The sequence below is a fragment of the Equus quagga genome, chromosome 14 (assembly GCF_021613505.1).
Source record: "Equus quagga isolate Etosha38 chromosome 14, UCLA_HA_Equagga_1.0, whole genome shotgun sequence".
NCBI classification, from domain to species: Eukaryota; Metazoa; Chordata; class Mammalia; order Perissodactyla; family Equidae; genus Equus; species Equus quagga.
The window spans coordinates 24,999,757-25,071,845 of NC_060280.1; the positions used below are offsets into that span (position 1 = coordinate 24,999,757).

A 72,089-nucleotide genomic window follows, 5' to 3' on the forward strand; every position below is an offset into this window, starting at 1 on the left:
AAAATAAACTGAAAATGGGTAAAGTCTATGGTGTGTTAATCATATTTAAATAAATTTCATGAACAAAAAAACCACTTAATTCCATGATGTGCTGCTTTCCTATGTCTTAGGGCTTTGAAAATCTTAAAATGAAAAGTGAGACAAATTCGTGTAAGAGATTTGCCCTATGTTTATGAAGTGCTCTCCAAAATATTTATAGATAACGATTGTTATACTTCACAGGAAAAACCAATGAAAGGAGGCAGATATAAAACAAATGTTTAAGGAATCTAAGTGATGGGTATACAGAAATCCTTTTTTTAAATTTTTATACATTTTCTGAAAAGTAAGTCTGAAATTACTTTAAAATCAAAAAGTTTAAAATAGTCAGTAAAATAGAAAAAGATAAATTACATTGTAAATATAAGTGATCAGCAACCTCATGGTTATCATTTTTGGATCATGAATTTACTTTTCCACTGTCCCTCGTGGCAAGGAGAAAAGCCTTTACTTTCAGGAAGCAGGGAGATGCAAAAAGAATGAAACTCAAAGTCTATACACTTTCAAAACTAATTTAGTAATATTTCTCTTTGTGGCCCCATTAATGAGTTATTAATTGTTTCTGATGGCATCAAGGCAGAAGCTCATAGGTAGAAGATGGTAATTACCTACGCAAGGTATTTACTTTTTTGTCCTGTGACCATTAGGAAATGATCCTGAATGGTTAATTTCTCAGGAACATTTATCTTTGGGAGGCAGATATCTTAACACAACAATAACAAGAAAACAATGAAAGGAAATACAATTAAGGTTTAATCGTGTATCTGTTGTACAAATAAAAACAAAAAGAGAGAGGGAGAAGGAGAGAGGGACAGGGAAAGAGGACGGCGAAAGAGAGGGAAGGATAAAGGAAGGAAGAAAGGGAAGGTGGGAGGGAGGAATAGAAGGAGAGAAGGAAACAAAAAAGGAGGGAAAAAAGGAGGAAGGAAGGGAGGAAAAAAGGAAGGATGAAGGAAGGAAGGGAGGGCTCTTGATCACCCTCTGACTACTATACTTTTTATGTTCTACCCTCTATGGCCAAATTCTCCACACAAAATACATCCATTTTATTTTCACCTACCAATTCAACTTTCCTTCATGAACTTTTAAAATATTGATTCCAGTTCCACCATTTCACAAATACTGTTCATGATTTTTTTTTCTAAAATTAGTAGTATTTTGTATCCAATCTAAGTCATTCTCACATGATTTTGACATACTCATTCCCCTCTTTAAAACATCTTTTTGTTTGGAATCATTGACATTATGCTTCCCTCATATTTTCATTGCTTCCTTTTCAGACTGTTTTTGGCGATTCTATTGTACTTTATTTTATTTATTTATTTATTTATTTTTAGTGGGGAAGATTGGCCCTGAGCTAGCACCTGTTGCCAATCTTCTTTTTTTGCTCGAGTAAGACCAGCCCTGAGCAAACATCTGTGCCCATCTTCCTCTGTTTTGTATATGGGATGCTGCCACAGTATGGCTAGATGAGTAGTGTAGGTCTGTGCCCAGGATCTGAACCCATGAAACCCAGGCCACCAAAGTGGACCACACTGAACTTACCCATTGCACGACCAGCCTGGCCCCTACTATACCTTATTTTAATGTTCAAATTTTTTAATATACCCATATGATATCATTTACTTGATCAAGTCATCTAACCTTATGATCTCAAATACCGTGTTTATGACCATCACTTCCAAATTCATTATCCAAGTCCACTGTTCTCAACAGAGCCCTGATACATACATCAAACCCAAGGCTGAACTTCTCTTCTTAAATGTATCTTTGGAAGAACTAATAAATAAAAAAGAACATGTCTAAAACAAATCTTATTAATACCTTCCTTATCTCAGTACATTCTATATGATCTCTGTAGTTTCTCCTTCCAAAAATCTAAGCATAATTGGCACCTCCTTATTTTTACCCCTCGTAGCCAATAAATCACCAAATCTTTTGATCCCACCTATTAAATATATCTCATATGCATCCATTTCTTACAAATCACTGAGCTGACATCTGCTCAAATACTTCTGTATTCTTTTGTTAACACTCCTTTATCTAGTCTTCTGTTGCCAATGCTTGTCCTTTTTATTACTTCTGCAGCAAGACTGATGTTCTTAAATCATATGTTTGGTCTTTTCACCATTCTAATTGCAATTCATTAGGAGCTCCACATTGCCCTAAGAATGAAAACTACATTAAAATCTTATCTTATACAACCTTGTTCTTGTCTGCTTTGCAACTTTTCCACCTGGAGTTTCACTTATTCACCTATGCTTTATACAGTCCAATGTAGTCTCAACTTTTCTTTTTCGTCTTTTATTTTGCCAGAAAATTCCTCCTCTTTTATCTTCACCAGGTTATTTACCTTCAGTCTTTAAACCTCAACTACATATCACTTTCTCAGGGAAGTCATTACTCAATTCCTCTACTTGATTAGAGTATCTCTGTTTGGCTGTCAATGAACTTTTTTTTTTGTTGGAAGATTGGCCCTAAGCTAACATCTGTTGCCAATCTAACTCTTTTTTTTTTTCCTCCTCAAAGCCCCAGTACATTGTTGTATATCCTATTTGGAAATCATTCTAGTTCTTCTTTGTGGGATGCCACCACAGCATGACTTGATGAGCAGTATGCAGGTCCTCACCCAGGATCAGAACCAGGGCAACCTAGTCTGCTGAAGCAGAGTATGCGAACTTAACCACTCACCCGTGGGGCAGCCCCTGCACTCTTTATTTGTTAAAAGTGGCATTTGCCAAATTGTAAATGTAGATGTATACCTAGTAATGTTTGTCTGAATCACCTGGTATACTGCAGGCAAAGTCCTCTTTTGGCTCCCTGTTCTTTTCCTGTACTTCAGCAGTGTCCAGTACTGGGCCTGAAGCCCTGGGGGTACTTACTCAATATTTTCAGTGGATTTTTATAAATGTCCCACAGATACCTCAAACTCAATGTGTTTAAAGTAGGTTCTACTATCTTCTTGTGTAAACAAAACTCTTACTTTATCACTACCTCATTGAATGATATACAATCAATTCAATTTCACAAACCAGAAACCTGAGCATCAACTATGAAACCACTCTATTCACCAACCCACAATCAGTTATTATGGTGTGTTCGTATATTCTAAAAATTATTCAAATAACTTTATTTGAATCACTTATTTTTTTTAAAAAAAATATTCTCATTATATTTCCCTTCTCACAACCATTATCCTAAGAGATGCCACCATCACTTCTCAACTGTGCTTTTACAATTGTTTCTAATCTAAATTCTGTTCCTGTGGACTTTATGAAGAACTTGAAATGCTATAAAGAAATCCTAATGCTATAATATTCAGTGGAAAAGATGTAGAATGAAAAATTTATATGGCATAAGGTTACAACTTAATGGAAAGGAAAGAAATTAAGAAAAAAATCTTTGGATTAGAAGGATTATAAATCTAATTATCAAAAGTCCCTTTAATGGACCCCCATTAAAAAAGAATACAGTAGAGGGAGGCTCAGCATCATAGCTTCAGATGTTACTCACCTCACCTCTAGGGAGGAAAGTCTAATTTCACTGTATCATATATTTTGATTTAAGGGTTATAACTTGAACTATCTAAACAATAGATAAGTTTCAAAAATTTTAGGTAGAAGTGTGTCAAAATAGAATGATAATATTGATGATGAATTCAGGGTAACACAATTTTCATATGGCAACCATGCTGCAAGAATATGTCAATAATATGTAAAGACACTTATTGTCATGCTATAATTATCCTACAGCAAAGTTTCAGAAATCTTTTCTGGAATGTGTATTGGCAAATCTTAGTTCTATTATGTCTCTGGCATTTAGAAAGCCAATTAACTTTTTTGATATTCAAGTCTTCACAAAAGAATAAAAAATTATAGAAAGTATTATTCAAATCATATCTTGCTGCACACATGGGGACTAGCATTATTATTTTGACCTTAAAATAATCTTACTGATAAAACCTGAGGGTTTCACCCCATTTTCAGGGAAAACCACTTCTTCATCCTGCTTCGGATCTGCTGGGTCTTTACACTGTAGATGATCGGATTCATCAGGGGTAGAAAGAGAATATAGACATTGCCCATAAGGACATGAACCAAAGGTGAGAGATGCTTTCCAAAGCGGTGCACCATGGTGAGACCAATGATGGGAATATAAAAAATTAGGACAGCACAGATGTGGGAAACACAGGTCTGCAAGGACTTGAACCTCTCCTCCCGGGATGCAATTGCCAGCACCGTATATGCAAGATAAAAACATATGAGATGAGAATGAGGACGGCATCCAACAACACGGTACAAATCACCAGAGCCAGGGCATAGAAGCTGTTGAAGCGGATGTCAGAGCAGGCCAGCCGGAGTAGGTCATGGTGAAGGCAGAAAGAGTGAGAGAGGATGTGGGGATGGCAGTAAGGGAAGAATTTCAAACGAATAATGATAGGAAGCATGGACAAAGCACTTCTCATCAAAATGGTCACCATAAAATGAATGACTCTATTATTAGTCAGGATGGAAGTATATCTCAAAGGATTGCAAATTGCTATAAAGCGATCAAAAGCCATGGCAAGAAGGACTCCAGACTCTGTGCAGGAAAGTCCATGAATAAAATAAGTCTGTGAAATGCAAGTATCCAAACCAATCTCCCGGCTGAGCCCCCAGAGGATCCCCAGTACCGTGTGCACTGTGGACAGCCCCATGCACAGGTCGGTGAGGGCCAGCATGGCCAGAAAATAGAACATGGGCTGGTGAAGGCTTGACTCAGTCCGGATCACATGGAGCACCATGCAGTTTCCCAGGAAAACCATAGCATAGATGGAGGAGAAGGGTATTGAAAACCAGAGATAGTACTGGTCTAGGCCATGGAACACTGTGAGATAAATATCGAGGAGTTAATAACAGAAGAAGAATAAGTAGACATGAATATTTGAAGGTGATTTCCTAGATTAGATAAATATTAATCCACAGTCTTGTTTACACTGTCTGCTGTTTTTGAAGACAGTGAAATATTGCACATCCACTCAGAATATAGCACACGTAAAGTTAACTGTAGAATCCAAGGGAAGTAAGTGTGTAGGAGTAACTATAGCACAAAATGATTTCACAGGAAGTCTCCTTCATATCAGGTCTCAGAGGTTATAGAATCAAATCAACGTCCTGACCATTTCAGGCAAATTAGATCATTAACTTCCTTCCCTTTTAGTCTCTCCCAGCCACTTGCACCACACACACCAGGTGACAGTGACTAAAGTTATTGAGAGCATAAGGCTGCTCCTGCTCTGCTCCTGAGTAACCTCTGAACGCTCTCTCCTTCCCTAGTCCTTGTGTACAGGGCGTCAGAACGCTGAGAGTTATGAGGAAGGAATGAAGAGGATTGTGTGAGCTGGTGAACCCGGGCTCCAGGGAGAGCACTATTCTCTCTTGGAAGATGATGCAAGTGAAAGATTCTTCCTGGTTCTTCCAGACCAGCAGTTTCCTGGGATTGTGAGGAATGGATAAATGGCAGCATTTTCCCCAGAGTCCACAAATCTTTTCTAATCTTAGAGGGAGGGTGACTCATGGCATTGACTGAAAATTCAATACTTAATCAAAAGAGGAAGGTAAGAAGTAAACACCCAATGGGAAAAGGAAACACCAATGGGAAATCTGAACAATTTTTGTGTCCATTTCAGTCTGAAATCAACAGAAATGTTTAGATAAGATTTATTTATTGTTCTCCACTTAAGTAAACTTTTATTTTTCACTGAATTCCTCAAACTTTCTCCCTGTTCTGAACTCCAGAGAAATGTGTCTCCTTCATGACAGGTGTAATATAAGAGCAGTAAATAGAAAGGTTTCATAAAAATATTATAAAAATGACACATACGATATTGCTAAAACATTCACTTATGTGTTAGTTGTACATAGTTAATTATGTATTTATCTGTGAAATATTTAAAATATTTTCTCCTCTTCATACGTATAATTATAAAGTGCTATATATAAAATTATAGATAACTATTTTATTCAAATTTCATTTCTTTTTCCTTTGAAACATGTTCAACAAACTTTTTTTTATGGAACAGTTTCAAATATAGCATGAAGAATATTTTTCCTGAATCATTTGAGAATGTTTCCTACCTGATGCTCCATTACTCCCAAATCCTTTAGTGCGTGTTTTCTACAAAGATAGTCTCCTACATAACTATAATACAATCATCAAATCGTGAAGTTAATATTGACACATTACTACAATCAACTTTTTAGAACCCAGATAACTTTCTCCAGTTGTACCATTAACTTGATAGAAAAAAATATCTAATTCAGGATGATGTATACATTAGTAACCCTGTCTTTTTAATCTCTTTCCCTCTGCAAGTTCTGCAAACTTTCCTTGATTTGTACGATATTTAGAATTTTGAAAAATACAGACCAATATTTTATAGAATGCCCCTCATTTAGGTTTGTTTGATTCATCCTCATGGTTGGATTCAGATTATGCAGGAATGTCATGGAAGCAAGGCTTTGTTCTTAAATTTTGTGTCGTTTGAGTTTGTCCCATTACTGATGATGGTCACTGTGATTATTTATTAAGGTGGGGTATGTCAGGATTGGTCACTATAAAGTTATATATTTTTCTTTGGCATTTATTGTGTGTTTTGTGGGAGAGACTTTGGAACTATGGAAATATTATAATTGTCATTGTTTCATATTTTATTATGGTTATCAGTCGCTATCATTTTTTTTTTTTCTTTGAGGAAGATTAGCCCTGAGCTAACATCTTCTGCCAATCCTCCTCTTTTTGCTGAGGAAGACTGGCCCTGAGCTAACATCCGTGCCCATCTTCCTCTACTTTATATGTGGGATGCCTACCACAGCATGGCATGCCAAGTGGTGCCATGTCCGCATCCAGGATCCGAACCGGCGAACCCCAGGCCACTGAAGTGGAACATGTGAACTTAACCACTGTGCCACCAGGCCAGCCCCCTTACTATCACTTTTTTAATGTTCAATCTGCTCCAGATTTGGCCCATGAGAGCAACATAATTTGGCTTTTGCGTCTTTTTGATATGTACTATCATTCTTTTAGCACTTATTATCGTTCCTGTAGCATTTCATTCCTTTTTGGTGCAACAGTATGTTCAATGTACTTTCACCAGCCTGGCCATGTAATCATCCATTTTTCCAAGAAACTAAATCTCCTTTTCATACAGGTTACTACTGAGAGACTAAGATTTGCATTCTACATGGGTCATTTCTATTGGAGAATCAATGGTCCAGGCTCTCAGAGAACTGAGAACTGAGAACTGAGCTCGAGTCAGCTCAGTGGTCCCAGCCCAGACAACTGAGCTCGAGTATTACATCTGTAGTTATTTCTCTAACTATCTACGTATATCGGATACCTTAAGTACACACTTACACAGGTAATTCTCATTAATTCATGGTAGTTGTCTTCTGTAAAGTTGCCATAAATGCTGAATTAGAGAATACAGAACAACTACTGCTAGGGAAAATATAAGGTTAGGTTTCTGCAAGCCTGGGTCACACCATGTTTGCATTTAACAGCATTTTGCATTTAGTAGCATCTAATAGAAATGCTGTTGTAGTCTATAGTTCCACTTGCCAGTGTCCCCATAAAACAAGCCAGTCTCACCAGTGTTGAAAACCTGTACATGCACAAACTCTTTTTCTCTATAATATTTTGCAGCTATTTAAAAAAAATTTCTCCCCCAGCTCCCTGATCTTTAGAACCTGCCCTGCCTGAAGTTTAACATTTTCCCTGCCATGTCTTCCTTTGAAGCATGTGAGCTAGCCAGCACTACCTGAGAAGGATTAGCATGTTCTTAATGCTGGTCATTGTGATCATAAATTTCTTTGGCTTTCAGCCTCAGAACAGTGACATCCACTATGCAGTTTTTGTCTGAAGTCATCTCATAAATCTACAAATTCAGCTGCTTTTCCATCTTTTCCATAACTTCCTCACACACTACAGATGTTACTTTAGCGCTTCTCAGAGAGTCCTCAGATACATATCAGGAAATTGTCTCTTCCTTTCTCTGGATGTACTGTGTTGTTGATTCATAAACAACAATCTCATGTATAGCAGCACTATAAATCATGCCTGAAGGAAGCTAATCTAACACATGCATTTTCTCTGTAAGGTCCTTGATAGCCTTTTTGAGCTTAGGAACACAACACTTCAGTACTATGCCTGGGGGCCATTTCAAAAAGCACAACTACCACCAAACATACAAAAATGTTTAAAACATGGCACTAAATAGACCATGAGGACAATAGTTTAAGATATGAGACCTGAAACAAGAAAGAAGAGTACCACCTTTATTGACCTCAGTTGTGAACATGCATATCAGGAGAAATATTTTTTGCCATTCTGTGCATGTCCACAAATGGCCACAAAAGCTCTGAATATGAATTTTGAGATTACAAATAAATTTCAGTGAGTAGGTGAATTTGCAAATATAGAATCTGTGAATAATGTCAGGTACACAATACATTCAGAAGGTTTTTGGCAAAAGTTTAAAGACAACTGAATTGAAAACAAAGAGTCTTTTCAAAAAACGCTACCAGAAGACAAAAAATAATCTTGACACCTTATATAAAAAATAACACCAAATGAATCATAGACCTAAAAGTAAAATGTAAAACTTCTAGAAGAAAGCATATGAGAAAATCATGTGATCTTGGGTTTAACAATGAATTTATAGGTATAAAATAATAGCATAAATCCTAAAAGAAAAAAAGATAAATTGGATCTATAAAAATTAGAAAAAAAAAACAACTTTGCTTTGCAAAAGTCACTGTTAAGAGAAAGGAAGGACAATTTACAAACTGAAAATAACTATCTGCAAATCTCATATCTGCTAAGGGTTTTGTAATTAAAATATACAAAGAACTCTCCAAATTCAACAAGAAGAAAACAACCTTATCACAAAAGATAAATTTATCTGAATAGGCACTTTACCAAGAAGATGAATATATGACAAATAAGCATATAGAAAGATGGGAAAACAGTATTTTTCATATGGGAAGTACAAATGAAAACCACAATGATACATCACTACACACCTATTAATATAACAAAACAAAAGAAAACACAGAAATAAGAAATCTGGCTATATCAAGAATTGGTCAGGTTGTGGAAGACTTATAATTCTCATACACTGCTGGTCAGAATGTCAAATGGTAGAGTTGATTTGGAGACACTTTGATAGTATTTTCGAAAGTTGGATAAATATCTACAACCAATATATCCATTCTATTCCTGGCTGTTATCCTACATCAAATATTGGATTAGCACTTTCCAGTTTAAAATGCATGCTATTTATTTTATATAGAAAGATGGAAGAGGTTAAATATTTTGAGAGTCAGAAAAGGTAGAAATAGGGTACAGTATAGAGATGTACGAAAATAGAGAAGAAAAATATAGACTATAGAGAAAAAGTAAAACTGAAATAATTAAATAATTGTACAAAGGTAAATAATTGAGAGGGATGCCAAACAATGTGGGATGTGCAAAAAAGTTCTGATTCCATTTAGTTCGTTTGGTGTCTGTTAGGTAACTTTAATGTTCAACAAAGTTTAAAGATTACCTTAACCAGTTCATTTCCTTTGAGATCTTATGATCCTTTGCAATTAGTGAAACGAACAGCTGTGGTACCCAAGAGAAAAATTACCCATGCATTTCACATTTTCCTGAGGATGCTGCCAGCCATGGAAGCAGTACACACCTGTGATCATACATTATCTTCCTTTAGAGATAAACAGAGATTCTCAGAAGTCCAGCCCCAAATTCAAGTCCCCTGTGCCCATTAACATTACTGTTTCCGCATAAAACTCCCTAGTTTTCTGGCATCCCTAGCAGCTAGTACTGAAAAATCTATTTCTAGATGATGTTTTTTGCCCTAAAATATGAAGAATCAGGTCTCTATTTGGTTAAGTTTATAATACTAAAGGAAATTGTATTATATTATATTTTCTTCTCAAAAGCAGACAAACAGCTCTAGAAATGAAGGGATCATAAACTGATCTAATTTGCAACATCTCTCTAGAAATATTTTTAATCCTGTATTAATGTCTGCTATCTCTACCTTAAATTTCAATAGTTCCAGATTTATTCTCACTGGTTTTCCTGGCTTAGAAGTTGACTACTTCTGGCTCTCCATCCCTTTCTCCTCCATCTATGCTATGATTTTCCTGGGAAACTGCATGGTGCTCCATGTGATCCAGACTGAGTCGAGCCTGCACCAGCCCATGTTCTACTTTCTGGCCATGCTGGCTTTCACAGACCTGTGCATGGGACTGTCCACCATATACACGGTACTGGGAGTCTTGTGGGGATTTATTCAAGACATCAGCCTGGATTCCTGCATTTCCCAGTCCTATTTCATCCATGGTTTGTCCTTCATGGAGTCCTCTGTCCTCCTCGCTATGGCTTTTGACCGCTACATTGCCATTTGTAACCCACTGCGCTACTCCTCCATCCTAACTAGTGACAAAATTATGAAAATTGGTGTGACGATCTTATGTAGGAGTTCTTTGCTCATACCTCCAGTCATCATTCGCCTAAAGTTCTTAAATTATTGTCGTCCCCACATCCTTTCTCACTCTTTCTGCCTGCATCAAGACTTAATTCGAATGGCCTGTTCAGGCATCCGCTTCAACAGCATCTATGGTCTGGCCCTGGTGATCAGCAACCTGTTGTTGGATGCAGTGCTCATACTTATCTCCTATATCATGATCTTGCATGCAGTCTTAGCTATTGCATCACGAGAGGAAAGAATCAAGTCCTTACAGACCTGTGTGTCTCACATCTGTGCTGTTTTGGTTTTCTACATCCCGATCATTGGTCTGACCATGGTGCATCGCTTTGGGAGACATCTCTCACCATTGGTTCATGTCCTCATGGGCAACATCTATATCCTTTTTCCACCCTTGATGAACCCCATTATTTATAGTATCAAGACTCAGCAAATACGAAGGAGAGTCCAGAGATTGTTCTGCTTGAAAGGAATGTAAGTCTTGAGATCAACGTGAATGTATGTAAAAATCAACAAATGAAGCTCAAAAGGGTGAGAGTCAGTAAATAATTACTCACATATTTAATGACTTCTATTTGTATAATGTTTTACATGTTACAAATACCTTCTATTTTTTTCACAACAATCACAAGTCAGTGAAATTGACATGGGTTATATTGTGATCAATCAGAAAATACATATATAAATGGCTGAAAGTCATATTAATTTATGAGGGAGGTTACCTTTTAAAATTCATATTTTATTATGGCCAGTTGAGTGAAGATAGCTTGGGATCCACCCATTATGGAAAAAGTAAATTTTGCTGGTTAAAATCTTCAAGTAATTACTAATGGATCAATAATTGTGTTAGTCCATTTTCACTACTCTGGGCTACACTCCTGTTTATTGTTTAGCCATCATACCTGCTATCTAGATTAGCCACACAGTCATGTAATGGAGTAAGCATCATAGAGAGATTGGACTATTCGGAGCATTTAAAAAGTAATAAAACAACAAAAAACTAATCTTGATGCTAGGTTGCCCACGAGCCAAATGATCTTTCTCCACTCCTATCTAATGAACAGTAATTGAACTGGAGATATAGACAACCAATAATTGCCAAAATAGAAAGAAATAGACTTTTTGTGATTAGTTTGTTTATCCAAATAATAATACATTTAGCAGCTATTTTTTGAAAACCATTTGAATATGTTTCCTATGAGTTCATATCTCATTTAAATCCCTTGCCTCAGTTTGAAAAAGAAAAAAAGAAGTGGGAGCATACAGTCTTATTTTGGTCAAATCCTGTAAATATGTTTCTAATTTATCACCCTATCAAGACTCTGTGGTAGTTATTATTTCCTAATACATACATGGGTAGTTAAAAATGCACAAAAGTTAAATTATATGTCAAATTTTTAGGAGGTAGTAGGTGATAGGATCTGGATATACTCTCTTAGTTTCAAATCATTGCAGAGCTCTTTCTTTTCTACCTTCCCTTTGTATTTTTTAGTATGAAGTTTATTAAATGGTTATGCAACCATCATAAAGCATTTATATAATAAATAAAAATGGAAAAATCACCAAATTAAATTATGGATGATAGTATACAGCACGCATTTGAATTTGTTGGTATGTGTATGTTTCCTCAAAATATTATTGCTGCAATGATATTTACATAATCTACTTAATACATTTAAGGCAAATTTCTGAGGTATAATTACAAACAGTAATTCATTCTGCTTATATGCACATGCTCATCATTTGATGAGCTTTGAAAAATATTTGCAGTCATTGCAATCACCACCACAATCAAGTATAGAGTATTTCCATTGACCCCCAAACTGCCCTTTTACATCTTTGTGGTCAGGCTCCTCCCACAACCCCAAATTCCTGGCAACCACTAATCTGATTTCCGTCATACAGTTTTGTACTTAAGAGAAGGCCATATAAATTAAATCATAAATCATGTAATCTTTTATGTCTGGGTTCTTTCACTTGCAATAAGGCTGTTGAGATTCATTCTTGTTGCTGTTTGTACCCACAGTTTATTTTCATTGTTGAATCCTGTCCCATACACCTACACATAACACATACAGCAAACTCTTTCCTCTGTCATCAGTTCCTTGACATTTTAATGTTTTATAGTTTTGATTTTGAATAAAGCTGTTATAAACATGCACACGATTTGATTATAAAAACACTTTCCCCAAATGGGTGGAATTTATTTTTAATGTTTATACTATTATCATTAATAATACAACAAACATTACAGTAACAATCATAACAATAACAATCATAAAAAGGATACTTAGTTTGTATTTGTCAGATGCCTATCGACTGCCAGTCACCTTGGAAGCACTTGGTGTTGATTCTTGCTATTAATTTCCAGAGCAAATCAGTGGGGTAAATCATAATCAATTTTGCAGTTGAGGGAATTGAGGTAAAGGGGTTTTAAATTACTAGAAAATAACAGTGAGGTAATTTAATTTCATAGCATTTTATCACTGTTGCTAATGTTCCATTTTAGATCTCAGTTATTTCCCCATTGTCCATTTGTTTTTGTTGGTGGCAGTGTTCACAGTGTGAGCTAAGAATTTTAAATTGTACCTTGATGTAAATATAGGTTTGCAAATGAGTTATCAGTTGAAACGATGATTTAATAAACCATTCCTTACTCAGGCAGCATTATGATATACCAAATTCCTATGTAATAGATATTGTACTTTATTCTCGAAAACTCAGATGTGATGAGTTTTGTTTTTTAGTGTTATCTTGTTCCAAGAGACCCTATCTATGTCAATTGTTTTCTGAAACTCCAACCTTCCTGTTAAAGGTTAAAGGTCAATTAAAATTTCAATCGTCATCCAGGCCCCTTATCACCTGCATTCAAGTGGAGACCCACATGTCCCTGAGGAATTGGATGAGAGAACTGAATGAGCCTCTGGTTGAAGTCTGTAATACTTAGCTGACCCCTGTTGAATGAATCCCATCTTGCCTCCTCGCTCTGTATAGGATTCTATTCTTTCTGCACCCTTTGCCAAATGTTGTCTGATTATTTTCTCTTGAATTCACTTAGTGATCCATCCATAATTTTGGATTTTACTCTACAAGCCCTGAAACTTAATCCATTTTCTCTAACTTCCTTGACTCTAACATTTGTTTTTATGTCCCTTGGAATCACTTTTTTCTAGCTAAAGCAATTCCCTTGTCTACTTCACTAGTCAGCATTCGCCATGATTTTTGTGTTCCCCACGTGCTGTAAAGAACTCCTAGATTCATTTGCCACCTTGTGGAAGAGAAATCAACATGCCACATGGTCATTCTTACTCTAATGCCGTTGAGGGGGAGCAGAAAATGCCATCCCAGCATGTGTCATTTTGGCATGTGGATTGTTTTGAGCTGAAAGCCATAAGACCTAGCAGACTCAGGAAGAGTGTTTTAGTTTTCCCTTAACTGGCTAAAATAATTTAGATAGGATGCCTGTTCCAGGAAAAGAATTATTACCAGAGATAAATTTTTATATCAGAAAGACTTATCCACATGGCATGGCAAACATTTGTTTACCAAAACTTTGCTCTTCCCATCTTCCTGTGAATTGTCTTCCTCCTCTTTGAAGCCCAGATCCTAATCCCTTCTCTTTAGCTCAAGATGGTATCTAAGCCTCAGTTGCCTGCCTATCTTTGAGTTTCAAGTCTTTGCGGTTCCCGTACCTATGAAATTTGTATTTCTCCTGTTAATCTGTCATATGTCAATTTAATTATTAGACCTGCCAAATGACCTGGAGGGGAAGAAGGGAAAAGTTTTCCTCCCTATATTGTTCCCCCATGTTGGCATCAACCGTCTTCCAAAGGAATCTCCCTGATATATTTAAGCAGGAAATAGAGTATTAATCTCTCTCTGCTTTTAGCTTCCTCCTTAAAACACATTGGGTTTTTATCTTCTTGTGTCCTGACACTTTGAATGAGGGCCAGAGAATGTGTAACCGAACCTGGACCTTGAAGACTATATCTGCCCTTTCCTCCTTTCCTGTCTATGCCCCTTCCCATCTCATGCTAAAAGAGTTCTATGACTCCCCTTTAGTGTCCAAAAGGAAATTCCCCTGCATCCAAAACTCCTTCCTCCCTACCCTTGTTGTGCTTGGTCCCCTCTAACAGAAGCACATAATGACAGTAGGATTCTAGTGAAAGAAAAGAAAAATGAAGAGTATTCAAAAGCCAAATTATGGCAACCTCTACTTGTTATAAAATAATGCTAATACGGTTTTGGCATGTTAAAATTTTACCCACTTTAATACATTGAAATGAATTCCCAACTCAACATGACCCTGAAAATGTGCAAGCTAAATTTATCACTAAAATTACATATATATGACTACTAACATTTACTGAACATTATGTTCCAGATTTTATTATGTGTTTTAATTATACTTTCTGAATTTATTTTAAACAGGATACTTAGATACAATAAATTCCCTAAGATTTTATACTTAGAAGCAGCGGAGCAGAGGTTTGATCATTGTCAGTCTCCCTCCACAGATTGCCCTCTTAGTCACAAGCCTATACTATGTCCCATCAGGATGAGGGAAAAACCCCTTTTCTTTCCTTGTTAGGTTGTTATAGCTGGACAAGTAATAAAATTGATGCAATATCAGATTAACAAGAGAACAACCCAGTTTAATATGTGCATATTGGGGATCACAGAGAAATGATGCTTGGAAGGTGAACACAACAGGCAGTATTTAAATCTTTTACACAAAGAAACAATGTATATCAGGAATGACAGGACAAAGAAAGTTAGATTTGAGGTATGTAGTCAGTAAGGAATTTAAGCAGTGTTTAGCCTTGAGGGAGTAAATTAGCAAGTTGTGTTTGTGCAGGCTTCTCAGCCCTGACTTCCCCAGCTCTGATGATAAGAATTCGAGAGAGCATCTTTCACGGGGGAGATTTATGTCCTGCTTTGAGGGGAAACAGAGACAGTAGGGTCAGGCCCTTTTTATTTCTCAAGTAACTTGAATTCAAAATAACGAGTGTGCTATTATGGGATATTTTGGGGTGGCCTGCCCTGCGCCCCAACATTCCTAATGCCTAAAACTGGCATTTCCTTATTAATTACATGAAAATGATTGCACTCTATAAAATTACTTAAAGTTTTAGTTTTTCCACTCTTAAGTTTTACTGTGATCCTACATATTCTCTGACCTATTTTGTCTTATAATCTCCTGTTGATGCAAATAATCCATAATCAATCTATAAATCAAAATCGAGGTGAGTGTTTCTTATCTTGTAATGATAAAGTCTCAATTTCATATCAGCATAGAACTTCTGTTTTAAAATGATTTGTGAATGGTTTTCTCCTGTACCACTTTCTGAGAAAAGTTTGTGTAAAAACCATATTCTTTTCCTTCTAAATGTTTGGTTATATTCACCTAGTAAATCTATCTGGGCCCGAGAAATTCCTCATTACAAGGTTTCCAATTATAATTTATTTAGCAGATATGACACTACTTAGATTATCTATTTTTTCTGGAATGAGCTTTAGTAGTTTGTGTATTCCAAGGAGTTTTCCCATTTTGTCTGGGTTATTAAATATATTGGAGTAAGTTTGATCATAATACTCCCTAATTACATAGTTGGAAATTTATATCTTTTTAAAACAATTTCGTAAGTTTTTGATTAAGTTTGTCAATTATATTGATCTTTTCAAAGAGCCAGTTCATACTCTAATTCCTGTAAATTCTGGGGACATATGTGTAATATCCAACAGTTAACGAATAGTATTATCTTATATGAATATATATCAACACCGGCCTAAAACAGAACAATGAAACACAAACACAAGTCCCAGAGCAATATTTCGGCCAAATAGCATTTATGCAAGTAAAGAAAATTCACAAACACATTATACAAGAGTATACATGAATACAGATAAGATTTTAAAAGTCTAAAAAGGGGTTTCAAAGATAAAACTTACAGAACTTTTTCTTCTACAGAGGAGAAAGAAGAATAGAGAATTATATGGAGTATAATATATTTAATAAGCTTAAAATATTACAAAATCTTAATTTTGTGGGGCCGGCCTTGTTGTGTAGTGGTTAAGTCCATATGCTCCACTTCGGCAGCCCAGGTTCTCGGGTTCAGATCTTGGACAAGGACATATACTCCTCATCAGCCATGCTGTGGCAGAGGCTCACATACAGATTGAGGAAGATTGACACAGATGTCAGCTCAGGGCTAGTCTTCCTCAAAAAAAAAGGAGGAAGATTGGCAACAGATGTTAGCTCAGGGTGAATCTTCCTCAGCAAAAGAAAAAAAAAAAACCCAGAAGTTTTTTATGTGTGTACAGAAGACAAATGTTTACCATAATCATCTCTCCATACTTTTTATATTTTTTGTCAATTCTTAGAGAAACTAGCACAGAATTTAAGCAAAATTTTGAGTATAAAAAAATTGGAGACACTAATCAGTAGTCAGATAAAAGTTTGAAAATCATGATAAACTTAGATTTCTCTTCATCATTGCCAACTTGTAGAATAAAACAGAAATTGTCTTTGTCACATTTGTTAAATACTATACACACACAAAACTGTACTTTTTTTAAACAAAATATCTCATTATAGACTTAGGGTTACAGTGGAGAGCATAGTTCTTGATGTCATGGAGTGTAACAAAAGCTATGCCTCACAACCAATATGCTGCAGATAAACAAAAGTCTCATGCTAAATATGGCATCCCTAAGAGGTTTGTGACCTTTATTTGATGATTTTAGAGAGAATTGTCCAAGAATTTAACTTATGGATAATATAAAATATTCCTGTGACATTTAAACAAGTTAGTTCTTCACAATGTAGCTTCATTGAGGTTAAATACAAAAAAAAAGGGAGGAATCTATTTATTTAACAGATTGAGTGATTCTGTGAGATCAATTCCATCATAGATAGTGGGGTATAAAGCTCAGCAAGTTAAACATGGTTTATCTGTATGAAATTTACATTTTGAGGGTGATGGAGAAGATGAAGGAAGGTGATAAACAATTAACTAAATACATAAAATAATTATACATTTGGACCAGTTTTATGGAGGACACAAACAGTGCATTAAGATGAAGTAACAGATATAAACATTGGATGTGAGAGAATTCTGTCTTTCAAAATATTATCAATTCCAAGTGATTGGCAGGCTGATGTGAGCTTTGTCTCCAGACTATGATAGGTACATTTCAACCAATTTTGCCATTTGGACACTTGAGCAAATTTCTTTCAAGAACTTATATGTAGAATTTTGAATATGTAGAAAATTGTGAACTAAGAATTCTATAACCAGACAAGTGTTTTTTTGCTCATGCTTGACAGTGAACTGATTATGTCTCAAGCGGGCATAACACTATTCTCCAGCAACTCTACTATAAAAGTGCCCCAAATAGCCTCCATCAGAGTGATAGAAAAATCAGAATAAAGAGGTAAAAAATAATTTCAGGAGAGAGTACAGTGGTTAAATAAAAAGCCTGAATACGTTCTTAAACAATTAATTATTGGATGATAATTTACATAACATAATAATAACTTGGATACAAGATTCTATATTATATAAAGAAAACAATAGAGATATCTGTAGGACAGGTGGAATAATATAAAGTAGTACTAATGCTAAATATCTCATCTTCAACAGCAGAGAAGTGATAAACATTATTTATTTTAATTTTTTTAATTAAAATGTTTATTTTAAAAATTTACGCAAAGTTCTGTATATTCCTCCAGAATTGCTATGCAAACATGCATGTATATATGGTTCTATAAATGAATATATGTGTGTGTGTACATCCACTTATTTGAGATCATCTAACATGTATCATTCTACAATCTGTTGTTTCTCTTTAAAATATTTTGTTTATTTCCATATTAACTTTTTGTCATAAGTTATTCTTAATAACCACACTAAATATTTTTAGAATGTATAGTAATACATTCATCCTGTGCATTTACAATGTTTTTAGTTTTCACTTTCATCATCGATGTTATGACCATATAAATACATGTCTGTGATTTTGCATGAGGACTTGTACAAGTGAACATGTAAAATTTCTTTATTATTTAATTATTATTTAGTTTTGATTAACTATCTATGTTCTCTGACATCCCATTGTTACTTTTATCCCCTGATGAATACCTTTTACTGTTGCCAGAAACAGGAATAATTATTGCCCCTATGGTGAAAAAATGCAGTCCATAGTGCCATCCTACAGGGACCAAGAAGATAAATGCTACTTTATATTCATCCAAGGAGCAGATATGGATTTTTGATCCTTTCTAATGGCTTTAAGTAACATTTATGCTAATAATCCTTACATTTCTATCTCTGCTAAATCTCTCTCCTATCTCCACCCTGAGAAATTAAAATGGTTTGATGCCCCAAGATTACCTAAAATCCTCATATTCCATAATGTCTGACATTATGTGTAAGAAAGAAGAAATATAATAAAAGAAAGAGCCTCCCTTCTCTGTCCTGCAGAACCAGTGTTTGCGGAATGCAGACTGATTAGACTACTGCTAATAAAAATAACAAGAGGCAGCATTCTTTGATTTTCATTGTGTACTATGCACTGTTTTTACAGCTTTATGTAAGTCATTTTATTAAATCTTTTCAACAACCTTTTAAAATATGTAATATTTTTTGCCCATTATAAAGGTAAATTCTGTTTTTGCATCTTTTTTAGTGTATTTGGGCTATTCTTTACTTTCCTTGTTTTACTGTGTTAACATGAAATTAAAATTGATTATTGAATTATTATGCTGTAAGCCTGTTGTAACACAGCTAAATATTATACAGAATATAAGGCGTCCTTGGTCTGATACTGTCCTGAAAAAAATCAGCAAAAAGAGTAAATTTTAACATGGTCTCATTTACTGAAAAATTTACTTCTACCATCCTTTCCTAATGCTGGAGTGATATAAGATGAGCAAGATAATTTAGGTACTCTCCCATTAGTGGAGAGTTATACAGAAAAGTGAAGAGCTAAGCTGATTAGTCTACATCAGCAAAATTTCCTGCTCAAAGAAAAGACCTGGAGAAACTTCTCCTGAATTTGCTTGGTCTTAACGCCATAAATGATGGGGTTGAGAGAGGGTGGTACCACCACATAAAGATTGGCAAGGAGGATATGTACGTGGAGCGGTATATTGTGGCCCCCAAATCGGTGAGCAAAGAATGAGAAAAAGGCTGGGGTATAGAACAGTAAGATAACACAGACGTGGGAGCCACAAGTACCCAAAGCCTTGAGTCGGGCGTCTTGGGAAGCAATTCTAAACACAGAACAGAGTATAAAGATATAGGAGATAATGATAAGTACCACATCCAGGCATGTGGAAAATAGGGGCCCAATCACCCCATAGTAGATGTTGACTTTGATACTATCACAGGCGAGCCTGGCAATGCCCATGTGTTCACAATATGAGTGACGAATAATGTTCTTCCCACAGTAAGTAAGCCGATAAACCAGAAAAACCAAGGGGAAGCAGATGAAGAAACTCCTAATCACAGATGCAACACCTATTTTTCCAATGACTGAAGGAGTTAGAACAGTAGTATATCTTAGTGGATAACAGATGGCTATATAGCGGTCAAATGCCATGGCCAACAATATGGCAGACTCTGCCACATAGATGAAGTGGAGGAAAAACATCTGGGACACACAACTACCAAAAGAAATTCCTCCATCTTGGAACCAGAAGATTGCTAGCATCTTTGGTGTGGTGACTGTGGAGAGAAAAATATCTGCGAGGGCCAACATGGAGAGGAAAAGGTACATGGGTTCATGAAGACTGCGCTCAGTGAAGATTAGGAATAATAACAGGGTGTTGCTTACAACAGCAACTATGTACATGGAACAGATGGGGATGGAGATCCATGTGTGTGCATCTTCCAGACCTGGGATCCCAATCATGGTGTACCAGATGTCTCTAAGATTGGTATGGTTTGAAGAGCTTGTCATCTTTTACTCTGTCCTCTGATATTGGATCCTGGAATGGAAAAAAAAAGAGAGAGAGAAGAATGAGGAATCAGGGTTATTTTATTAGGTTGAGTACGAATCTTGGCATTGCAATAAAGTTACTGCCTTAAGAAAGGATTGGTAATCAGTAATAATTCAAGAATGATAAGCCAGACAGGCTTCATTGACGTGAATGTTATCATGATTTTATACAGCTAATACTACTGGTAGTGATAACAGTTATAGCAATAATGATAATAAACATTTAATGGGTTTATAGTTTGGTTTAGGCACTTTGGTCAATACAATATACTTATTGACTTAGCATCATACACGAATGTCTCATGTAAGCTCTTGCACGTCATAGTTTTTCTCCTTGTCTGACTGGTATCCAGTGATTATTCACACTCTCTTTCCTGAAGCTCAAGAAATAAAGTGTTCAGAATACTAGTGTGCTCTTAGTGACAATCATTTTTCTTGTAATTTAATATGAAGCCTTTCGTCATTGAATGAAAATAACTTGTAGAGAAAGAGAAATAAAAGTCTAGACAGTCCTTGCTTTACACAGTGCTGTAGTCACTTAATATTGTGCATTTTGGAGCCACATCGTCCCTTTGCATTGTTTCAATATGCATGTGTTTCAGTTAAACCAATACTATGCCAAGAGAACACTCATATAACATCATTCTAACCCAGCAGTGTCCTCTCATCTTCCACACACATTCCTCCTTCCATTCTCCCTTGCCTACACTGCTTTTCCCTCTGATTTATTATTCCAGCTTGTGTTCAAATGTTTTTTTTCCTTCTTTTCTTTTTTTTTTTCTTTTTTGCTTGAACTTGAATATTATGACTGGAGAAAAGAAAAAGGAACTCATAGGTAACAAAATAACAACAGAAACAACAACTGAGTTGCAAAATGCATGCAAGAATTAGATAAGTTAATGAACATTTTTTTTTTTAAGGTCACTCTGTGTATAGTACTCTACTAAAGAAGGAATCATATATAAACCAAAAATATCCTCTATTTCAAGGATCTCCTAAACTTGTGAGAATCATGAAATGTGGACACAAACAACCACCCCTCAAATCAGATCAGGATAAGAATGATGCAAGATATCCAATCATATATGTATAGCACAGAAGAGACATTACTTTTAACTAGGGGGTGGTGCAAGGATTCACAGAGTTGTTGTCATTAGATGTGTTTGTCAAAAAACTTTAGCCTTTCAAGAGGTTAATTTTGGAAAAAATATGCAAGACAAGTAAAAAGCTAAAATAAAAATCAAGTCATTTAGCATAGTGAGGGCTTAGAGACATGAGAAATACAATCAGACAAGCAGATTTTACCTTGAAGATTCAGAGATTTAAAAGTCAAGCTAAGGGGCTGGCCATGTGGTGTAGTGGTTGAGTTCAGTGCATTCTGCTTCGTGGCCTGGGTTCACAGGTTTGGATCCCAGGCACAGATCCACACCACTCATCAGCCGTGCTGGGCAGCAACCCATGTGTAAAGTGGAGGAAGATTGGTAAGGATGTTAGCTCAGGGTTAATCTTCTATAAGCAAAAAAAAAAAAAGAAAAAAAAAATGAGGATTAGCAAGAGATGTCTCAAGCTTAAGGCTTTGGGTTTAGTTTTCTATACTAAGAATAAATTTATTATTCAACAATATTTATTGGGTCTCTAATATTTACCAAAGTTTGAAGGGAGCATAATATGATGAAAATTTAAGATTTATCTTTTCAGAGAAGTTTCTGCTGATGGGCAGTATGCTTATTTTTCATTCCTTATTCCCCAATGACACACCTATATAATGCCTAGTTACATATTTTGTATTATTCTCCACCAATATGTCTTAACTTCCACGATGGTCATGAGTTTACCTTCAGCATGTAGTATAATACATTTTTTTGGGTAAATATGGTTTAAAAGGCACCACGATGGATTGAAGAGGAGGAAGACAACTTCCTAGAGTTGCTCTAAGGAGCTTTTATAGCAGACCAAGGCAGACCAGGGATATGGCCTTAAGAGGGGAAATAGGGGATAGAAAAGAAATGTGTTTAAAAAATTAAACAAAATGGAGAACTCCAACTGATAGGGTAGATGAGGGATACATGAAAGGCAATAAAAAATAGTGACATCACTAACCAATATAAGGAATAGAGTAGGAGATACAGGATTCAGAGAAAGTTAATGCAATTGTTTTGAAACTATTAATATCACATCTATGGAACTGCTAAGGAAATAAATTTGCCAGATTCTCAAATCTGCATAATACACTGGAAATAAAACTGAACTAACTATGAGGCACGATCCGCACTGTAGCCTCAGCTATACCCCCAAGCAACTAGGAACTTGGTAGAGACATTTCAGCACTCTGAACTCTGCCCACGTAGGTTGTAATGGAACTAGTACATAGCTATGCTCTCTTCTAGATACAAAAATCTAAAATTCAATCATAGATCTGGTGCTCAAAGCAAAGAAAAGGCAAAGAAAATATATATATCAGGTTGTACATTTTAGTTCTACCGTAAGTCTATCTATAGGACTCAAAAAAGAAAGAATGAAGAAAAGAAGAGTTCTGGGTATTAAATCTTTTCCTTAGCTGCATCTGCAACACATATCCTATTTGATCACAGTGACAGCCTTCCAATCGCCTGGGCTTGTTAATCCAAAGGACACATTTTAGTCCCCATATTATTTAGATTGTTAAACTCCATTTTTTGAGCATTTACCATGAGCTATATCCTTTGTTAACCACTTTACATAATTTAATTCTCACTAAATACCATTTACTTGCACTAATAACCCAACAAAATGGCTACTAGTATGTTATCCATTTCACACATTAGGAAACTATGGCATGAGTAGGTTGACTAACTTGTCCAAGGTCACACAGTATCTAACGAAGCAGAGATTCAAACTCAGCTCACCTTGCTCCAAAACCCAATGCTTTTAACACACTGCTTCATTTGCCACACAAGAAGCAATCCTTTCTTCAAACTTTATTCTCTTTTGGTTTCCTTGATCACATTATATTCTTGTCTTCCTACTACATTTTCACAGTTCTGAGTATTTTTTTCAAGCTCTATTCTTTTTCTTCTAATTTCCAGTGCTTTTGTAGTTGTTGCTATTATTCAGTGACACTTCCCAACTCTCGTGCTGAGAATAAGATGTGAAATAAAAATATTAGACTTTCACTAGTGTCTATTGAAAAATATTAGACTTTCACTAGTATCTAGTACAATTTCAGGGAGTTAGTGATCACAGATTGCAAGATGTTAGATGTGTAACAGCTGAAAACAACAGTGGTAAGCAATTCTTGAGAAGAGTGGCACTGAAGGAAAAAGAAAAACAATAACTAGAAAGATCAAAAGGTACTAGGATGTTTTCTTTTGAACAAAAGAGATGAACATGTTGGCTTAGGTCAGAGAAGTTTGGTAGTGAAGAAGAATTTGAAGCAAGAAAGTGAATAATTTTTGGAGTTAAGCTCTCAGCAAGACAAAAGACAGTTCAGTCAAGTTATTATATATAGGTGCTCTGCTTCTTCCCTTGAGGCAAAAAATAGCCAGAAAAATACTATGGGGTATATGGAAGATTTTCAAGAGACTCGCATTTGATCCAGATCATTATAGTAAAAGAAAAGGCAATGTTTGTTAGAGTCAGCACCAAAGCTCATGTGAAAAAAAAGGAGATCTCTAGAAGAGATATCATTGAGGAAAATGTGTGTAGAGCAGAAAGTAAGATTAATAAACAATTGTCTAACAGTAGTGAGGGCTATTGAAGTAAGCAGATAGATGGATTTTATGGTAGAGCTAAGGGTACCCTTGCATAAGGACAGGCTGCAGATGACCAGAGGGTCAACTGATTTTTCATTAGGAAAGTCTAATTTTCCAGGATCAAAGAATAGTCAAAAAGAAAGAGAGAAGGGATCTAATCACAGGAAGAGCATTGTTGTCCTGCAGTTAAAGGAAACACTGAATGGATGGGCAAGTGGTTCCCAAAGATCGATGAGACTTCAAGAACCAAAAGACAAAGAGCGGGCTTGGTCAGGGAGGGAATTTTTCCCTCTTTATCTGATGCCTGTCAAGTAAGAGAGTCTGTCCTTAGCCCTTCCAACCTTTTTCTTCCCTGACTCTATGTCTGTGGTTGAGCTTCCCCATTCACATCTTCTTCTCTTGTGCCCACTCTACTCACTTTCCTTTCAGAGACACTGAGGATTGTATATTTTAAATGAATACACATTAATATATTAAAATAAAACCCATAAAGACACAGAAATGAACTGACTTGGGAAAGCAGATTTGATATCAACTCAACTGCAGTTTATAAGATTAGCAGAAATGGCATGGTCCTCATAGTCCATGGTCTGGGTTTCCTTTGTCACCTTCAGCCATTCAGTCCTATTCAAAGAATCATCCAGAACCTCAATATCTTCTGTTATACATCAGATCATTTCTTTTTATCCCAAATAGTCACTACTTATCCCACTCCAAACAACATCTCATTACAGCTGCGGGAATGTATCCACAAACCATGGCAGAAGGAGAGGCCATCAGGAGTGAGCCAACTGATTTGAAAATCCAAAAACCTCTTCTTAGAGATACCCAGAACTTTGTCAGACACATGCAGTCTGACAGGACTCATGGATTTGTTACTTACCAAGAAGGAAGTTTCATTAAATGTTCGCCTTTGAATTTTTTTGCTCTTTCTTCCCAGCCAATTGTATCTCTCTTTCTCATAATCTTGGATTCCGATTTATGTCGTATTTTATTGTTTCATTTTCTTTACTACCATAACTCCACCCTGCCCAAAAGAGGTAGATAAATATCTCCCCCAAAATAAAAAAAAAAAACAATAAGTAAAACATGCCATCACACCTCCCCATATTCCAGTTCTTGCTGTTCCGTGAAACTGGCTTTTACACCCACTATGCATGTCTGTGTCTTAACTCCTTTTCTGTTTTGGATGAAATGAGGTAAACCCCTTCTGCCCTAAACTGTCCCCAAAAGAGTTTTAACTAGCAAACTGAAAGTAGAGAAAGAAAACCACACAAAAGACTGTGAGGTAGAACCTAAAAATACTCAGTGATCTCTCTAGCCTATAGGACTTCTTACCTGGGAATGACTATAGTTGGGGCAACAAAACCCCAGGTGTTTTTCTTCTGCTGAGCCCCACTTTGGAATTATTTCAAATTTTACATTGTGAAATAATTCTTCCTCACAGATATTGGCTGTTTCGAGAGCCATAAACCAATCTTCAATGAACCCTTCACTGGCTCAAAAGAGCATGGTCTGGCCAGGTAACCAGACGTTCCGATCAGTAAGGTAACAAATATCCTTTCACAAGAAAGGACATGCCTCCACCCTCAGTCTTTGATCTGCTTAAGCCATAGCCCTGGTCAGGTGCTACAGCATGGGCATAGATGACAGGAGGAAAGTCACAGGTCCTTTCCTCCATACCAGGAATGCATCTAATGTGAAACCTGAGACACACATGTAAACCCAGCAGTCACCTACTGTCCCATATGGAATATCAGGTGCATGTCACCTCCTCTATTCTGCTACTCTAGACTCTCTGAGGCCCTGCAAGATAGGCTGTTTCTCCTTTGTCTTAGTTCCAACTCTGGCTCAGAGGTTGGTTCTATAGCTTTCTCTATCCCAGGAGCCCTAAGACTCAGGAAAATTGACGATTCCTGCAAGTGTCTGTGGTCTTCTGAGCCCTTGATCCTTTTAGCAAGGCCAGGAAAGACCCAGTGAATTGGTAAATAGGCTTGTGGGAAGAGCATAATTCTTAGGCAATCCTGGGAAATTATCAGTGGCAACCCACACTGAGAATACTCTGACAGATACAAACAAATTATAGGAATATGAGATGTAATTGAGATCTGCACTTATCAAATATATGCATTTTCATGAGTATTTGATTGTCAGAGCAGGAGGAAGCATGCTCCTTAGGAATCTACTTCCTCCAGAAAAATGCACAAAATCCATAGAGGGGGAAAGATGAGCAATTTATCATCAAATATTTCTAAAACCCTTTTTTCTGTGTCAAATCTGAGTCAAAATATAAGTATATAAAGGAATATACAACCTTGAATCCCTGCTCCTTGCCTAGTACAGGAAGGGAAGTACATATGTGGGAAAAAAATATCCTTTAATATCAACTACCATTGCCATAGTACTTTTCAAGTTTAAAACATGTTTTCCAATGTATCATTTCTTTTAAATCCACAAAGATTCCTGGTATTATTACATTCCCATTGGCTCGATGAGGACATTGAGGTCTAGAAAGTTGAGTCACTTTGTTCACCTGCACTTATAGTAAATGATTAAGCTGAAAATTGAATGCAGATTCCCTGTTGCCCATTTGCATGCTCTTCTTAGACAACACTCTGTTAATAAAAATTGAGTGATCAGGTACAAAAAGAAGTGCTTCTCCAGCAGAATCATAAAACCATTCATGTGAAGCCAAAAAGTGCTCAGTGTAATTTATTGTTTTTTGTATGTGAAATGCCACGCAGAGAGTATAGGACTGTGTGGATTATACTTACACTAGATCGCAAAGATCCACCACTCCATTATGCACCCACCTCATCCACAACTGTGAAATTAAGAGAATGGACCTCAATTTGGAAGGAGTGGGATAAAGAAGTATGAAAATGGATCTATCTATGTATCTTTCTATACGTATTGACATAGATATAAATACAGATACAGACATAGAACACTATATAGCGTCACTCAGTTGTAATGGAACAGAGCTTGTCTCTGCTGCGTGCCAGAACTTTGACTCTGGTTCTTTCTCACGGCCACATGATGTTTGCCCTCAGGAATCCAGTCTATCATAGTAACACAATGGATGATTCAGGGTCATGACTGATGACGTAACCAACATTAAATAGTGGTTTCAGGGAACTGAAAAGGCAGCGAGACCTACAGTTTCTCAATACAAAGAGGTTCTTTAAGAGCCATGGCATTACAAGTTGTAATTGTTTTGTTACCTTTCCTTTTTCTTCTGGTGGAAGATGTGAATTTAGCAAAGAGTGCATGTGATAGTAACCACACAAAGAGAGAGTTCTTGGAGCTGGACAGAAAGAGATAAAGCTTAAGCACTATGACGAATCTTCATATGTATTGATGTGGACAATAAACAATATATAATTACTTTTTTCTTTACCCATTATTCTAAGTCTTCACTGATAAATAACTATACCTCAGGTGGGCCCAGGGATTTTTATTGCTTCTTTTTTCTTTTTTTTTTTTTTTGCTGAAGGAGATTAATCTTGAGCTAATGATATCGACCCTGATATCAGTTTCTCCACATTAAAACCAGCATATATGGGGTTAAAAACAAAACACTCATTCCCTGCTTACTCTCTGGCTTCCTGGCTCCAGAATCCACTATCCTCCATGGAGACAGACACTGTCAAGGACAAGCACCTGGACTATCTCCTCCTGCAAAGAGATATGGGCTGGTGGGAAAGCTGCTGACCAGCAAGGTCACGGGCTCCCTCCTCTCTGCAAGTGTCTCAAGGCCAAAGACAGGCTGGTAGGAAAGCTCCCACCAGCAAGGCCATATGCTCCTCCTCCCCTACCTAAAACCCCAAATAAAAACCCTTCCTTTTAGCTTTTCGGGGAGTTTGGGATTTCAGCGTTAGCTGCCCTCTCTCCTTGCTCAGCTCTGTGCAAAAATAAAATTCCTACTTTCTTGCACCACCCCCAGTGTCAGAGATTGGCTTGTTGCGCAACGGGTGAGTGAACTCACTTCAGGTTCGGTAACATTAACAACTGTTGTCACTCTTCCTCTTTTTTCGCTCGAGAAAGATTAGCCTTGAGCTAACATCTGTGCCACTCCTCCGCCACTTTTTATACGTGAGTTGCCACCACAACATGGCTGATGACTGTTGTAGGTCCATGACTGGGATCCAAACCTGCAAACCTAGGCTGCCGAAGCAGAGTGTGCTGAGCTTAACCACTGCACCTTGGGGCCAGCTCCTGTGTTGCATTTTTTAAATCAAATTGTTTATACCAACAAAGCTCCACACAAATAAAATGTACTTTTGTAGCAACTTTTATATTTAGGAGTGGCCCCAATGAAGACCATTGGTATGGTGTATATACTACCCTCTAGTGAAAACCAGGAATTCCCTGAACAGAATAATTCTGTATGGTAAGGCCAGAAACATTATGTAATCTGCTTGGCTCCTGCCCTGCTGGCATTGAATATTGTCAGAGATGAGATGAGCCTGTTGAGAAGCTGGATTAAGGTGTAATGAAGGAGAAAGAAAGCTCTGAGTCAATGACCCCAATGATTTTTTACTATCCTTGGACAAGATACACTAACTACAGAAAAATCAGCAGTGGTTGCATTTAATAATCCAAGGAAGCATCAAGCAGTAAAGCCAATATTTTATTTTGTTTTTTTCTTTCAGTGTAATAAAATTTTCAGTTGGAAAGGGTTTTAATATAGGGATCAACTCTGAGTTGATTGAAGCTACTCATAGTAAGACCATGTAAGATAAACTCAGACTTTTTTAACTCAAGAGAGTTGATTTACCCTTAAAAAGGACATTGTTTCACGAAAACCTCCACTTGCTACTTATACCCATATACTGCCATCAACAGCAACCAAGTTGAGAACAGTATGATAAATTTTGAAAGAAAAAAATGATCTTTGTAATTATTTGAGATGTAGTTGGACATGTTTAATACTATTCAATATAGGAATTTAGTTTATGATACAATTAGTATTAGACTCAAATAACTTGTTAAATTGTTAAACAGTTTGACAAGACAAATTGTTAAACAGTTTGTATAAATTAAGATTTTTAATTTATGCTTTAAACAAAAATGAGACTTATATGCAGTTATAAGGACATAATAAATCTAAGAAGACAGAATATAAAGGCTATAAAAACTGGTTCTGAAACCAGACTGCTTGGGTTAATATTCCTTTACCATCATCAATTAGTAGTTTACATAACCTACCTAGTCCTCAAATTTCTTTTCTGTAATGATACTAGTAAAAACTCCATGAGGATTAAATGAGAAAAAAATGCAAAATATTATAATAACATTTGATATGTAAAAATCATCAATTGATATTTACTATCAATATTAATAAAATTTCTGAACCTAGAAGTTAACTATAAAATCAGTGGACTGTATAGGAGTTTAGTTTTATAACTACTGGAAACCTCTTTCAATTCAGGATATAAGCCCAGGAGCTCTAGGTCAAAAACAACATAGATTTTTATTTCTAAAGATATATGAGAGCTCACGCTTGGTTCAAGGCAACATAGAAAAAATGTTAATTTTAAGGAGATGATTCTCAGAATATATTAGCACATATCTAACACATGATGCATTAATTGCCATAGTTTATACAGTTATTCTTCAAATCAAAATCAATCTAATAGGAAAATGGACAGTAAAATTAATGATGTTACATTTAATGTAAACAAAATTGGTTCTTCACCTTCCTCTTCCGCTTTTGTCCCCTTTCCTTTCCTTCCTTTTATTCTCTGTCTCATCCTGAATGATTTAGTCCTAAATCCATTGGTTGAAGCACAGCAATGTTGGTAACTATGCTGATGTGTATGGGGTTGGGAAGTCTGTATCACCAATGGACCAAAACAGGGTTTTGGACCCTGATAGTTGTGACATGGGTGTCCATGCAAGGAGTATACCAGCATGCAATGTGGGAACAAGGCAACATGAAGAGGATGTTCACATGAGAGTGCAGGTGAGGGTGACAGCCTGGCATGGAGGGTTCCATTCTAGATGTAGTCTCAGTGGAGGGCAAGTTTAGTAAGGAGAGACAGAGCCTGAGCAGAGTGGAAAAGATGTACACACAAGAGGGTGTCCCAAATAAGGTGGCAGACTGGGTGAGGTGTTCCCATATGGGAAGATAGCAGCCTGACGTGAAGTGCTGCAACCCAAGTAGAGTAAGGAGTCACCCAGACGGTTAGCGGGGAGCCCCAAGCTGAAGGTTAAAGCCCAACTTGAGTAAGGAGACAAAGGACGTTGGCAATGCTAGGTGGGTTACACGCAGGAAAATTGATCAGATAAGGAATGTTATTAAAGCTAATGGGTACAGTATGTTTCACTGACAGATGAGTCACAAATATGAAGTGGGGAAAATTAGATTGAACCCTATGGTATTGGATTAGACAATGTTTCATCTGTGTGCACTCATGATTTTCAATATAAGTAGATAGATATAGAAAGTCATAGAGATGTACATTTGTGTGGATATGTATCTATTATATACTTATCATTTATCTATCTATATCTATCAATCTATCTACTTATGTTTATCTATTTCTATCACCTTATCTATCTCTACATTTATCAATATCTATCTTCCATCTATCTATCTATCTATCTGTCTGTCTAGATCTCTCTACCTATCTACCTATCATCTATCTGTATTTCCTAGCTCTGTTCACTGAAAGTGCCTGGGAACAGTTACACGTCAATGGCAGTGACCCATTTAGCACTCAGATTTAGCTTATAAACTCTAATCTTGTCTATAAACAGCAAGAGCTTTCTAAAGAAATGGCTGATTCCTGGACTAGTTTAGGGAAAGTACAAGATGTACATAGATTATCTTGTGAAAAAAGCAAGGGAGTGCACAAATAATGATGGGCATGTGCAAAACTATGGGCAAGTCAGTCTGAGGGGCTTTCCCTGGCCAAATCTGGTTCAAATTGTGATTGGAAAAATAATAGTATTACTTGATAATAAAACATGGAATAAAATAGTAATGGAAAATATATTTACATATTTTTTTATTACAGGTGGAAAAACAAAATATCCATTATAAAATCAATGTTTCATTTGTGTGTTTTTTACCTTTTCATCTCTTAATTTTTAAAAATTTTATTTATTTCAACGATATACTGATTCGTTATAGTATCTTATGACCATCTCTTCCATTTCATTTCTTGTATTGGTTAAACTTTTAAATGTTCATTTCTCTTTACAAGAAATATCTTGCTTTTGTTTTAGAATTATGTTCTTCTTAAAATTGCTTTCTGTATTATAAAATCTGATGTGATGTCTTGCATTATTTTCTTATTCTATTTTCCCTCTTAATCTAACCCACCTTTAAAATCTCTTTCAGTTACCCTAAATATTGTTGTTTTGTAAACAATCTGAAATCTTGTTCTTAAAACAATTTCTAAGGCATCTTCTTCTTTGCTATGTCTCTTAAATGTAGTTATTTCTCTCTGTTGTAACATCAATCACTAACAATACTCCTTCGAGTGACCCCCTTTTCTCTAATGTAATTTCAACTATTTACAATTTACCGCTTCTGTGTTAATGGTGGATAAAATTTAAATCAAGAAATGATATCTCTTGTATATCTCTGGTAAATGTGTCATAGTCACCTCAAGTTGGCATACTACTCTCTCTACTCTGAATTTTGTCTTTCTTTATGGTCTCCTTTACTATATGTATGCATATACAGATTAGATATAGACACAGATATAGATATAATCACACACAAACATATTCACACAAGATAACACTTTCTGCTTTTTCTTAAAATTTTCTTTGTTTGATATATTATTCTCACTCTGAATGTGCTTGATGTATGATGAATCACATGTCTATACATCCAATCAAAATCTCTTTCCAAAGATGATACAAATATAGTTATCAAATGTACCTCTCCATTTGTCCTCATATCTATACTTCAGACTAAACACTACTTCCATGTCTCTATTTAATTTTTTTCACATGTGAGATACAGTGATAACAACTGTTTTAATATCTGTGTCTGCTATTTCTAAAATCTAAGTCAGTTCTTGGTCAGTTTCTATTGATTAATTTTTCTCTTCATTTGGATCATATTTTCCTGCTTCTTTGCATGCATAGTTTTGATTTGATGGTAGACAATATGAATTTTACCTTGTTGAGAATGAATGTAATTTATATTTACTGTAACTTATTCCTTAATACAAATATTTATATACCTGTTAATATTCTTAAGATTTGTTCTGATATTATATATAAATTACCTAGAAATAGTTTGATCCTTAAGGTCTTCATTTAAAAAATTATTAGGTATGACTAGAGACCATTTACCCTAGGTCTAATTACTAATTACTCCCCACTACTGAGACCTTATTTTTTCTAAATACTCTACTCAATATCCTGTGAACTACAAGTTACTCCAGTCTTTCTTGGAACAGGCACTTGTTCAGTTCATGTGTGAACGCTGAGCCTGTTTCCTCTCATTCTTTTGGACAGTGGTTTCTTTGGCCTCAGTTTCTTTACACACATACAGCATTCAGTACTCTGATGAATATTTTAGGGAGCCCTCTGTAGATTTCCAAGGTTCTCTCTTGGTGTAGTTCTTTTTTCTCCAGTACTCTGTCTCATGAATTCTAACTTCTTTGGTCTCCTTGGGTCCTCAGCAATGGTTCCTCAACTCAGGGAGTTCACAGGCTCTGTCTAGGTTTCTGCTCCCTTTACCGTGGCCTGGAAACTCTCAAAGCAGTGATCTGGGGCAATTGTGAGATTTAATTTGTATGTTTCCCTCTCTCTCAGGCATTCAGCTCTTCTTGCCAGATATTTATTGTCTTTAAAACTGTTGTTTCATACATTTGTCTAATTACTTTGGCTGTGTTAGATTGAAAGCTGAATTCAATCCCTCTTACTCCATTTAGGCCCAATGTGGAAATCCTCGTCACCATTGATCAAGTATATGCTGAATGCCTTCTGTATATTAGGTATCATCCTAGGCATTTGGGATAAAGTATGAAATAAAGATTAAAATTTTGAAAGGACAGAAAAAAGTTACAGCCACAGAAAAGACAAAACCTTAAAAGGAAAGGAAATGACTCACAACTAATAGCTTTATAGGAAGAAAAGGAAGATAAAACTAAAATTAAAATAAGGCCATACTAACTCAGACTAATGTAAATGATCTTGTATCTCTCAAAAAACTACAGCATTAAAATGTTGTGAAACAATATAATAATGGACAGTCATAACAATGGTAATGAAAGAAATAGTTTCTCAAATTCTCAAAAGAAAGTAGAGAATTACATTTCAAAATGATTTGCCTAAAAAATGATCCAAACTAAGTCTGGATACTTAAGGCTCACTCATCAGGAAAAATCACTTCTAAAGAAGAGCTTATCTAGTGTTTGTGGTGAACAGTAGAGATACAACTGGTTTCATGGTTGAATGTGTGATTAATTATAAGTACTCTGGAGTATTGAGAAAAGCAAGTTTGACATGGCTTTGCTTCCAAGTAATTTGTTTTTGTGACATGGAATGTGTAAGACATTGAAACCACTATCTCATGAGAATATTTTGAAAATCTCCCTCTGGCACCCTCTGTCTAAGATTCCCTACTTGTTGCAATAAATAACTCTGGTGCCAGGCAGATACCTCTATGACAGGTTTCTAACATCTCATAAGAAATCCCCCATTCTCTGCCTATGACACGGAGAGTGAGACTAAAAGAGAACTGTACTGCTGAACTCCTTTGTCACTCTGTACTGAACATTGCTGGTTTCACGGTGAGAAAATGGCAGAACACATAAAAATGACTGTTGAATTTATTTTCTTTAAAAGAACAGAGATGCAGTATCATCTTTAAGAGCTGCTTAACTGAAGTTTTCCATAGATTAAGAATGACAGCCATGAAAGTTCAGTGTCCTTAGAAAGGGAACAAAAAGGAGAGTTGGTAAAAGATGAGAGTGCAGACACCTATTTGGGGAACCAAGAAGAGTGTTATGAAGTTCAAGGTTAACTGATGGGGGTTCATAGCACATATGTCAGAGACCAATATTTTGTTTTGGTCTCTGGGGGAAGACTGGAGAAATTATATCTCTTCAAAGGATATTTTAAGGGGTTGACAGTGGGACACACATACTAGGAGAAATTAAATTTCTTTTTGATGTCCAGGATTAGTGTGTGAAATATCTTTCTGGCTAGGATGGGTAATACACCACAGATAAAAGGAAATCCAGTACTGATTGAGTCAGTGCCAAAAATAGAAGGGAAAGATGCACATAAAGGAGAGCAGAGTGAATTCTAAGACATTATGGAAGATAATTAAAGCAAAAGGAAGAAAGCTGATTATATGTGTTTATATGAACCTGTAGTATATGAATTTGTGTATGTTTAAATGAAGTGCAATGATGTGTTGTGGACAACACTCAATGTGTTCCTCATGAATTTTACGTTTATAAGAAAGTCTCACATCTTAGTGTCGTAGAATACAGTGTGTTGAGTGACTGTGAGTGTGGGCTCTATCTGTAGTGTGTTTGCATGCCCCAAGCTATTGTGAACCACAATTTTCTTCTTTTTGTTTTTATCAACATGAGTGTCTCTGATACTCCACATGTACATCTGAAAAAATTATATAGAACTTAGTATTCTAAGTCCCTAAGAAGTCAGCCATAAGGAACTGACTCAGTCCCTCAGATAAAAAGACATGCTTGGTAGAACACTCTTTACTAGGCATACTATGAAAGAATGTAGTAAGATACAGTAGCCTTTCATTGTCAAGTGCGTGTGAATGCAAATGAACAAGCGTAAGTCTATACATCAATGGATGAAAATGTATACATTGTGATTCATCTAGAATCTGCTTTTCAAAGATATATTTGCATCTATAAAAAGATGAATTTGTTTATTTACATTTACATGGTTTTAAAACAGCACAGTAGTTCTAATTCTGGCTGAGGGAAAAAATATATATATTTTATTCCAATCCTCCCTGTCTCTATTCTTTTTCTTGAGAAGGAATCCTTCATTAGTTTCTGTTTTTCTTCTGGTGTTTTTATTTGGGGTCACACTTTTAAATAATATGATTTTACAAAAGATTCCATAGTTTTGACTTCATACTCTTCCAGATAAGGGTTTAGCTTGGTTCTATTCCCACCCCTCCTCCCCCATCCCACATATCCAAATGTAGTTACATCGCTATTTTGTTTTTGCTTCAACTTTAAACAAAACACTTGGATCTAATTGTATTCAATCAGTCATATACAATCTCCTCCTACCTTTCTTTGTAGCATAATGACATAAGCACTAACACCATTTCCTCCAAATATGCTATTTGTAAGATATTTACTGATATATTCATATGCATTATTTCCTAATATATTTGTGTTTTGAAATAGAGATATTTAAAATTTTATTAAAGAAATTATTTATTAATGTTTGATACTATCATAGCATCAGCTAAGATGTAATGACAATACCTACTTTAGTGATTTTATCAGTCATATTTTGAAAAATAAACATATTTAAAAAGAAAAAATCAAACAACATAGAAATTAATTTTAAAAGGGACAGTATCATATGAAGTATTTTTTAAATGACATGGGGTTTATGTGAGTTATTGAAATATCTTATGCTTTATTTCTGCAGGTGTAAATAACAGGGAACATGCCCGGTTTCCAGATGCCTGAATATTTCTAGGTGTGGTGTTGACACAGGGAAAGTGCAGGAACTTCTTTCAGAGTTTCTGCTAAGGTCACTAAAAATAAAAGTAGGTGAAAAATTATGAAATATAAAGAGTTCTGAGAATGAAATTTTTCTAAACATTGGGATAAAAAATAAAATTATGTGCTTAATTTTCATGTTACTTGATCAATGATTGGAATGTTCTAGGCCAAAAGAATTCTAGTAACTCTTCCATTTTAATAGCAGTAATCCATTGCCCTAACTCCAGATTGTTATTCAGATAAATCTGGAAACATTATAAGGATCAATTCCTTGATGTAAAGATGCCTAGGATTGGGGCTGCCCCCCAGGAGTAAGATGCGTTATATTCTCCTATCTTAAAATCTTTATTTGTCTTCCAATAGGAACATTTAGAAGCTGATCTGGACTTGTTCCCAAGAAATATCCTTATGGGGTTTACAAACCACAGCTGGTTCCAGCCACCCACTCTCTTTCTAACAGGCATTCCTGGACTGGAGGCTGTACAAATATGGATCTCTATTCCACTGTGCATCATGTATCTAATCACCTTCCTAGGTAACTGCACTATCCTCTTTGTTATTAAAAGCACTTCCAGCCTTCATGAGCCTCAGTACATGTTCCTGTCTATGCTAGCAGGCACAGATCTGGATCTGTCTTTATCAACTTTACCTACGGTACTCAAAGTTTTCCTCCTGAATCACAGAGAGATTGAGTTCCACTCTTGCCTAACACAGATGTTCTTCATCCATACCTTCTCCTCCATGGAGTCAGCCATCCTGTTGGCCATGGCCTTTGACAGATTTGTAGCTATTTGCAACCCACTGCTCTACACTGTGGTCTTAACCCCTCCTCGGATTATTGGGATGGGGATTGCTGCTGTGGTTAGGGGTGTGGTGTTGATGGTACCCTTGCCAGTCCTTCTTCAGAGATTGTCCTTCTGCAAAGATGTTATTCTATCACATTGTTACTGCTATCACCCTGATGTTATGAAGCTGGCCTGTGGTCCTGTCAGAGTCAACTTCATCTATGGGCTGTCTCTTGTTCTTTGCTCCTTTGGAGTTGACTCCATGTTCATTGTCATTTCGTACATCCTTATTTTGAAAACTGTGATGAGTATTGCCTCAGAAGATGGTCAGCTCAAGGCATTTAATACTTGTGCTTCCCACATTTTCACTGTCTGCATCTTTTATGTGCCCCTTATTGTGCTGGCTCTAATTCATAGGTTTGGTACATTCACGTCTCCTCTTCTCCATGTCACCATGGCCAATCTCTTCCTCTTGTTAACTCCAGTCCTTAATCCCTTGGTTTATAGCCTAAAAACCAAACAGATAAGGTCTGCAGTGCACAAGGTATTCAAGAGCAGGGGAAACTTGCTCAAGTAGTCAAGTGTGGCTTAGTGAAAAAACACCTTGACTCTCTCTTCCCCTTTTACCTATTTCCCTCTGGGGAATATGTCATTAATTCAAGGTATAATTTTGTGATAGTTCAGGTATTTTCTTCTCATATGCCAAGAAGATGGTGACATTTGGTTCTTGTCTTGATCGAATTCATTATGCACACTCTTGAATGAGGGATCTTGCTGAAATAATTTTTTCATCTCTTTTGTATTTAAATATTTAAGTTTAAATAATTAAGTGGCTTATAGTTAGCTACAGGATAAAGATCAAGTTACTAACATATTTTAGAATCTTTTCTGTTTTCTTATCCCTGCCTTCCCCCCAGCATCAACTCTGTCTATAGAATGCCACTTCTCTTTGAACTGGATGATTCAATACATTTGTACACATGTATTCCTGCCTTCATGTGACTCCAAGCTTTTACCAATTGCTTAGCTTCAAATTTCAACACCTACCTTAAACACAACTTCCTCTATTATGAATGTTTCCAACATTCTGGTAGAACTGGCACTTTCCTTTTCCCCTCAATATACTCCATAAATAATTTTATTATAATACTCACAGGACAATTTTACTTACGTCTTCATGGCTGTCTTCCTCCATTGACTGAGAATTATTGTCAGAAGCCACTGTGTTGCTTTATTTTCAATCTCTGGTGTATACCTTATTCAGCAGCACAATAAATTGCAATCGTTTCCTTTAGTAAATGAATAAATGGTCATGTGCCTAGATAATTACACTTGACAATCACAACTCTTACTTGCCAATGTAACTACTGTTTAATGATCCTTCCCTTCTAAACAATCAGGGACCAAGTGTGTTGTCTTTGCCTTTGCATCTTCATTACCTTATGGAGTATCTGCATATTGTGCACAATAAATGCATATTGACTCATAAATGGGTAAATTAATAAATATGTGAACTGAGAGATGTCATTGGTAATATGTTCTACGTGTAAAGTGTGATTTTTGCACATTAAAATGTAACTATAAAGCAAGTGAGGGGAATCTTTAAAATACTTTATTCTTAAAAGGAGAAAGGAAATTGAGTTGTTTAATGTCTGCCTCCACGTCCAAACTTTCATTACATTACCAAAAATAGCCTGTCTTAAACCAAAAGAGACGAATTTTATTAGCTCTATTTTAAAGGAAAAGAGAGAGTTAAAAGATACTAAGTAATTTGTCAGTATCTCCCCAATCAAAAATGATTAGACTCGGGATTAAAAATCACCACATATTATGTAAAAAATACATAATTCTGGTAAATCCAACTTTTTTCCCCATATGAGATTTAAAGATATGCAAACACATAGGTGTCATTGAACCCTATTATTTAATTATGGTATTTTAAGCAAATTTTATTTTTACTCATGTTCACTAACATTAAATGCATTATGAATTTACTGATTCCAGCAAACATTTGTCATGTTCAAAGAGATACTAGTTTGATTATCAACCTATGTCTGCATGAAACATACAGTGCCCAAGAAAGCTGCTAGTTGTAGAACTAAGACAAACTTACATCTGTACATCTTTAAGTGTCATGCTCGTAACTCTACTTCATATTTCCTGCCTGCAAAAGCTGAAGTCTAAGAAGAAAATTGCCAAAATTCATATCTTTAGCACATTGTGAAATGAGAGTATAAGTAGAGGCCAAAGTGGAGTACATATATTTTTATTTTGTTTTCTTTTTTAAAGAAACACTTGGAAAAAGTCAAATTCAAAGACTGTAGGGACCAACCGGTTGACAGTCATCTTCTAGAAAACAGGAATGAAACCACAATTAGCCAACACTAGGGGAAAAATTATCTTGTTCCTATAAATTCCTATTTATCTATGAAAAGAATCATTCACTGAGACAGAACATTTTGCTTGGAAGAAATGCAAGTAAAGTACAACAGAAGAAGATATTCTGAGGAAGGGTGACAAAGGACAATGGCAAGGTAATGTTAATCGATATGTTAACATATTGATTATATTAATCAATTAAGGTTACTTAGTCTTCTATTAGCCATTTCTATATTTTTCCAGGGCATTGACATGCTCTGCTTAGGATAAGCTGATGCTGTCTCGCCTCATACTACAGCAATACAATAACTATTTCATAATAGCCAAGGTTACACTCATGATGTGTTAGGAAGTAATATCACATACACCTTTTTGAAATTATTCAGCAATCAGCAGTCAGTAGAGTTCTCATTTTTTAAAGTCCTTGCCTTGAAATGGAGAGGATTTCAGTTTATTATTTTTTCTGTTATTTTTCATAAGTTCTCTCTTTCTCTCTCACACACACACACACGCACACACACAAACACACACCATGACACAATACTCCCAATGAGAATTCTTTAAATTCAGTATGGCCACTGCATTTCATGACCTCACTGTTAATATTTATTTTCTATAAATTTTATTTGGCAAAATTAATGTATGCAAAGTAGTAGACGGATGAGTACTGTAAATGTTTAGAACAATATTTTTCATTCTGTTATTTTAAATACTGTTAGGGAGTAACTAATGAGTCAAATATGAAATGCCTTTTTTTTCCAACTGCACTTGGTGATTTCAGACAGCTCAACAGAGAAGATGTGCCGTAAAGTTTCATCCACATGCTGGACTTAAGCTGAGAATTTTCTTTTGTATTATGCAGATGCTTTCTTTAACTATGTTTCCTGTCATCAACATAGAGCTCTTTTATGTGAATTCTATCTACTGATTCTTACCTTAGGTTTTCTCTATTTCATTTTTCCATAGTTTCTTCTAATGAAATACCCCACAAGTCCATCCATATGATTCGGAGACCAAAACATAATTTATTGATTTACTGTTTCTTCTTGCTGCATGTGTTCATGCTGTGTATCAGTTATGCATACATGTCTTTGTTTAAGAATCCAGTTCCCTTTTGTACCATTAATAAATATACATAAAATGAAATTGTTTGAATAAGGAAGACTGCACATCCTTAAAGTCATCATTAAATGAGCTTTTTATCATCTTCCACATTCCATTTCTGTACAAATCTTTCTTTATTGCTGCTGCTATTGCATTAGTTAGAGCTTTTTAATCTCTAACCTAGACTGTATATTTATCCAGTAACTCAACTGTATCTCAGAGCAAATCCCCCAAATATTTAGAGGAATACTAAAATATATAGTAGCCATATTTACAACAATTTGGATTCAATAAACAAATTCCAGGCTTACAAGGAGTGAAAATATAGCCTGCAATAAAGAGGAAAAAAATAATCAAAAGTGACCAAGCTGGATGACTGATAGGATGTCATAAAAAAAATATGCTTAGGGATCATTGGTCCAATGAAGAGGTTGGATTCATTGAAATTTTGGATGTTACAGATGGTTTAATATAAGAGATCATAATTAATCTAGTTATTAAAAATGAGCAAAAATTTTCTCAATGAAAGATGAAAAGTGCATATTAGGTACAGGAAGTAGCAAGTCAAAAACATTTTAGAACCAACACACACTATTCAGAGTACTGAAAATTGTCTAGTAAGTCTCGGGCATGGAAGAAAAGTACACAGGTCAGATCATGGAGAGTCTCTCATATCATGTGCATTATATTAAAGTTGTCATATCAAACATGGGTCCAGCCCCGTGGCCAAGTGTAGAGTTCTGTGTGCTCTCTTTTGGTGGCCCGGGTTCATGTGTTCCAACCTCGGGTGCAGATGTACTCCACTCACCAGCCACGGTGTGGAGGTGTCCCACATACAAAAACATAGAGGAAGATTGGCACAGATGTTAGCTCAGACGTAATCTTCCTCAAACAAAAAAAAAAGGAGGATTGGCAGTGAATGTTAGCATGTTAGCTCAGGGCAAATCTTCCTCAACAACAAAAACAACAAAAATTCTAAATAAAGATTCAACATGATCATATTTGTTTTACAAAGTTTATACAGCAGTGTAAATAATAGATGGGGCATGGGGTAACATTGCATGATGAAAATGCAGCTACTGTAGTAGATAATAGGGAGATAATAAAAGTTTGAATTAGTGAAGGGCCTATAGACATGTAAACAAATGAACTCGCTTAATACATATTCAGGAGATATAAGTGAATAAAATTAGTGAAGATTAAAAATGGGGAGATGTAAGAGAAATCTATAGAGATTATAGGATTATTTTTTTCTCTATACCAACATAGAAGATCCAATTCATGTACAGAGGGAACTTAGAAGAAAGCAGCTTTTGGAGCAGAAGTTCATGAATTTGAGGACTGCTTTCAAAAGAACAGATGTATGTACACAAGCCTATCTGGAGATCAAAAAGGAGTAGAAAATTTTTCAATGATTATATATAATGTACTCCATAACTGTATCAAAGGTAATATATAAACTAAAAATGGTATAGTCTATAGGAAACTGGGGTAAATATCCTTTTCTACAAAATATGGATTTTCATATATTGGGAGGGAGTGGGAAGAGTTTTCTTGAATATGACTCAACTCTTGGATAAAAAAGTATAATAAAATAAAAAACAATTTAATAATTTACTACTGTAACTCAGGCAGTCTGCAATTTGACAGAGTTAAACTAGTTTAGAAAATATAAATGTTTGTTCTCATGGAGATTTTAATGAAGGAAAGAAGAAAGATAATTAAAAAATAAACTATATAAAACACAGTAGAAAGAAGAGAAATAAACTAGAAAGTTAGAGAATGGGGTGAGAGATTTGTTGAACTCCTTAGACTCTTTGCAAAGTTGCTGAATAACAAACTATATTTGGAAATATAGAAGATATTAGATCTGAATATAACAATGGGATTATCATGAATTCTCTGCCCAAGGACCTCTCATTTGTCCCAATTTTGTTCTCAAGAGGGTTGAAACCACATTGAGAAAAAAAGTGGGAACAAATAATATATTACAAATATATAATTTATATCTTTATTCATAAAACCCATAATTTATAACATTTCATCCTATCCTTCTCTATATCCACATGTTACATCTAAAATGACAACAAACGTCAACTATTATTAAATAACTATAGAATTGGGAGTTCATTTTTTCCCCTACCTAAATCTCCATTAACTTGCCTAATTCTTCACCTTCTCTGTTTCTTGAAAGATTTCCTCAGAGAAGAACGGATCTGCTTGGTCTTTAAGCTATATACAATTGGGTTAAGCATTGGGGGCATAAAGAGGTATATATTTCCCAGGACAGCATGTGCTAATGGAGAGCTTCTGTGGCTGATTCGATGCATGCCAGTTATTGCCAGGAGAGGCCCATAATAAATTAGAACAATAAAGATATGAGACAAACAGGTGTTGAGTGCTTTCCTCTGGCCTTCTCTGGAAGCAATGCCTACCACTGCTTGGAATATCAGAGCATAAGAAATGGCTATTAACAGAAAATCAAACCCAAAAGAAAAGATAACCAAAACCAGTCCATAGAAAATATTAATTTTGACTTGGCCACAAGCTAACTTCATGACATTTGGATGGAGGCAGTAGGAATAGGAAAGTGTCTGGCCCTTGCAGAAAGGTAGCCTCTTGAGCAGGATAGGCAATGGAGTCATGAGTGCTACCCCTCTCAGCAGGGCTGCCAGCCCCATTTTGGTGACTCGTGAGTTGGTGAGTATGGTGGTGTATTGCAAGGGGTGACTGATGGCCACAAAGCGGTCAAAGGCCATGGCTAACAAGATTCCTGAGCCTGTGGAAGAGAACATATGGATGAAGAAGAGTTGAATGAGGCAATCATCAAATGCAATGTGATAGAGGCCAAGGATAAAGACCTTGAGCACAGAGAAAAGTGTAGAAACAGACAGGACAATATCTGCTCCAGCTAGCATTGACAAGAAAAGGTACTGGGGCTCCTGTAGACTACGCTCAGTCTTCACCAAGTACAACACTGTACAATTTCCCACGATTGTAGTGATGTACATCAGGCACAGGAGTGGTCCCAGCCACAGGTGGGCACCCACCAGCTTTCGGAGGCCCGTGAGAATGAAGAGAGAAGGCTGAAATTTTGTGGTGTTGGACTCAGACATGGAAAACTGTGAGAAGCCCTACTCAAAACATTTTCCAAGAAATGGATCCTAAGAGGGAAGAGAAAATGAAAGATCAAATTCAGGAGACTCTACTGATTTGGCAAAATGCTCCCAATGAATGCTAAAGACTGAGCATTATAGACTTACCGAAAGGAAAATGACATTAATAATTTTTATGCCTGGAAAGGAAAGTTCTCTCTTCTGAAGTTGCGGTGGTATCAGGCAATTTCTTACTATTATAATTAGATTATAACAATATCGCTCAGTGGTGTAACTAAATTCTTTGGACCTTAATAACATTTAATCTTTTAAATTATTTTGTCCTTGCAAAGTTGTCTTTCTTTTATTTCCATAAAACTACCCCTCTTGATCTTTTTTTACTTTCATAGATATTCCCTACATATTTTTAAAAGGTTTGCTATTCTCCATGTGTCAATAAATACTAGTATTATATTTTTCTCACTCTCTGTTCCTCAGGATTGATTATATTTATTTTTTTAATTTTCTTTGCCTTTAAATATATATCTTCTTTCTAGTTCTCTCACATTAGTTCCAGGTACCTCAAGCTTAACACTTCCAAACCTCAACTCACTTTCCACACGTAGTTAGATGTCTTCAATGTCTCTGTTAAGTATTCATGCAATAATCTCACCATATTGTCCTGAGAGAATCAATTTGTCCAGACTAGATTAATTAAATGTATTACTTCTAGTCTTAGATCAATTTAATCTGATGAAAATAGCAATCTCTATAAGCTTAAAAATGTGTATAACATTTGATCCTGAATTTCACTTCATTCTTTATTAAAGAATAAGGTAAGGGCACACAAAATTCAGCAAACAGTATTCTTTTAATAAGGATTATTAAAAGATATTTATTATTTTTATTATTATTAAAAGGATATTTAATCTAATTATCCAAAAATATAGATGGATAAATAAAATGATGTACCGCCTAATACTAGAACACTAAAGAACCTCAAAAATGAATATTATAGAAATTCTTAAGTCAAGAAAGTTGTCTGTACAAAAAAGTTTTTATTTCTTCTTAATCTTTTTTATAACTATATATAGCTCTTTGTTTCTTGTCCTTCCAAAGATTCCAGTAAAATAAAAGCTAATTAACATAATCTAAAAAGTTAAGTAAAAAGGAGAAAGTAAATTAGTTGAAATAGCAAGTTCAACAAATGTCTGGGGCAAGAAGAAATAAAAGCTGTTAAGAGATAAAACTAATTGTGCAATGACCATGCTCAAATACGCATGAGGAAAATGCTGTTAAAAGATGACGTATCTGCTCCACAGAACCTTAGAGAGTCCTCAAGAACAGAATGGCATGCACAAAGATTGTTGAGAGCAAGAGGAGAAAATAGAATCAGAGGCTAGGAGCATTTGAAATTCTGTTTACTAAATTTCTTTGCCAATTGGTTTACTGTATTAATTTCCATTTTCCTCTCTTCCCATATTTCCCTTAGTCTAGTCATGTAGAGATACACAGAATATAAGACAGGGACGGTACTGAAGTCTCTTCTGTAAAGATATTAAAGAAACTACCTGGAGAGGATTAATAGCACTAATATCTATTGTCATTCAGGCGTAGTAAAGGACTTACGCATAATGGATAATCACTTAAAGTCAGTTTCCACACAGGGAACCCTCAAATTGACTGCTGTCAATTGACTAGATCAACCCTGACACAAAGGGTTCCAATATTGCCTTCTATCCCTGAAAGAGAAATGTCAAAATTAATAGTAAAAGAAAACAGAAATAGTAGAATAAATTTCTGTCACCTACTTAGTAAAAACAGTCCTTTAATGATAAGTATAAATAGATAATAAAGCTTTCAGATCTATCAATAAAACAAAAAGCATAGAGAAGCATATCACTTAACTCTCAGATAAAGATAATCTGTGTACTAAAAAACAAATTTAATAGGTAAATTAATATAACCTGCAATATTTATAAACTTACTGCATTTATAAAACAATGGGTTATGATGCAAAGCAGATGTTCTGAAACTTTGGCTTGCATCAGAATTGCCTGCAGTGCTTCCTAAAACACTTATTGCTGAGCCTCAAACCTGGAATTTCTGATTCAGTAGGTATCAGTGAGGCCTGAGAATTTATAGTTATATTTCTAGCAACTTCCCAGGTGATGCTGATGCTGCAGGCCAAGGGACCCAACTTTGAATACCATTGACGTAAAGGACTAATGTGAGGATAAGAAAAATTCTATAAATTAATCTTTGACAGTCATAATAAAAATAAATAAAATACAAAGAAGAAACACAAGAGAAAGTCAATAAATATTTGGGGGAAAGGTAAATAAAATGAAAATCAAACACATAATAACATGAAGGGTCAAGTAGAGAGATACACCATGTGACACTTGGGTTTCCAAAAAAAAAAAAAGGAGGAGAGACATTGAGAGAAGGATTATATAAGAAAGTATGTAATACCTTTTTTGAGGGGAGCTGAAAAGATATTGTTGTCATTAGTTTGAAAGGATACATGGGGATAACAAAGAGAATTATTATAATAAACCCACCCTTATCACTATGCCATTTGAGAACACAGTGGAAAATGAGAATATCTTAACTGCTTATTAATAGACAAAAAGAAAAAAACAAAACAAAGAAAAGGAAAAAGTTCACAAAACAGAGAGGACAAGATAGGCGTTATATTTCTAATTATTAAACCTGGAATGTATAAACAGAGAAACAATGCTACCCTGATATTAAAGAACTATTTTTTTCTTCTTGTTTTTGAGTCTGTAACTCCACAGATATCTTAACTAACAACTAAATTCCACTTAAAACAGTAGAATAAATAAAATACTTAGGAATAAATTTAACCAACTTAATTTCAGCAAGGATGTGAAAGATCTATACAGTGAAAAACATGACTTTGAAGAATGAAATTGAAGAAAACACAAATAAATGGAAAGATGTCCCATATTCATGGATCAGGAAACTTAATATTGTTAAAATATCCATACTACACAAAGCTATCTATAGAGTCAAGCAATACCTGAAAAAATTCCAATGGCAGTTTTCGTAGAAATAGAAAAAAGAATTCTAAAATTTGTATAGAACAACAAAAGATGAAAGAGAGTCAAAGCAATCCTAACAAAGAAGAGGAAAGCCAGGGATATCATACTTCGTGATTTCAAAGTATATTATGAAGACATGGTAATTAAACAGTATGGTATGGGCATAAAAATAGACTCATGGACCAAGGCAACAAGATCAGGAGCCCAAAAGTGAATCATCACATATACAGTCACCTAATATTTGACAAGGTAGCCAAAAATACTCAATGGAGAAAAGAGAGTCTCTTTAATAAATGGTCTTGGGAAAACTGGATAATCATATGCAGAAGAATGAAACTAGACTACTATCTTTCATTACTCAAAAATTAACTTGAGCTGGGGCTGGCCCTGTGGCTGAGTGGTTAAGTTCGCACGCTCCGCTGCAGGCGGCCCAGTGTTTCGTTGGTTCAAACCCTGGGCGCGGACATGGCACTGCTCATCAGACCACGCTGAGGCAGCATCCCACATGCCACAACTAGAAGGACCCACAACGAAGAATATACAACTATGTACCAGGGGGCTTTGGGGAGAAAAAAAAAGGAAAAAAAAATAAAATCTTTAAAAAAAAAAAAATTAACTTGAGGTGGATTAAGAGCTTAAACATAAGACCTGAAACTGTAAAACTCCTAGAAGAAAATACAGGAAAAATTCTCTTTGAAATTGGTCTTGGAAACAACTTTTTAGATATGACACTAAAAGCATGAATGACAAAAGCATAAATAAATAAATGAGACTACATCAAACTAAAGAACTGCACAGCAAAAGAAATAATCAACAAAATGAAAGACAACCCACTGAATGGGAGAAAATATTTGCAAATCGTGTATCTGATAAAGGGTTAATATCCAAAATATATAAGGAATTCATACAACTCAAGAGCAAATAAACAATTTGATTAAAGAATGGGCTGAAGACTTGAATAGATATTTCTCAAAGATGACATGCAAATGGACAACAGGTACATTGAAAGATGCTCAACATCACTAATCATCAGGCAATAAATGAGAGATCACAATGAGATTTCACCTCACACCAATTAGAATGGCTATTATGAAAAAGATAAGCAATAACAAGTATTGATGAGGATGTAAAGAAAAGGGAACTCTTCTGCACTGTTGGTGAAAATGTAAATTGGTGCAGCCATTATGGAAAACGGTATGGATGTTCTTCAAAAAATTAAAAATGGAACTACCATATGATCCAGCAATCCCACTTTCTGGCATATACCCATAAGAAATGAATATCTTGTAGAAATATTAGAACTTTCCTGTTCCTTGCAGCATTCTTCATAATAGCAAAGATACAGAAACAACTACATCTACAAATACACACATACACACACACACACACACACAATGAGATATTATTCAGCCATGAGGAAGAAGAAAATACTATCATTTGCTAAAATATAGATAGAACTTGAGAGCATTACACTAATTGAAATGAGCCAGACAGAGAAAGACAAATGCTGTATGATATTACTTATATGTGGAATCCAAAAAAGCTGAACTTATAAAAACAAAGAGTAGAATGGAGCTTGTCAGGGCCTGCAGAATGGGGGAAATAGGGAGAGGTTGACCAAAGTGTACAAACTTCCAGTTAAAAGATGAATAAGTTCTGGTGATCTAATGTACACCAAGGTGATTATAGTCAACAATATTGTATTATATATTTGAAAGTTGCTAGAAGTAGAGTTTAGATGCCCTCATCACACACACAAAAATGATAATATGGGGTTGGCCCCATGGCATAGTAGTTAAGTTCATGTGCTCTGCTTTGGCAGCCCAGGTCTGTGGGTTCGGATCCCAGGGGCAGACATACACCACTCATCAGCCATGCTGTGTTGGCAGCCGACATAGAAAATAGAGGATTGGCAAGGTTGTTAGCTCATGGCTAATCTTTCTCAAGTAAAAAAAAATAAAAAAAGTAATATGTAACATGATGGAAGGGGTAACTAACCCTACTACGATAATTATTTTGCAATATGTGTGTATCAAATAAACACTTTGTACACCTTAAGCTAACACAATGTTAAATGTCAATGGTATCCCAGTAAAACTGGGAAAATTTTGTTTGTTATCAAAAAGAAGAGCTGAAAGAAGCAACCTAAATAATAGAATGAAGGGCACAATTGGCAGACAGCATCAGGGTCACGACAAAGAAAGTTGATGTTTATTCTTCAACAAGAGGAAATATTCTATTAGAAATTCCACAGAAAATAACTTTTAAAGTACAGATAAAGTCAATGCTAAAATATGAAGCACACTAAAATATGTCATGACTTTAAGTAACTGTTGGAATTTTAGAAAAACAGATGATTTTACCTGGACTTTAAAGCTTTCTCCTTCAAGTTGCACAGTGATTGTTATATTAGAACTCCAAAGAAGAAAGTGTATTCCTAGATAAGATTTGGCTGTATCTAGAAGTAATAACGGTTAAAGAGCTGGCTCTGTGGCACTGTGGTTGAGTTCAGCGCACTCTACTTCAGCGACCTGGTTTCATGGGTTTGGATCTCAGGTATGGACTTACACCCCTTGTCAGCCATGCTGTGACGGGGACCAATAGGCAAGGTAGAGGAAGATTGGCCCACATGTTAGCTCAGGGTGCATCTTCCTCGGAAAAAAAAGATAATAATAATAGTAATGGTTTTAAATGTAGTTTCAATCTGGAGATAATACGGAATGCTTCAAAAATATTTATAAAAAATGCAAATATCAGCATTGGCAATACAAAACTAAGATTAAAAAATAAGATGAGTGGGAAGAAGGGTTAAAAGAGGAGAAATAGAAAGAATTTTAGAGGTGAAACCCCTTCTATCTTGGCAAAGAATTAAAATGTACTATTACATAAATAGAACAAGAAATAAAGGTTTGCTTCCGTTTTTTAAATGTATGACCAAATCAATAGAAAAAAATTAAAATATTAAAGATATAAAAATATTTTTGAGAGAAGAAAGGGGAGATAAATCTGTATGTCATAATTTTATGATTCCAAAAGCTGCAAGGTCATTCTTGTCTCCTTGCTTCCTTTGTTTAAATGGAAAATTCTCAAATTTTATTTATTTCAGCTAACTAGTATTAATAGGTTAGTATATTAAAATAATGATATTTTCCAATTTACGAACAGGGAAGAAGTCAAAGAAAGGCAAACTATTGGGCTGGAGTTGTATATTTCCTTAAGTTCTGCTCCACTAAACTTCCACTTTTTCAGAAATGAAAGATTTGAACCCTTCCCAACGTTCTCCATTCTATAAGAAGCAGGTTTGCCATTTTCCTCATGCATCTCAATGTCCCACGCATAATCCCTCTCCTGTAAACCATATGTGTCTCTTTGCTTTTGGAATCCATTTATTCATTATTTCAATCACTCAATAAATTTTTATTGGACACACTCACTACACTATGCAGAGGCTTGCTCTGTGCTCTGGGGATGCATTAGGAAAGTGTATTTTTTGCTTCCAATATAGTGTATATAATATTATAAATCTATTAGAAATCATTTCATCAAATCTATTATAAATCATTTCATCAAAACATCATTACTGTAAATAATTTATATTAAAATCTGGAAGTCTAGTGATATTAATTTTTCCAGAAGGTGAGACAAATGGCCCTTTCTCAATCTTATCTTGAAAGATTTCAAAATCTCTGAAGAGAAAACTAACAAAATTTTCATTCATCATACAATCATTGTCACAAAGAAGAGAAGATTTCTGGCTAGACAAATATGATTATTGTCCTAAAATGTACTGAAAGGCTAAAAGAGAAATTGGAAAGGATGCAGATGCTATTTGGATAATTCCAACAATCTTTAGGAGAAAACCACATATTTTTGTCTCTACTTCAGTATTCCTGGTATCCAAAGTTTTATTAAGCCAACATGCAGAACCGAGATATTGTTCTTACTTTTCTGAAGAGTGTACAGACCTAGATTTTAAGAAAATAAGTACCAATGATAATTTCCAGTCCTTTAATTATGTATTCAATCTAAAAGAACCCAGAAGAACTCACACAGGTGTTAATATAAGTGTGTGGAACAGAAGGGTAAATAAGTGACACAGAAGAGTACGTAGGGAAGGTAAGTCCACTCAAAAGAGAGACTATAAGGGTGGCCTCTGATGTGTGCGTGAGAGAAAAAAATTAAAAAACAAAATCCAGGTTACTAAAACATCTCTATTCTGGTATTTTGGTTGAAATAGTGGTGAAATGTGGCTGGATCTATTTTGCAAGGTTCAGGTGGTGAAGGACCATGGAAAGTCACCAAAGATTTTTAAATACAGTGCTAATGTAATCATATATTCATTTTAGGAAATTCACTCTGGCTACATTGTGAAGAATGGCTTGAAAGGGAAGAACTGGTTGAAAAAAAAATGTTTTGAGCCTATTTCAGTTCCCCAGGAAAAAACCTGGATTAGGGTTGTTTTTGATTATATGAATCAAAATGAACAGGCTCAAGCTCTATTTTGGAAGAGCATCAACATGATGTTTTTCTTTGATCTCTAGCAAAACACGAAGTTGACTGTTAACTCAGGAATAGACTAAGACTAAGAAGACGATATTTATGCCTTAACAGTAAAAAGCTTTTCAGTGCTCAGAAAAAGAAAAAAGTAACTTCTGACCATTACACTCCTATTACCTTTTCTTATTAGTGATTATTTATTCTCCATCCATATCCCACATCCGTTCTCAAGCACTCAAATATTTAGGTTTGCCTCGAAGTCTAAGGCTGGAGAACTTGAGTGGTGCTGGCACTCTAGTTCCAGTGCCCCAATTTTGATGGAAGTACTTATTTGCTTGGCTAATGGTCCCAGTAGTATTGGGTGGAAAATTTCAAAATTTCAGTTTCTCTGTCCCTTGTCCTCCTCCTCCCCCACATTCTCCTCCTCCCCCACATTCTCCTCCTCCTCCTTCTCCGCCTCCTTCTGCTTGTCTGAATTTTGTTGTTATTGTTATTCTTGTTTGACCTCTTCTCATAATCAAGAAATGTGGAGGTGGAAAATGGGGATCAACCTTCTCTGGTAAGCTAAACTGCAGTGATTACTAAGCCCTGTGACTGTCTAAGGCCGATAGCTTCATTATCAGGACTAAGAACAAAGGTCGGCTACACCTACATGATTTAGCTTATTGTTTCAGGAATCACTTACTCTTCCAAACAAGACTCTAAATCAGTAAATTGTTTGTTTGTTTCAGGAACATCCGCAAATCTATTTGTTGAAAAAAACAAAACAAAACTTCTCAACAATCCCCCATCTCGGGACACTAAATTTCTCAATTAGATAAATAGGCCCCTTAGAATAATATATCACTTAACTGGGTGTACCTACTTGCTTAGCAAACAACTGTCACCTCATTAAGGCTCTCGTCAAGACCCTCACCTCACAGTATCTATCAATCCTAATTTATTATATGATGAATTTTGCTCAATCTCAATTAGATTCTTTAATTGAAAGATCCACTTAAGCCACGTGAACCAGACCTCATAACATCCATCCCCCTTGATCTCCCCATGCAGACATCCTACCAAGTCCCAGTCAAGACGTTATTCTTATTTACTGAAATAAGTAATGTATTTGGCTTTGCTTAATGAACATTTGTACTGCTGGACTTCTGCTGGAGTCAGAAGTTGGTGTCACTATTATGTGATATCCGAGTAAGAAGAGCACTCTTCTTCTACTTGGGACCTTTTTCATTTATCCTGTCCCCAGCCCTTCAAATGACTACTTGAATTATTCCTCCACCCAAGGGATAGAGAAATTCTGTGAGGTTATGCAAGTTTTCTCTGTTTATTAAAGCTCTGCTTATGCCCATGATTTATTATTAGAAAATACTACTGGAAAAAAAAATCTGTTCAAAATTATTCAAAACATGGAAGTAAAGCAAAATATGATTTCATGTTCTTTCAATGTCATATTGAAGAAATTAACAGGCCTATTTAAAGACTGTTTAATCTCTAGGAAATTGTAACTTTAATTTTGCTATTTACTATTTGACTAGACTATCAGACCCTGTGAAGTAAAAAAAACGTTTGTTGTTGTCCAGTAAGCAATGCAAATGTTTTCTATCTAGTAGAGAAGATAACCCTAAAGCTTAGGAGTTTTGTTATACAGTACATTAACCAGTTTTGTATCTGGCAGTCTTTTTAAGAGTTCTTTCTCAATTGCCTATTAATATGCATTGCTCTTTGTACACCTTTACAGTCCATAGTTTCCCTCCTCAACAAGTTGCAAAAGCATCAGAAGATTACCGGCTATATATTTGCATAAGATTAATGAACATTAAAAAGTATAATCATTGACAACTTTTTATATTCATGCATATCAATTATTTGTGACGTTGTAATGGACTAGGACTTCAAGCAGTTTCTATTTTCAAGAAAAGCCTAAAAGTAACAGATATTGCCTTTGAACAATGATCACTAACAACGCATTTTAAGCAGTTTTAGCATTAGGTGAGGAAAAATAGTTGAGTCATAGAGTATGTCAGGGAGGGGGTAATTTTACCTTGTTCCTCTTGAGTTCTTCTGGACATACTGATAAAAAAAACCTCGAGACAGATTAACAGGTGAAATACCTGTCTAATATCTACGTATTGGAGATCGTAGAGAAAGGACTCGGAAAGTCAACAAACAGACAGTATACATATATATATATATTTGTTTTACACCCAAAAAACCCAGTAGGTTTGTGAGGAATGACAGAACAAAAAACTTAGGTTTGGGTTACATAACAAAAGAGGAATTTAAACAGAGTTTAGGCTTGATGTGGAAATTAGCAAGGTGTGTTTATACAGGCTTCCCGGCCCTGACTTCCCAAGCTCTGGTGATAAGGATGCAGGGAGAACATCTTTCACATGGGAGATTTATTTTCTGCTTTCAGGGGGAAAAGAATGAAGAGGATCAACATTTTTCTTTTTGCATTGGCTGCTTCTCAAGTAACTTTAATTCAAAATAATCAATATGCCATTGTGGGATATTTTGGGGTGGCCTGCCCTGGGCCCCAAGATACTCTCCTAACAATTCACACATGCATATAGACACACTCAGACATGACAGTAAATCTTACTATGGATCTAGTTATTTCCATTTTCTGTTCACAGAAGTGTTTTTACTAAAAATGACTCTGTACAAGGAGAATGAAGAGACATTTTACTGGGTGTTGTTTTTCACTTCTAGCTTCCTGACCCCTCTTTCTGAGGGAGACTGGGATCTCCTAAGACGTTGCAAGGCCTGGCCAGTCCTCAGGGAAGGGAGAAGAGACAAACAGCCTTTTAGCTTTTTCAGCTGGTGGAGGAATAAATGCTCCAAGTACTGTAGAGGGTCCCTGCAGATGCTACTGTCTTTCCTAGGTCCCTTGGTCCCAAATGTGATCGAGGACTTTTCTGACAATAGTTTACTTAAGAAGACCTGAAAGAAGTAAGTTATTACAGCTCATAGGAAGTTCATGGAAGATGGATATAGGTTGATTAAAGCTAGAAATAAAAACACTGTTAAAGTGGCTGAATTGAAGGCAACCAAACATTAAGGTTGCTCACTCTCTGTTTTATCAGTTTTAGCCTCTACTTTTCATTTCTTGCCATAACCTGAAGTACTGTTCTGAAGGAAGGTACTTCCTACTCTGTTTTCTTTCTTTTTTTTTCTTTTCAAATATCTCCATTTCCACAGGCTCCCCATTATCCATTTTTTCTTTCTCAAACACTTTTATCTTTCCAATAGTTAACTCCTTACCACGGCAAGAACTGAGTTAAATCATTTCACTAAATTATATAAATGTTAAATGTCGCACAGATTGTTTACAATAGTACTATTTATCCTCTCTTGAAAGTGCAGTGGAGTCTTACATACTTTATTCTGTTGGAATATTTGAAGATAACACACGCGATGAGAGTTACTAGATAATTTAGTCTTATTGCTCCTCAGGGCTTATCCACGGAGTCTTCTCCCCCTTCTAACAACCAGTAAAGCCTCCTCTCTAGCCCCCAACCCGAGAGGAATCCAGAGACACTCCTGCTCCTCAGCCCCAAATTGACTTGCAAACAGTAAGATTCCATACCTAAGTGGGTCCTTTCTTGTCAGGCTCCCGCAGAGAAAATACATGATATGCTGTGTATTTCTGAAAGTGCAGGTGTACTTTAGAAGAAAACACAGTTCCTGGTATGTGTGCTGTGCAGTGACAAGAAACAGTTCATAACGTTAATAATGCAGTTGTTATCTTGTATCTACAATTGGAGGGATTTTCAGATTTAGAGATTTGAAAGGAAAATATTCCATCATTCAATGCCCCCCTCTTTCTTGCTAAGACCTAGCCACCTTACTCCTTTCTTACAGTTCTCTACTGCCAATAGTGCACACTCTGCTTGCCTTTTTAGTTTGAAATCTTCCACTAATGACAGTATGATAGATTCCAGTTGATCCATTTCACAGGAGAGAATACTGCAAAACAGAAGGGTTAAGTACCGGGTCCAAGATCACAAATTCAGCAAATTAGAAGGGTGATAGTAGCTGGATTCTGATCTGGGCATCTCTTACTCCAAAGCTTAAGCTCATTTCAAATTGTCTTTCTTTCTTTATCTTGTTAAAAATATAACATTGTTTCCACTGTAACTTACGTTTTATGGTATATATTTTTCCACTACTAGTCTCTCACTACCCGTTCACTCATAGATGCCTCCTCTCATTCTTGCTTTCTGGTGTTCTAGTCTCCTAAAACCACTTTTATCAACAACATTTCTAATCACCAAGTGCAATATGGGGATTTCTCAGTTCTCCAGTTTTAATTATAGAGCATTTATTTCCACTGACTACCTATTTGTTGAAACTCTCTCATTTTTTTATTTCCAGGACAGTCCACTATTCAGTTCTCTCTTTTTTCTCAATTTGCTATTGTATATTCTCTGCTTCAATGCTCTTTTCCCTTCTCCATTACAGTGAGAATGGCCATTAGAGACAATGCTAGCAAATAAATTAAAATGTTTCCATATGGATTTTTCTCTGTAACCCTCTTTTTGGAAAGTATGGCTCCTGCTATGAACTGGTTGAAATACACTTTCATGTCGTTATCTAAGGCAAGAAACCAGGCTTAAAATCTTGGTGTAAAGTGAGAGGTGGGAGGCTTTGTCCCCTTTATCTAGTTAATTAAATCTTGTTGGTTGGTTGCATTTCTTTTCCTTAAAAATGCTCTTGCCTACATCTCTCTCTAGTGAATCAAACCCTCTTGCTTAGATTCTCACCACTTGATATCTTAGTCACATAAGAGTTACCAAAGAGTTTGTCCTGAATCCAAACTGCCTTTCATGCTAATGAGTTTGCCTTCTGACACTTGGTAGAACCTTCATTATACCACTTATATCCACCATTATATCCTTTTACCCCCGACCTTCTTTCCGACAAGGCTCCATACTACCTCTTCCATCTTATTTTACCTTCCTTCCCTTTTACAACACTTCGTTCTATTCAGGAGAATATTCTTAGTGCCCTTCCCTAATAAGTCTTACTCGATTTCCATTACTCTGCTCTTTGAGTTGACCAGCCTGGAATTATTGCTGATTTCGCCTCTTCTAATTAAAGGTTTTCATCACCCAATTATGAGCTCACATTTCATTCTCTCCTTAAATTCTTCAAGACTTTTTAAGTCATCATTCAATACTCATTCACTGTATCCTACTATTTATTCATTTATTTTATATAACATCACAAAAGAGTGTCATTTAAAGAGCACAGTAGTAGGACAAAAAATTAGGTTTTAGTACTGGCTGACTCGAAGTTATGTGACCTTGGGAACTTTTTTACCTTTCTAAGATTTTAAAGGCTTCACGTGTTTTGTTTTTTGTTTTGCTTTGTTTTACTAATTAATTTACTTTGGTTTTGGTTTTGACATAATAAGTCTGGCTTCCTTCCTTGATGGGGTAAAATTATGACCAAATGAAATTATATTTAAAGAAAAAATACTTAGTAAAGTTCTGTTATTTGTGAGGTCATTATATAATGTGTTTCCTTATTCATAGAAAATGAATATTTACCTAACACTGCCTTATATGGAGGTAGAAATCATATCTTAGTAGACATCATGTCCCCAAAGTAGTAATGTATATTTGTTGTATTATTTGAGAATATTCCATTCAAGTAAACAAGAAAAGAAATGGAGCAGATGAAATTCATGAGATGCATTAAACATAGTGAACAAACTAGTAGTTTTTGAGATATATGCAGAATGTGTGGTATTTATTAAGGATAGTTGTGAAGGGCAAACAAATAGCATATATGACATAGGTAACGTTCATAAATTATGGTGAATAGAGATAATAGGTAAGTTGTAGGACATGTTAAAGGATGTGATAAAGATAAAACTTATGAGTTGTATGATAGAATGAACAGCAATATTATTTATAGATAAAAAGATAGAGAAAAACAAGTCTTAAGATATGATAATGCCCTGTATAGAACGACAGCTGTGTTATGCCTAAATCAGTAACCTATTAATGATATAGAATGACAGCTGTGTTATGCCTAAATCAGTAACCTATTAATGATACCTATTGTAGTTTCATTCTGGTCCCACATGTTCTCAGCACAGGAAATATGGGTAAAATGCATTGATGTTCAGCAGTGTTACTGGTGAGTTCGAGATGTGAGCATACACACATGACGCTGTGTGTCTGATAGAGTAAGTGTGAGTATTGGCCCTAGGTACGTTACACCTGTTGGGTCTCCTTGCTCAAACCTCAGCTCTGGTCTTTCTAACATCATCAGAAGAGACAGAACATATGAGTAATGCATAATCCAGCATTCGGATACCATGGTCCTTCCTCCTCACCTGCACACTCTTTTAAGTGTCTGAACCAATCCTCTCTCTGTCCTCCTGCTTCTCACTGCGTGTTTTAAATTTGCTGAGTTAATCATATGCTTTGTGAATCTTAATTTGTTCTATGAACATTTCTGTTCAGAATCCTTTGCTATAGTTTATCTAGAAGTGTATTTGGAGGAACCATTGCATCAACAACATTGCTCACAAGATAGCAGTTATAAATCACCTAAAAATTATCTATATAAACTTTGTGAATTAAGCTGAATTCAACCGTATTCAGTTCTCTCTGCATGCAACAGATATTTAGTTTGCTTCTGCCTCTAGACTCTCTCTTCAACTATTGAATGAGCTTGACTTGACTTTATTGCTTAACTTTCCTATACATGTTCTCTTTTTTAGGTTTAACCATCATGTCTATATTCAGTGGCACCCACTACCAACCACCCTTCTTCCTTCTTTCAGGAATCCCAGGGCTGGAGGAGTGTCGTACCTGGATCTCCATCCCATTGAGCACGATGTATGTGATTTCCATCCTGGGGAACAGCATCATCATTCACATAATGCACAAGAATCCCAGCCTTCATGAGCCTCAGTATGTATTCTTGTCCATGTTGGCAGCCACTGACACAGGTATGTCAGCATCTACACTGGTTACTGTACTTAATGTCTTCCTTCTCAACCACCGAGAGATTGAATTCCATGGTTGCCTGGTCAAGATGTTCTTCATCCACACCTTCTCTTCCATGGAGTCAGCCATCCTTCTGGCCATGGCCTTTGACCGCTTTGTGGCCATACGCAACCAACTGCGCTACACGATGATCCTGACCCATTGACGCATTACTCAGATGGGATTGGCTGCTGTGGCTTGAGGAGTGACGCTGATGGCCCCTTTGCCCATCCTGCTCAAACGGCTTCCCTTCTGCAAGAGCATCATCCTATCTCACTCATTCTGCTTCCACCCTGACGTGATGAAGCTAGCTTGTGGGTCTACTAGTGTGAACATTATCTATGGGCTGACCTTGGTTCTCTGCTCCTTTGGTGTTGACTCTGTCTTTATTGTCCTGTCTTATGCTTTGATCTTGAAGACAGTTCTAGGCATTGCTTCCAGAGAGGGGAAGCTTAAGGCACTCAACACTTGTGTCTCCCATATTGTCACTGTCCTCATTTTCTACGTCCCACTTATTGCCTTAGCCCTGATCCACACAATAGGCAGGTACCACTCCCCTCTCCCCCATGTCACCATGTCCAACATTTTCCTTTTCCTCACACCTGTACACAATCCTTTGGTTTATAGTGTTAAAACAAAACAGATTAGAAATGTGCTATGTAGACTGCAGTTAAGGTAAGATGATAGAACAAAGTGAGAGCTCTTCGAGGAACTGATTGAAAGATACCGGGGATATGGAAAATAGAAGGAGGAACAGACATTCTTTTCCTCTGTGCTAAAGTACCTCTTTTGGTATACCTCTGTATGGTATTACTACAATCTTTCTGGAAATATAAGATTCCCTTCTAGTTTTAAATATTATATCAGGAAAGATATTTCTAAAACCACTTTCACCCTCACTTTATCTTTCTCATTCCTAGAGTTCACACCACTTACCTATGAGCCCCACTTCAAACTAAACGGTCCTACAAATATTTTCTACACAAGAATCCCTCATATACAGCTATAGGGTTCAAAGTTGATTTAAAATAAGATATTTATATTGTTATACAGACATTTATTATCTTTGGGAACTTTGAGATATTGTAGAGGAAATATTCCAAATTAGAGAAAAGAGGGTTTATTTACATAGTTTTTATTTAAATCTATTTATATTTTATGTTTTTTTCTGAAACTGTCCCAATATAAGCCTCATCTAACACAAAAATTCAGTGAGATATTAAAGCAAAAGTATAACAAAGCAATGTACCTAAAATTTGTCATTTATGTAATGTATACTAGATTTCCCCAGGTTGTATTAAATTGTACCTCAAATTTAGTTGAAGGTAAGTATGCACTGATTAAACAAAGGTCAGGACTCTGTAACTTATCTGCTATGTTTTCAGGAAACACAGATACTCAGCCTATCTGTGCCTCAACGTCCCCATCAGTGAAAAGCAGTTAATAACGATATCTTCTTTCTAAGGACATGATAAGAAAAACGTGTGATAATTTATGTAATACATTTATAACAATGATGGTATATCAAAATATTAGCCATTATATTACAAATTAAAAGTATAGTAGACAAGGGCTAAGTCAGGTTTTAAAGATAAATACAAAAGAATAAATGCTTCTGTCACTCAGATAGTGGTACCAAAGGTGACCACAGAATAATATAGTGGTTCTCCAGTTTGAATACATATTTAGACTTCCCTTTTTATATATTTTTTATAAAATGTATATTTGCAAGTATCAAGAATGTATCATGCACCATATTTATCTTCTCAATGTTGTCATTGAAGATCAGGGACAGTCACCAAATTCTTTATATATACTAATGATGCCTCCAAATTAATTACCAGAGAGCAGAGCCAGACATTATTGGCTGAGCCATTTTTAAATGAGCTATTTGGACATTAACTCATGATTCAGTAATTTATTGATTCAATAATCATGTATAATCCTTATTTTTCACCTTTTGCGCTTTGTCGCTCCTTATTTTATATCTTTACACAACTTTTTGGCATTCACTATATGCCATACTGTAGGCGACAGATGAATTAAAAAATGCCATCATTTACAGAGTTACAGTAGTCACCCATTATCCACATGGGACAAATTCCAAGCCCCTTGGTGGATGCCTGAAACTGTGGATAATACCAAACCCAAACGCTGTATATGCAATGTCTTTCTGCTATACATACATACCTATGCTAACTTTTAATTTATAAATTAGGCACATTAAGAGATTAACAAAAATAATGAAATATAACAATTTAACAAGATACTTTAATAAAAGTTACGGTAGATCTTAGCAACCTCAACATATGATTTTTCTTATTGAGAACTTTCACCTATTCACTTAAAGGAAGCCCTTTATGGATTCTTTTTGGCATATTCAAATTGTAAGCATCACTACTATTGCTTTTTTGGGGCCATTATTAAGCAAAATAAGGATGACTTGAACACAAGCACTGTGACACCCCAGCAGTGGATCTGATAACTGAAACGGCTACTAAATGACGAACAGGCAAGCAGTGTCCACAGCATGGATACGCTGGACAAAGGGATGATTTACATCCTGGGTGAGACTGCGTGGCATGGCAGAAGATTTCACACTACTCAGAACAGTGTGAAATTTAAAACTTGCAAATTGTTTTTTTCTGGTATTTTCCATGTAATATTTTTGTCCTACGGCTGACGGCAGGTAACTGAAACTGTGGAAAATGAAACTGTGGATAAAGGAGCATTACTGTACTACTCAGTGAGACAAGATGGGGATAAATTTGCCATACTTTAAGATGGAATTAAATAAATGTTTCAAATCACCTCATAAGAGAAAAAATATCCCGTTAGGTTGCCTCATTATTTAATTTATAAGCAAAGAAATGTAAAGAAATATATCAGAATAGGTCACAAATTCAAAGGGAGGATCTCAGTGACCCAAGTTTAAGGACTCAATATTGTCACGTCACTTTTTCTTTCTGAAGCAATCTCTCTTATCTGCTTCTGCTTTGTTTTGTACTCATTTTCTTCTATGTAGACTGGCATTGCTTCCACGTAACTAGGGAAGATGATGACCACAAGTGGTTTGGGGTCCTTCCAGTGTTCCAAATAGAAAGGGGAATCTTTCACACTAGCTCTACCATAAAATATGAAGGAGGATAATTTTTCCTTAGGTTCTTAATCTCTGCAGCTGAAAGTTCAGGGGAAATTTCTTAGAATTTTGATATTTTGGTCTCGCCCAAACTGTACACCGAAGTAAGGAGTTCCTCAAAGGAAAATTGTCTGCTGGCCTCAAAAAATTAAACGATTGATGAGAAATGGTCCTCAGTTTGCTATACTCATGCTTAGGGAAGTTAAAGTTAAGAAGCTTTTGATCAGAAAGAGTCAGAATAAAGAAAATTATTAAACTGGGCCTTAAAATATGGAGAAACAGTTTAAGAATCAGAATTTTATTTCATTTTTGAGGGTATTCCTTATATTTCTCAAATGATCTTTCAGTACGGACAAAGACCATGCTGTTTTTTTTAAAAAAAAGAAGAAAAAACTTGCTCTCTCCTGTTGATACCTAACAGATCAAAGCTTGCTGAATAATTTCAGAACCAAAATAGTTTTCAAGCTTCCAGGATCTGTTTTCTCGTGGTCTCCTCAGTGTTGCTGGCAAAAGTTCCTAACAAACACAGCCCTCACTGACTGACGTGCTTCTGAATTCATAGAACAATTCAAAGCAAGCCCCAACCTCACTAATTATATTCTGTAATATAATTTGCTGCTATTCCATGATTTCTACTAGTAAAATGTAAGCTATCTGAAAATTACACTTATGTCTTCTGTATGACTCCGCCTACTAAAAAACTATTTTCTGATTAATTACTTGAGCTATCTTTTAGAAATTTATTTAAAGCTTCTCTTAAAGTAGCTTGAAATTTGTGCTAATGCTACCACATGTTTATTTATTGCCATGGGCAATTAAATCTCTCTCTTAACTTGCCTTCTATGCTGATCCCAGCAGGTTGATATTCGTTTGCTTCTGACTCTAACTTTATGAGTTGACCCTAGAAGAGAATAAACTAATTCATTTTTTCTTTTGCAAAGTTAGAGAAAAGAGATCCATTCATGTTTCGGAAGTCAAGATATAACGCTATGTATTCTTAGTATGGAATGGGAAACAAAAGAAAATCTAAATAATGTGTGAATGAAGGAAAAAGATGAGTAAGAATAACCATTTCTCAGATCCTTATATATTATTTATTTTCAGATAGCTCCTTTATCTTTTGTTACTAGCTAGAATGTTCAGACATCAGCCAGTATGGAATTACAAAAAATGGTCAGAAATATTAAGCATACAGTTGGCTCTCCATATATGGGTGTCTACATCCGCAGATTCAACCAACTGCAGATGGAAAGACCTACAATGATTACATCTGTACTGAACATGTACAGATTTTTTCTCTTGTCATTATTCCATGAATAATATAGTACACCAACCATTTACATAGAATTTACATTGGATTAGATATTATAAGTAATTTGGAGATGATTTGAAGTACACAGGAAGATATGTGAAGGTTATGAGCAAAAATTAAGCCATTTTATATAAAGGACTTGATCATCTGTGGATTTTTATATCCTTGGGGGCCTGGGAACCAATTCCTCATGGATACTGAGGGACAAGGGTATATTAGTAAATTTATCATCAATTTTGAATTTTAATGCCTCCACTTAAACAACATGGTCAGTCAAGAATCAGGTGACATCTTGTTTTCTCTATAAAATCAGCCCCTCATTGATCTTTTACAGTCTACAGTCAGACTCCTCCTCCTTTAACAGTTGGAACAATGTGATTTTCATCCAACCCATACGCTAAAACCACTGAGCTTGGGTTTCTGTTGCTGTTTCTCCTTACCACTACCAAACAATCATCCTTTATGATCACAGTTTTGATCATTTATTTAAGCATTCTGTCTCTCTCTCCTTCCTTCATTAGGTTAGGTACTTCTGGAGGGGAAGGCCTGAGTATTTTTTATTTTTGAACTTGTGGTGCCTAGCACACTGCTTGGCATGTAGTAGATCCTGAGCAGCACTTTTAAATTGGTTGTCCCTTCTGATATAGAGACGATATCATTCCCCAGCAATGACACGCTGCACCCAAAATCGCTTGCGCAGGGCAGCCTAGATCTGCCGGGATTTGAGACTGTAGACAAGAGGGTTGAGCAGTGGTGTCATGAGGAGGTAAGCATTACTCATTGTGGTGTATACAACTGGGGAGATGTCCTGGGTGTAATGATGCAGCACAGCCAAGCTGATGAGGGGCACGTAAAAGACAAGCACTGTGCATAAGTGACAGGCACAGGTATGCAGTGTTCTCCAGTTTCTGTCTTGAGTCCCCATCCTCATAATAGTGCCCAAGATCTTCATATATGAAGCTAGGATGAAGATAACATCCACTACAAATGTGCAGAGTACAAAAACCCATCCATAGGCACTGCTGAAAGTGATATCCCCACAGGCCAAGTTCAGCATATCTGGGTGGTAGCAGTAGGAGTGTGAGAGGATATTGGCCCCACAGAAGGGAAAAGTCCTGAGGAAAAAAGGCAAAGGGGCCAGCAAAGTGGTAGCTCGTAGGAGAGCAGCTCCACTAAGGCAAGCAACAGTGTAGTGGGTCAGGATCCTGGTATAGTGTAGCGGAGCACAGACAGCTATCAAGCGATCAAAGGCCATGGCCACGAGGACACCTGATTCCACTGAAGAGAGTGTGTGGATGAAGAACATTTGAGTTAGGCAGGCATCCAGGCCGATGTGGTGGACATCAAACCAGAAGATAGCCAAGACGCTGGGCATTGTGGATAATGAAAGGCCGAGGTCAGTAAGGGCAAGCATGGCCAAGAAATAGAACTGAGGTTCATGAAGATTCTGTTCTGCTCTAACCAGGATGAGCAGAAGTGAATTACCCGCAAGGGATACAAAGTACAGGAGACAGAAGGGGATGGAGATCCACATATGTGCAGCCTCCAGACCAGGAATACCAATGAAAGAGAAGGTGGGCCGACCAGAGGCAGTGTTATTAAAAGCCAACATGGTAAGAGGTAGGTAGAACTGTAGTCCAGGGTGCTTACAGACCTATAAAAGAGAAATCACGTGTCAGGAAAGTTGAAAACCAAGTGTAAAGTAAATAAATTTTTACTTCACAGAGTTATGAAATTAAGATGGGCAACTCAAAATTGAGATTATATTTTTAACTTCATAATTATTTCTTTTGACATGTAGATGGCATCTAAGCACATGAAGAGATGCTCAATATCATTAATTATTAGGTAAATGTAAATGAGAAAAAAATAAGATACCATTAGAACAGCTGGAATTAAAAAGACTGAAAACATCACGTGTTGGGTGAGGATAGAGAGCAACTAGAACTCTCATTCGTTTGCTGATGGAAGGTGAGGGGTACGGCCTTTTTGAAAAGCAAGTTTGGCTGTTTCTCATAAAGCTACAGATGCACTTACCATGCAGTTAGCACTACCTAGCAATTTCATTCCTAAGAACTTGCCCAAGAGTAATACAACACATGTCCACACAAAGACTTGTACACATTTATTCATAGCCGCTTTATTCATAACAGCAAAAAATTGGAAAGAAACCAAATACGCATCCACTATTGAATGGATAAACAAATTGTGGCAGATCCATAAAATTTAAATTAAAAAGGAAGAAATTACTGATAGATGATACAGCGTGAATGGATCATTTATGCTATATGAAAGAAGGCAAATACAAAAGATCAAATACTGTATGATCTCATCTATATGATTTCTAGAAAAAACAAAATCATAGCAATAGTTGATCAGATGTTTCAGAGGTGAATAGGGAGTTTGAAGATATGGGCTCCAAACAAGCATTTTTTTGGGAGATGAAAATGTTTCATACTGTAGCTGATGTACTGATTACATGACTATATATTTTTAAAACTCATCAAATTGTACTACCAAAATTGATAAATTTTATTGTATATAACTTATACCTCAATAAACCTAGCCAAAATAGTAAAGGTGTTATTTTTTTTTTTTTTTAATTTTTAAGAAGATTAGCCCTGAGCTAACTGCTGTCAATCTTCCTCTTTTCACTGAGGAAGATGGCCCTGAGCTAACATCCATGCCCATCTTCCTCTACTTTATATGTGAGACGTCTACCACAGCATGGCTTTTTGCCAAGTGGTGCCATGTCCGCACCTGGGATCTGAGCTGGCGAATCCCAGGCCACCGAAGCGGAACATGCGCACCTAACTGCTGCGCCACTGGGCTGGCACCTAAAGATTTTTATTTTGTCTGACTAATGGCTTTTTAATTATTCTAAATCTGTACTTCATCAAAATATATCTCTTTAGGATATCTTCCCTAAATCCTTCCTTTTGACTCATTCATAAAGGAATGTCACTGTAGATTGTGACATAACGACTTCCCTGACCAGAAATTCATTATATATGGGATGAGTATATAAGTTATCTCTCTGTGCTGACTTCCCTATTGGTAAAATGAGAATATTAGTGTCTACTCTCTCTACAAATCTAATGAGAAATAACAAAGAATAATACCTCACCATAGTAAATGCTGCCTAACTATTAAACCTCACTGTTCGTCTTCAACTTAATTACAGTAACTTTAAAACAAACTCCAGCAATTTCTTATCTGAAAGCTTTACCTCAAGTATTTCTCCATAAATCCACTGTTGATATATTTTTCATAGTGACTTTCTAAAATGTCAATATTACTACATTACACTCTTTTCAATATTTCCCCATAAGCTACCAAACAAACGTAAGTTCCTTTGCTTCCATACACAAGGCACAGGACTTTTATGATCTGGACCCTGCATATTTCTCTAAGCTCATCACAAGTACTAAACGACCTGCCTCTGCTCTATATTTTGTTACAGTAATTCTGAAGATATTTGGAGCTCTATCCTCATACATTGTCATTTTATGTCTTTACACTTCTGCTCAAGCCAAGCCGTCTGACTGGCTGACTGACTCTGACTGTGTCATTTGATCATCCCTCTCTCTTACAAATGTAGTGAATTTCTCTTCAGTCTTCAAAACTTAATCTCAGGTTTCATGTCTTCTAGGAAGTATGCCCTAATCCTTTCAAATAGAATTGAACAAATTTTCTTCTTTGATACCTTTTAATCCTTCTATCTCTGCACCCATAAAGATCTGAATTTTTGATTATTTTTCTGCTCTTTCGACTAGTCTGGAAGTACTTGAGATTACAAGCCTCTTTGTTTCTCTAAAAGAGATTTTTTTTTTCTGAAAAATCTTATGTACTATGATAAATAATTTTTGTATAAGTGAATCATTGACTTCATTAAGAATGACTGAGATGGCGCTGGCCCTGTGGCCCAGTGGCTAAGCTTGCATGCCCTGCTTAGGCAGCCCAGGGTTTCATAGGTTCGGATCCTGGGCACGGACATGGCACTGCTCTTTAAGCCATGCTGAGGCGGCGTCCCACATGCCACAACCAAAGAGACCCACAACTAGAATATACAGCTATCTACTGGGGGGCTTTGGGGAGAAGAAGGAGAAAGAAGAAAAAGGAAGATTGGCAACATTTCTTAGCTCAGGTGCCAATCTCTTAAAAAAAATAAAAAAGAATGACTGAGGTAAGTTGCTTGATTTCACTAAATCAGTTTCCTTTTTAGTAAATTTGTAATAATGATACTACACTGAACGTTGCTGTGAGGATTAATTGTATGACACAGAGCAACAGCACAGAGCACAAGGCCTAAAAGTTATTAATCAGCATTTGTTTCTGAGCTTTCATAATATTCAACTCACATAAAAGTATGCATAAGTGAATTGTAGACATTATAAAATAAAATTCCATATTAACTTAACCAGAAAACACACTGATCATTAAGAAATTTGAAAATATTTCTGTAAAATAATAATATGTTATTTGTATAGTCTAACATTTCACATTAAAATCATATATGGATTTTATTAAAAATCATACTACATGAAAGAAGGTGTATATATATATATGAATGAGATTATATAAACATATGCACATGCATTCAGATTATATATACATATATGTGCACATATATACATCTATAACTATCTATATCTATCAAACCTCTTTCATGTGTTATTTATATTTTTAAAAGAATTATAGAAAAAAGTAAGGGCATAGTTGATCAAGGCAATATTCCAGGTCAATAATAGCAGCTTCAATAATAGCAGCTTAAATATGTATTGGATAAAGAAAAGAGACAGCAGAATCAGTGATAAGAAGAGAGGCAGAAAAAGACAGAAACACAGAGGGAGGAAAGAAGGAAAGAAAGGAATATAGGGAGGGAGGGAAGAGGAAAAGAGGAAGTACAGAAGAAAAGAAAGAAGGAAGAGAAAGGAAAGGAAGGGAGGAAAGAAAATTTTAGGAAAAGCGACTTAAAGAACAGTTGATGCCCTGCCTATCTTCATGTACCAGTGGTGAAATTAGTACGTGTTTCCTGGATCCTAGCACTTGAATTTCTATAAGAAAAGAAGCTACATTATTAATATAAATATATGTAAGATAATGTTCATCTAAATGATGTATAAGTATTGAGTGCATTATATTACGTTTGTGTATTTTGTTCCCCTCGAAGTCTAACCAGAAGATGTGTCCTTATACAAATTTTTAAAAGGCCTCACTTTGATTCACTAAAGACTCTATTGTATACATGTATAAATGAGAAATCCCCCTGATAGAGATAAGTTAAAAATACATACATCTTGTTATAAAAATATCCTGCACTTACGCGTAAGCACAGACGCATACACACTCATTCGCATACACATATCTGAGTGCAACTTAGATATCAGTACAAAAACTTCTTTCTTTACCATAAATTCAGCTTCAAACAATAAATTGAATATAATCCCTTTCATTCCCACTCATTAGCCCTGCTTCTTTTGTATTATTACTGTTTTTTAATTTATATTTATTTATTTAATTTCTTTTATTTATTTTTTGAGGAAAATTAGCCCTGAGTTAACATCAGCCACCAATCCTCTTTTTGCTGAGGAAGACTGGCCCTGAGCTAACATCCGTGCCCATCTTCCTCTACTTTATATGTGGGATGCCTGCCACAGCATGGCTTGCCAATTGGTGCCATGTCCACACCCAGGATCCGAACCCCTAGCCACCAAAGCGGAACATGGGAACTTTGCTGCACCACTGGGCAGGCCCATATTTTTATTTTTTATTGGTCAAGTCAGAGACCAAACTCTAAACCAATTCTTATATCAGCTGTGGGAAGGAAAGTTCTATTTCCCCTGCTTCTTCTTTGAATTTATATTATGTTAGGTTAGGTTATATAACCTAACATCAACTATAAAATTTTTGATGAGAACCATGTTTGTGTCAAATGCGATTCTAAACACTGGAGATTCAGACATGTGTGAGAAATAAAACAGCATTAAGGAAGAAACTTTATTGTGGTTTAAAAATTGCCTTTGTCAGTGTTGGCCCCATGGTTCAGTGGTTAAGTTCTCACGTTCTGCTTCAGCAGCCCAGGGTTCTCAGGTTCAGATCCCGGGTGTGGACCTAGCACTGCTTGTCCACCCATGCTGTGGTAGACGTCCCACGTATAAAATAGAGGAAGATGGGCACGGATGTTAGCTCAGGGCCAGTCTTCCTCAGCAAAAAGAGGAGGATTGGCGACAGATGTTAGCTCAGGGCTAATCTTCCTCAAAAAGAACAAAAAGGAAAAAGAAAAAAAAATCGGCTTTATCACTTCATCCTTATACGATTCAGAGTCATTTAATCTTTCGGAGAACTAAAATTCCTTCTCAAAATATGAGTAATCATACCTAATTTAACGGATATTTAGACAGATTAAACATAAAACAGAAAAGAGTTTATTATAATGCTGACAGAATTGAAAAACAAAACTTATATAAAAGTTACTCTAAAGAAATACATTGAGGTCTGATTCAGACGTGTATACCAAATTTATGTCTATATCGCCATCACTCTATATATTTTAACTTGGGAATGTAGGAAAAGGCTTCACTGGTAAGTTGCAATTTAAGGAGAATACCGAAGAAGCGTTAGTTGGGGAAAGGCAAATACATTTTCAACAAGAAAAACGACATCTGCAAAATTACAGTGACTTTAAAGAAAGTCAGTTCAGGAATATTATGGCATCTAGTATTATTAATACAGGGTTGAAATTGCATATCAGCAAGTCTCAAAACAATAGCAGAATAGTTCTTCACTCAGGTCAGTTCTATTTTTTCTATTTGAAAACTTAAGTTTGGATTTGAATGGTTATTTTTTCTAAAACACAAATTCCTATTTGAATATGTTGGAACTTATAAAGAATATGACAAACATTACTAATAGGCATGAGCTAAACACTCTGATTGGGAAAAGCTCTCTTGCTTAATTGGGTGGGGGGACTCTCCAAAATGTGCCAAAGCATTTGATGTTCCCCTTGATTCAGCACTTAAAAACAGAATTTACTGATTTAGTCAAATCTAATGCATGTTTGCAAATGAAATTCATGAGATGTTGGTTTCAGGACTCACAGGAAAGTTATCAAAACAAGAAACACAGTCCGTGAAACTTATGAATCTAAAATCCAGCTGTGCAAACACAATATGCACATATAGTATTAACATATATTCTTTAACCTGGTCATAGCTACAATAATCATTACTTAGCAGAAAACATAGATCAAATAAAACCAATCATTCAAATTTAAAATGTGCTACTTATCAAACAAGATTCTCTAAGCAAATTAACTTCGGAATCTCAAACATCTGAACTCAACAGCACTGGCCATTTCTGTTGGTCTCTTTACCCTGGAAAGCTGGTTATTATTAAACCAATTTACTTGAATGAACATTCACAAGTTTACAACAGGCGATGATATTACTTATCTCTGAAATACTTTACTCACTGCACAGTGAAGGACCTTTTCACTTTCAGATGTGTCTGTTGGCAGGATTGTCTTTCCCTGTAAGACACAGAACTCCGTAGCTCAGTGTGGAGTAGAGCCTTACTTCAAGGACGTGGTTCTCTAACAGTGCTTTACAAGCCACAAGAGAGGGTTTCCCAGGTGTCTGGAAGGCTGTGCTGGGATTAACAGAGCCCTGGTGTTTCCCAAATATCATAGGCAAGAACATAAGTTTATTTTCACCCCAAAGGATCTGAGAAAGGAGGGAGCATATCTTAGGTATTATACATCTTAGCACATCATTTTGTACTGGAAAAACCAAAAGCTCTCATTTTATTGAAACACAGAAGGTCTGAGAGATTTTTTCCTTTATTGTATGAAAAGCAATCTAGAATGAAAACATATAAATCAGAACTATGTTTAGACAATATCAACTATTAGAAATGTTAAGTTATTTAGCAAATAGAATAATAACTACCTAAAAGTATTTAATACAAATATATAAATGCATGTTATGAAAACTTAAAATATGCAGAATTATTTCATGTAATTTGGGAGCAAAGACTAATTCTTTTTCCCAGAAGTAACAAAAAACTGTGTCTAAATTTATCTTTCTGAATAGAAAATAAAATAATTTAGTGCATGACATCAGATTATACCCTTCTATACCTTGTGTTTTTCTCTCAAGAATTTATTAAAGGCATATTTCCATGACAGTACAAAAAATATCCCTCTGTGTTTAAAAAGAAATACTTAATATTGCCTAATAGGAATGTAATAGAATGCATTAAGCATTTATCTGATTTTTAAAATTTTTTGGTGGGGAAGATTGTCCCTGAGCTAACATCCTTACCAATCTTCCTCTACTTTGTATGTGGGATGCTGCCACAGCATGGCTTGATAAGTCATGTGTAGGTCTGTGCCCAGGATTTGAACCTGTGAAACCTGGGCAGCAGAAGCAGAGTGCACGAACTTAACCTCTATGCCACCGAGCCAGCCTTTCTCTGAATTTTTAGATTGTTTATATTTTACAGTTACAAATAATTATTCCATCTTACTACATATCACTTTGTATGTGTATTTCTATGGGAGAGAATGCTCAAGTTAAATTGCTGGATCAAAGTATATTCATTTTAGATATTTAATTCCTGTCAAACTTAGAAAAATGTTGAATAAATTTACATCCACAGAGTTGTAAAGATTTGTCTTCTTTTGCTTCACACTTGCCAATGTCTTAAATTCTGACATGCTAGACAAAAACAAACAAGTGTTGGGCCAGCTCAGTGGCTGGTGTAGTGGTTAAGTTTTTGTGCTCCGCTTTTGTAGCCCAGGATTTGTAGCTTTGGATCCCAGGTGTGGACCTGTGTACCACTTATCAAGCCATGCTGTGGCAGGTGTCCCACATGTAAAATAGAGAAAGATGGGCATAAATGTTAGCTCAGGGCCAATCTTCCTCAGCAAAAAGAGGAGGATTGGAGGCAGATGTTTGCTCAGGGCTAATCTTCCTTACCAAAAAAATAAATAAATAAAAAAGTGCATTGCTATTAATTTATATTGTTATAATTGATTATTAGTAAAGACAAAAATCTTTTTTATCTATTGTTGGGCAATTTGTTCATTTTCATTTGTAAATTGACCAACCAGGTATTTCTAAACATTCAAATGGTTATTTACAGAGACAGTCTTAGCTCAAGTCTACCTTTATTTTGTAAAATAGGTGCAACCCAATTCTTTTTCAGCAAATATGTTTATGTAGGCACTTGTTTAGGGGACAGTATGAAATCCACACTTCTAAACCAGGAGCCCATTCACAGTAGCCCTCAAAACCATTTTATCTCTTTGTATCCTTGTTCTGATTCCGCCTACACTGTGACAAAATATTTCTATCTAAGATTATGCTGAGGAAGACTAGATGGTAAAACTCATAGTATTTACCCCTTTCTTTTGTTTTTATGCAAAGCAGCTTATTGAAGTATAGCAATATAGTAAATTTCACCATTTTTAGGTGTACAGTTTTCAGTTTTAACAAATATGTATACCTTCATGTGAACATCACTAAGATCAAAATGTACATATTTTAATCACTCCAAAAATGTCCCGTATGCTGCTTTGAGGAACTCTTTCCCCACCAACTTCAGGCCCTGGAAACCATTTTTGTAATCTCTGTCTCTATAGTTTTCCAGAATGCCATAAAACCCAAATTATACAGTAATAGTTATTG

General features: G+C 35.8%; 6 protein-coding genes and 1 pseudogene across 6 annotated transcripts; 3 read left to right on the forward strand and 4 right to left on the reverse strand.

Annotated features, from left to right (window-relative positions):
* Positions 1 to 4,010: 4,010 nt before the first annotated feature.
* Positions 4,011 to 7,872, reverse strand: LOC124225508 (olfactory receptor 51V1-like). The gene is given in 5 exon segments (XM_046638199.1): positions 4,011 to 4,280; positions 4,283 to 4,905; positions 7,227 to 7,257; positions 7,435 to 7,489; positions 7,838 to 7,872. Coding segments are annotated over 5 exon segments (1,014 nt in total).
* A 2,234-nt stretch (positions 7,873 to 10,106) lies between these two features.
* On the forward strand, positions 10,107 to 11,051 carry LOC124225447 (olfactory receptor 51V1-like). Its single transcript, XM_046638123.1, has one exon. It carries the CDS (start codon positions 10,107 to 10,109, stop codon positions 11,049 to 11,051), a length of 945 nt encoding a protein of 314 aa, XP_046494079.1.
* An 8,531-nt stretch (positions 11,052 to 19,582) lies between these two features.
* Positions 19,583 to 20,539, reverse strand: LOC124225373 (olfactory receptor 52Z1-like). The gene has a single exon (XM_046638011.1). It carries the CDS (start codon positions 20,537 to 20,539, stop codon positions 19,583 to 19,585), a length of 957 nt encoding a protein of 318 aa, XP_046493967.1.
* Positions 20,540 to 36,419: 15,880 nt separating this feature from the next.
* Positions 36,420 to 37,373, forward strand: LOC124251990 (olfactory receptor 51A4-like). Its single transcript, XM_046685019.1, has one exon. It carries the CDS (start codon positions 36,420 to 36,422, stop codon positions 37,371 to 37,373), a length of 954 nt encoding a protein of 317 aa, XP_046540975.1.
* A 5,077-nt stretch (positions 37,374 to 42,450) lies between these two features.
* On the reverse strand, positions 42,451 to 43,395 carry LOC124251980 (olfactory receptor 51I1-like). Its single transcript, XM_046685009.1, has one exon. It carries the CDS (start codon positions 43,393 to 43,395, stop codon positions 42,451 to 42,453), a length of 945 nt encoding a protein of 314 aa, XP_046540965.1.
* Positions 43,396 to 57,689: 14,294 nt separating this feature from the next.
* On the forward strand, positions 57,690 to 58,625 carry LOC124225509 (olfactory receptor 51I2-like; annotated as a pseudogene).
* Positions 58,626 to 63,103: 4,478 nt separating this feature from the next.
* Positions 63,104 to 64,009, reverse strand: LOC124251991 (olfactory receptor 51G2-like). The gene has a single exon (XM_046685020.1). It carries the CDS (start codon positions 64,007 to 64,009, stop codon positions 63,104 to 63,106), a length of 906 nt encoding a protein of 301 aa, XP_046540976.1.
* Between the last annotated feature and the right edge of the window lie 8,080 nt (positions 64,010 to 72,089).

Coding starts and splice junctions, on each gene's coding strand:
- LOC124251991 (XM_046685020.1), bottom strand. CDS start 64,009: ATGTTGGCTTTTAATAACACTGCCTCTGGTCGGCCCACCTTCTCTTTC.
- LOC124251990 (XM_046685019.1), top strand. CDS start 36,420: ATGGGGTTTACAAACCACAGCTGGTTCCAGCCACCCACTCTCTTTCTA.
- LOC124251980 (XM_046685009.1), bottom strand. CDS start 43,395: ATGTCTGAGTCCAACACCACAAAATTTCAGCCTTCTCTCTTCATTCTC.
- LOC124225447 (XM_046638123.1), top strand. CDS start 10,107: ATGTCTGCTATCTCTACCTTAAATTTCAATAGTTCCAGATTTATTCTC.
- LOC124225373 (XM_046638011.1), bottom strand. CDS start 20,539: ATGACAAGCTCTTCAAACCATACCAATCTTAGAGACATCTGGTACACC.